Source organism: Protopterus annectens, chromosome 16.part0, assembly GCF_019279795.1.
Source record: "Protopterus annectens isolate FY-2018-M chromosome 16.part0, PAN1.0, whole genome shotgun sequence".
Classification (NCBI taxonomy): Eukaryota; Metazoa; Chordata; order Ceratodontiformes; family Protopteridae; genus Protopterus; species Protopterus annectens.
The window spans coordinates 87583751-87655839 of NC_056750.1; the positions used below are offsets into that span (position 1 = coordinate 87583751).

The 72089-nt window shown below is 38.8% G+C and overlaps 1 protein-coding gene across 1 annotated transcript; it reads right to left on the bottom strand.

Moving 5' to 3' along the window:
- Positions 1–19389: 19389 nt before the first annotated feature.
- Positions 19390–56701, bottom strand: LOC122790518 (vomeronasal type-2 receptor 26-like). Its single transcript, XM_044058069.1, has 3 exons — positions 56649–56701; positions 56313–56436; positions 19390–20133 (listed from the first exon to the last, which is right to left on the bottom strand). Exons 1-3 carry the CDS (start codon positions 56699–56701, stop codon positions 19390–19392), a joined length of 921 nt encoding a protein of 306 aa, XP_043914004.1.
- Between the last annotated feature and the right edge of the window lie 15388 nt (positions 56702–72089).

Sequence of the window (72089 nt, forward strand, 5' to 3'; positions counted from 1 at the left end):
ATCTCGCTACAGTGAAGGGAATGGTATAATTCCCATTCTGCACTCTCTAACACTGTAGCACAATCTCGGAGGTAGTATATTTAAGTTGCAGGGGGTGTGGGGGTGCAGGGCCCCCCCAACAATAACAGGGTTTTAAGGTTACATAGTGAGTTTTTTCTTCTTAATTTTAAAATTCAGAATCTTGGGATTCTAAGTACGATATTCAGAAATTCGAGATTATGTTCTTTCGAGATTAAGAAATGGACTCATACTAAATCCACAGCTGTTCCCCACTTGTTTACTTATACATATACTAAATCCACAGATGTATCCCCATTCCTTTACTTATATATATACTAAATCCACACCTGTCCCCCAGTCCTAAATATATATGTATAGAGGTAGAACTGGATGTTTGTGAGGATAGGGGCTCCATCTAGTAGGGATAGTAGTAAAAAGGATGGGGCTATACAGCTCTTTTTGCAGTGGGGTTTAGGAAATGGTTATGTCTATACATGGTATCCAGTTTCTGGTGTGCCATTTTAATGTTGCTGTGGATGTGGAGGTCAAATGTTACGTTCTCATCAATGATAACACCTAAGAATTTGGTACTGGAGACAACGTCTGTTATAGTGTTGTTCTGGGAGTGGACAGAGAGCTCATTCTTGTTAAGGAGGGTCATTTTTGAGGGGGTGAATAATAGCAGTTTTGTCTTGTTCAGGTTTAGAGCGATATGGTTATTTGACATCCAAGTTTCATTAGAAGTAAAGGCTTGTTGGGGTACTAGTTGTATCGCAGAAGTGGATTTGGCAGTGCTGATGATCTTAGAATCATCTGCATATTGGATCACGATGCCTTGGGTGAGAGTGTTATGGAAGTTATTTATGAATATGCTAAATAGAAGGGGGCCCAATATGGATCCTTGGGGTACTCCTGTGGTTATGTTGAGGAAAGGTGAGTAGGATTGTTACCATTTAGTTGATTGTTGCCTACCAGTGAGATAGTATGAGAACCAGTTCAGGATTGGGGTGAGGTACCTAAATTATGAGTTTGGTTAGTAGAAGGGGGTGGGCTACAGTGTCAAAGGCTTTTGAGAGGTCAAGGAAGAGTGAGGAGACAGCGAAGCCAGCATCATGAGCCCTATGTACGGTATCCATAAAAGAGATGAGAGCTATATTAGTACTGTGACTGGGTGGGGGAAAGAAGTTGGTTATTAACTAAATGGTTAAGAAGCTGGGTGTGGACACATTTTTCTAATATTTTGGAGATGGTGAGAGAATAACAATGGCTGGAATTTGGAGATGTCAGAATTATCGCTGCCTTTATGGAGTGGAGAACATATGCTTTTTTCCAGATATGTGGTATAAGGGATTCCTGAATTAATCTGTTGAGGAGTGTACTAATGGGGTAACCAATGGGACTTGTAAATAGTTGTAAGAATTCAACAGGTAAGTTATCTGGAGAATTAGTGCAAGGTTTGAGTTTATGAAGGAGATTTTTTTTATAGTAGAAGTGGGTATGGGTTAGAGAGAAAAGCTAGGGAGAGATGAGGGTGTAGATTGTGGTGATGGTTGGTTTGGTGAATTGGGACTAGTAAGTGGGAAGGAGGTGGTAATCTTTGCTATGGTGTCAATAAAGTATGTGTTAGAGAGGCTATCTCAGAGGGTGTTTTATCAGGGTGTGGGCATGGGTTGTTGTTAGAGCCTGGGTGAAGTAGTGACTTGATTGCTCCCCAGAATTTTGTTGGGTTTAGCTTATGCTAGTCCTGGAGTTTATGGAAGTGTTTTTTTTTTTTTTTATCTTTAATGACTAGTCGCTTTGCCTGATTTTGTAGCTGTCTGTATAGAGTGAGGTCAGAAGGATTTCTGTATTTTGCCAGACTTTCCAAGCTTTGTCTCTAGCGGACATGATTTGCTTTGTGCGTTTGATGAGCCAGCTGGCATGATTAGTCCTGACTCTTTTTAGTCACAGTGGGGCCAAACTATGAAAGATCTTGAGGAATGTTGAATTGAAGAATGCAACTGCATTATCTAGAGTGAGAGATTTTAATGTTGTTCAATTTGTACTTTGCAAAATGTCATTAAAAGTGTCAGGTGAGAAGTGAGATAAGTCTCTGGTTTGTTTAAGATGATGATCACTTATGGCAGAGGTGGTATTAGATATCATAAATGCTGATAAGTGGCTGCTAATAATATTTAGTAGAGTGCCAGATTTGGAAATTTTATTAGGGTCAGATACTAGGATCCAATCCAGAACTGACCCTTTGTCAGTTTTGTCGCTGGGTGTTGTTATGTCACTAATCAGCTGGGTAAAGTTATATAGGTTAATGTTGGTGGGTGGGTCTTGGTTAGTGATATTCAGCCAATTAATGTTAACATCCCCTAAGATGATAGTTTCATTATTAATATTGTTAGATGCCCATCAAATGATATCTTCTAGAATAGGGATGTTATTACCTGGGGGAATGTATAAGACAATGATGCAGAGGCTTTTGCAATTATTTAGTTTTAAGAAGGCTACCAGGAGCTCAGCTGTGGAGAATTGTGGATTGGGCTTAGTATGTGGGGCAACAGTGAAGGTACTGGGGTACATCAAGGTGACACCTCTGCCTTTTCTATGTGGTCTGTCAGTTCTGAGACAGGTATAGTTGGGGGGGGTAGGAATTTCACATCTTTGATATACTAAATCCACAGCTGTTCCCCCACTGCTTTACTTATATGTACTAAATCCGCAGGTGTCCCCCCACTCCTTTATCCACAGCTGTTCCCCCACTGCTTTACCTATATGTACTAAATCCGCAGGTGTCCCCCCACTGCTATACTTATATGTACTAAATCCGCAGGTGTCCCCCCACTGCTTTACTTATATGTACTAAATCCACATGTGTCCCCCCACTCCTTTATCCACAACTGTTCCCCTACTGCTTTACTTATATGTACTAAATTCACAGGTGTCCCCCCACTTATATGTACTAAATCCACAGGTGTCCCGCTACTCCTTTATCCACAGCTCTTCCCCTACTGCTTTACTTATATGTACTAAATCCGCAGGTGTCCCCCCTACTGATTTACTTATATGTACTAAATCCACAGGTGTCCTCCCCACTGCTTTACTTATATGTATTAAATCCACAGGTGTCCCCCCACTGCTTTACTTATATGTACTAAATCCACAGGTGTCCCCCCACTGCTTTACTTATATGTACTAAATCCACAGGTGTCCCCCCACTGCTTTACTTATATGTACTAAATCCACAGGTGTCCCCCCACTGCTTTACTTATATGTACTAAATCCGCAGGTGTTCCCCCACTGCTTTACTTATATGTACTAAATCCACAAGTGTTCCCCCACTGCTTTACTTATATGTACTAAATCCACAGGTGTCCCCCCACTGCTTTACTTATATGTACTAAATCCACAGGTGTCCCCCCACTGCTTTACTTATATGTACTAAATCCACAGGTGTCCCCCCACTGCTTTACTTATATGTACTAAATCCACAGGTGTCCCCCCACTGCGTTACTTATATGTACTAAATCCGCAGGTGTCCCCCCACTGCTTTACTTATATGTACTAAATCCACAGGTGTCCCCCCACTGCTTTACTTATATGTACTAAATCCACAGGTGTCCCCCCACTGCTTTACTTATATGTACTAAATCCACAGGTGTCCCCCCACTGCTTTACTTATATGTACTAAATCCGCAGGTGTCCCCCCACTGCTTTACTTATATGTACTAAATCCACAGGTGTCCCCCCACTCCTTTATCCACAGCTGTTCCCCTACTGCTTTACTTATATGTACTAAATCCGCAGGTGTCCCCCCACTCCTTTACATATATGTACTAAATCCACAGGTGTCCCCCCACTCCTTTACTTAAATATATACTAAATGCAAAGCACCCCCCACACTCCTTTAGTTATATATTTTAAATCCAGAGTGGATCCCCCACTTTTTTACTTACATATATATATATAGATAGATAGATAGATAGATAGATCTACTAAGTCCACTGTGGTTCCTACACTGCTTTACTTGTATACTAAATCTACAGTGGTTTCCCTACTTCTTAACTTATGCATTTTAAATAGACAGTGTTTTTCCCATTCGTTGACTTATATATCTACCTGCAACTGCTAAAATGACAACGGATAGGTAACTTACCATCCTATATCATGAATAATAGAATACATTTAAGATCTTTTGTTAGGCTGTTAATGTGGCATCATCATGGATAAAGGAGTTTACATATTCCATGTATGAATGTGCTATATTGTTTGCATATCATAGCTTGTGTTTTATATACGTTTTAATTTTCTTTCAATGCTCATTGCTCTAAATGCACTTTGACTGCATCTTTTACTTTTGCTTTATCTACATTGGATGTTGCTATTATGTTATGAATTTTGTGATGTTCTCATGCTATGTATAATATTGTCTGTTAGAATGAATTTGATGTATTCTCTGCTCTTTAAGCACTTAGCTGGTAACTCAAACCAACCACTTACCTGGTGAATGAATTGTAAATAATTAAGTAAATGTAAATAAACAAATAAGAATGGAGGAAAGATGAATCACATAGTGAATGATACTGGCAAAATTATGATGCAGCGAACAATTATAATAACCATACTACAAAGTATATTATGCAGGTCTATGGTGAAATGAAAGGGTTAGAGATTTTGAAATTAAAATAAAGCATATAGTAAGGTAATTCTGGAATGATTACAGAGGGGGAAGATGTAGTGTAAAAAGAGGGTAATGAAATCAATGCTCCAGGAGCAGATGTTAGCAGGTTTACACTGAATAAGGACAAGGATATAGAACAGAAACATTATTGATGTGCTTGTTAAGTACTTAATGTAAGAAATTAGTAATAAAAATGTGTGGGAACAATACAATTTTGTGTGAAAGGGGACCGTGAGAGGATATGAAGAATTAGAGACTATTAACTTTGAACAATTGAGGAAAATCTTGCAGAAAAGGTTTAGTAAATTTCTGATTTTACATGAACGCCTTTATGGTATTGAAGGTAAAACCAGTACGAACATAATTATAGTAAGAGGTTGAAATTTAGTATTATAAGAAAATCGAAGTAAAATGACAGTATGTGATACTGAAAATGCTTGTGATATTATTAGCCACGAAAACACACTGTGAGTCCAGATTCATTAATGCCTACACTAAGTGTACAGAGTCTGTATTCCAGAACATTCCTACCATATGGTCTGTGCTTTCTAGTCATTCAGAAAGATTACACTAAGTGTATATTTAGTCTACACCTTGTGGTAAGCTTTATCAATCCTCCTTGGTATTTAAGACTGAAAGAAAATTAGTACAAAAACTAAAATATCAGTCAGAAGGTATAAATTATGCTTGTGTTGCCTGTTCATTCAGAACAGTGTACACTTAATGTAGATATTTATTTTAAATAACTAGGGAATAAAGATATAGCGTTGCTAATAAGGCCAGTTTTTGACAACAGTTGAACTTGAACAAGGTTGTCCATTAAACAGAGTACAGTTTGCTATGGTGATGAGTGCAGTTGTTAAAAATGTAAAGTTAAAATGTAACAAGGTGAGAGAAGTGTATCAGTATTACAATACCTGTATATTTGTATATGCAGATGAATGAGCAGCAATAATGGAGCACAAGTTCTGGATGGTGGAAGCTGTGAGAGAAATGAAACATACCTTACGCGGAGCTGCATTAAAGTTGACAAAAACAAAGAGTAAAGGCTGTGAATATGTAGTAAAAATAGAGCACGCTTTGTTTTCATTTATTTATTGATTGATGTTTTCTGAAAAAGAAATAAGCTTGCTGGATTGCAATATGGAAAATACATTGTTTATGATCAACAGAAAATATTTTGAATGAAATTAAAATATATTAAACATGTGGAGAATGTTTAGGCCATCTTATTTCATTCACATGTTATGGATTTTTAGTTTTGATATGCGGTTAGTACATTAGGTGTTAGAAATCATTTTTCTTTTATTTGGAGATCAAAATTACATCAAATTAAAATCAGTATTTTTATTATATTACAGAAGAGGGTTATCAATTAAAAATATTCTTATTTATTTAGCTTCACTGAATTTATTTTGGATCTTTAAAAATAAATTGTGATAAAGTTACGGTTTTAGAGAATTAAAAAAAATGAACATAAGATGAAAGATTAATTATGAAAAATAAGAAGACAGAATGTTATCTGGAATAAAGTTAATTGTACTGTTAAGGTATAGTATATCCAAAGACTAGAAAAATGTTTTTCATATAAAAGTATGGAAGGATATAGAAGAGAGGTTCAAAATCTATTGTAGATAAAAATAAAATAATTAAGGATGAAAATAAATGGATGACTATTTATGGAGTTCAATGACTGGCAAGTTGGCTGTGAAGGGGCAGCTAAAATATTAACATTAAAGAATGTTTAGTGAATATAATATAGAACTATAAACTATTAGTTTAAAGAATGTGTATTATTTATAATTAAGCAATAACCCACGCCTGGGTGTGGGTAATGCTGGATTTACCCATGGTTGGTGTGGTTTGGTCATGAGAACGAAGCCAGAGCGATCAAACAAAGACATCATCTTCTTTTGGCTGTTCCCGTTAAGGGTCGCCACAGCGGATCATCTGTTTCCATTTCTTCCTGTCCTCTGCATCATGCTCTTTCACACCAACTGCCTGCATGTCCTCTCTCACCACATCCATAAACCTTATCTTAGGCCTTCCTCTTTTCCTCTTACCTGGCAGCTCCATCCTTAGCATCCTTTTCCCAATATACCAGCATCCCTCCTCAGCACATGTCCAAACCAACGCAATCTCGCCTCTCTTGCTTTGTCTCCAAATTGTCCAACCTGAGCTGACCCTCTAATATACTGATTCCTAATCCTGTCCATCCTAGTCACACCCAGTGCAAATTTTAACATCTTTAACTCTGCCACATCCAGCTGTGACTACTGCCTTTTCGTCAATGCCACCGTCTCCAACCCATATAATAATAACAACAATAATAATAATAATAACAATAATTGATCAAACAAAGACAACCGAGGGTAAATCCAGCATTACCCACACCCAGAAGAGGGTTATTGCTATTATACAATGACATTATTTAAGAAAAAAAATACTTTTCTTAAATAATGTCCTTGTGTAATGGCACCATGCTGTCCTTCTGCCACTGGACAGTTCTGCTTTGCCATTGCTGATGTACTGCACATGCATTTGGAACTTGCGTTCCCACCTGTACCCAGTACATCAGTAATCAGGAAATTAAGCAATGGAGAAAAAAAGATCTCTGTCGCTCTGTTTTTCTGTAATTTCTTTTTTTTTATATTGGTTTGTGGCAATTTAGGGGTAGGAGAGCTGCACTCCCGACTCCGCACATACAAGAAAGACAGCTTGAAGAAAATACAAGGGAAGCCAGGTTCTTGTATTTCATTTTAAATTCCGTACCTGATTGTCCTTCTATTTTCTTCATACTGTCTTTCTCATATGTGTGGAGTTGGGACTACAGCTTCATTTATTTTTTTAATAAAAAAAAAATAAATAAAACTTGGACAATATACCAATGGGAATAAAGTCCTGGCGACTGGACCTTTTCCTTTGGTATATTGTCGGATTTACAACGGGCACGCTGGTCAATCAGCTTGCACATTTTGGAATAGTAATGGCCAGTCATATAATATAGAATAAACAATGGACCATGTTCTGTTAGATTATGATAGGAATCAGTCTGTATGGAAAGATGCTGGGAAAGAATTTGTATATGAATGTTTTATGAAAACTTAATATGAATACGATTATATATTGTTTGTATGACAAATGTATTACATGATGTTGATTAGATAGATAGGATTCTTATTAGTGAAGTGTGGATATTATAGAATATGAGATGGTAGTATGACACTGAATAATCAATTATGTGTTATGCTTGCTGCCATGAATAAATTAAGGAAGTGTCTAAAGATAAAGGGGTAGGGTGGATAAAAAGTTAAAAAGCTTCTGTTATAAAAAAAAGTGCTAAGAGTGGCTGAAAGAAATTATTTTTATCATGGAATGGAATGCAAATAATATGCATTTTAATTTTTAAGAATAAGATGTGACTGAATATTATGTATCTGACTAAAGACCGTGCTCTTTTCAATAACTGCACCAACCTGCGCTAGCACCTCCTCTGGCAGATGGGATCTCAGTTTAACATCTCCTCATCCAAAAGATAACACACTCTGGAGTACAACACCTCTCTTATGCTGCAGAACAGTCATATGCATAAGTATCACCTGGGGTTCCTCATTACGTTGTTCACAGTTACAGTCACTGTAAGAACAGTCATATGCATAAGTATCACCTGGGGTACCTCATTACATTGTTCACAGTTACAGTCACTGTAAGAACAGTCATATGCATAAGTATCACCTGGGGTTCCTCATTACTGTTCGCAGTTACAGTCACTGTAAGAACAGTCATATGCATAAGTATCACTTGGGGTACCTCATTACTGTTCACAGTTACAGTCACTGTAAGAACAGTCATATGCATAAGTATCACCTGGGGTTCCTCATTACTGTTCAAAGTTACAGTCACTGTAAGAACAGTCATATACATAAGTATCACCTGGGGTACCTCATTACTGTTCACAGTTACAGTCACTGTAAGAACAGTCATATGCATAACTATCACCTGGGGTTCCTCATTACATTGTTCACAGTTACAGTCACTGTAAGAACAGTCGTATGCATAAGTATCACCTGGGGTACCTCATTACTGTTCAGTTACATTCACTGTAAGAACAGTCATATGCATAGGTATCACCTGGGGTTCCTCATTACTGTTCACAGTTACAGTCACTGTAAGAACAGTCATATGCATAAGTATCACCTGGGGTTCCTCATTACTGTTCACAGTTACAGTCACTGTAAGAACAGTCATATGCATAAGTATCACCTGGGGTACCTCATTACTGTTCTAAATTACAGTCACTGTAAGAACAGTCATATGCATAAGTATCACCTGGGGTTCCTCATTACCGTTCACAGTTACAGTCACTGTAAGAACAGTCATATGCATAAGTATCATCTGGGGTACCATATTACATTGTTCACAGTTACAGTCACTGTAAGAACAGTCATATGCATAAGTATCACCTGGGGTTCCTCATTACGTTGTTCACAGTTACAGTCACTGTAAGAACAGTCATATGCATAAGTATCACCTGGGGTACCTCATTACTGTTCACAGTTACAGTCACTGTAAGAACAGTCATATGTATAAGTATCACCTGGGGTTCCTCATTACTGTTCACAGTTACAGTCACTGTAAGAACAGTCATATGCATAAGTATCACCTGGGGTACCTCATTACTGTTCACAGTTACATTCACTGTAAGAACAGTCATATGCATAAGTATCACCTGGGGTACCTCATTACTGTTCACAATGACAGTCACTGTAAGAACAGTCATATGCATAAGTATCACCTGGGGTACCTCATTACTGTTCACAGTTACAGTCACTGTAAGAACAGTCATATGCATAAGTATAACCTGGGGTTCCACATTACATTGTTCACAGTTACAGTGACTGTAAGAACAGTCATATGCATAAGGATCACCTGGGGTTCCTCATTACTGTTCGCAGTTACAGTCACTGTAAGAACAGTCATATGCATAAGTATCACCTGGGGTTCCTCATTACATTGTTCACAGTTACAGTCACTGTAAGAACAGTCATATGCATAAGTATCACCTGGGGTTCCTCATTACTGTTCGCAGTTACAGTCACTGTAAGAACAGTCATATGCATAAGTATCACCTGGGGTTCAACATTACATTGTTCACAGTTACAGTCACTGTAAGAATAAACATATGCATAAGTATCACCTGGGGTACCTCATTACTGTTCACAGTTACAGTCACTGTAAGAACAGTCATATGCATAAGTATAACCTGGGGTTCCACATTACATTGTTCACAGTTACAGTCACTGTAAGAACAGTCATATGCATAAGTATCACCTGGGGTTCCTCATTACTGTTCGCAGTTACAGTCACTGTAAGAACAGTCATATGCATAAGTATCACCTGGGGTTCCTCATTACATTGTTCACAGTTACAGTCACTGTAGGAACAGTCATATGCATAAGTATCACCCGGGGTTCCTCATTACTGTTCGCAGTTACAGTCACTGTAAGAACAGTCATATGCATAAGTATCACCTGGGGTTCCACATTACATTGTTCACAGTTACAGTCACTGTAAGAACAGTCATATGCATAAGTATCACCTGGGGTTCCTCATTACTGTTCACAGTTACAGTCACTGTAAGAACAGTCATCTGCATAAGTATCACCTGGGGTTCCACATTACATTGTTCACAGTTACAGTCAATGTAAGAACAGTCATATGCATAAGTATCACCTGGGGTTCCTCATTACATTGATCACAGTTACAGTCACTGTAAGAACAGTCATATGCATAAGTATCACCTGGGGTTCCTCATTACTGTTCGCAGTTACAGTCACTGTAAGAACAGTCATATGCATAAGTATCACCTGGGGTTCCACATTACATTGTTCACAGTTACAGTCACTGTAAGAACAGTCATGTGCATAAGTATCACCTGGGGTTCCTCATTACTGTTCACAGTTACAGTCACTGTAAGAACAGTCATATGCATAAGTATCACCTGGGGTTCCACATTACATTGTTCACAGTTACAGTCACTGTAAGAACAGTCATATGCATAAGTATCACCTGGGGTTCCTCATTACTGTTCGCAGTTACAGTCACTGTAAGAACAGTCATATGCATAAGTATCACCTGGGGTTCCACATTACATTGTTCACAGTTACAGTCACTGTAAGAACAGTCATATGCATAAGTATCACCTGGGGTTCCTCATTACTGTTCGCAGTTACAGTCACTGTAAGAACAGTCATATGCATAAGTATCACCTGGGGTTCCACATTACATTGTTCACAGTTACAGTCACTGTAAGAACAGTCATATGCATAAGTATCACCTGGGGTTCCTCATTACTGTTCACAGTTACAGTCACTGTAAGAACAGTCATATGCATAAGTATCACCTGGGGTACCTAATTACTGTTCACAGTTACAGTCACTGTAAGAACAGTCATATGCATAAGTATCACCTGGGGTTCCTCATTACTGTTCGCAGTTACAGTCACTGTAAGAACAGTCATATGCATAAGTATCACCTGGGGTTCCTCATTACATTGTTCACAGTTACAGACACTGTAAGAACAGTCATATGCATAAGTATCACCTGGGGTTCCTCATTACTGTTCGCAGTTACAGTCAATGTAAGAACAGTCATATGCATAATTATCACCTGGGGTTCCACATTACATTGTTCACAGTTACAGTCACTGTAAGAACAGTCATATGCATAAGTATCACCTGGGGTTCCTCATTACTGTTCACAGTTACAGTCACTGTAAGAACAGTCATATGCATAAGTATCACCTGGGGTTCCACATTACATTGTTCACAGTTACAGTCACTGTAAGAACAGTCATATGCATAAGTATCACCTGGGGTTCCTCATTACTGTTCACAGTTACAGTCACTGTAAGAACAGTCATATGCATAAGTATCACCTGGGGTACCTAATTACTGTTCACAGTTACAGTCACTGTAAGAACAGTCATATGCATAAGTATCACCTGGGGATTCTCATTACTGTTCGCAGTTACAGTCACTGTAAGAACAGTCATATGCATAAGTATCACCTGGGGTTCCTCATTACATTGTTCACAGTTACAGTCACTGTAAGAACAGTCATATGCATAAGTATCACCTGGGGTTCCTCATTACTGTTCGCAGTTACAGTCACTGTAAGAACAGTCATATGCATAAGTATCACCTGGGGTTCCACATTACATTGTTCACAGTTACAGTCACTGTAAGAGCAGTCATACGCATAAGTATCACCTGGGGTTCCTCATTACTGTTCGCAGTTACAGTCACTGTAAGAACAGTCATATGCATAAGTATCACCTGGGGTACCTCATTACTGTTCACAGTTACATTCACTGTAAGAACAGTCATATGCATAAGTATCACCTGGGGTTCCTCATTACTTTGTTCACAGTTACAGTCACTGTAAGAACAGTCATATGCATAAGTATCACCTGGGGTTCCTCATTACTGTTCACAGTTACAGTCACTGTAAGAACAGTCATATGCATAAGTATCACCTGGGGTTCCACTTTACATTGTTCACAGTTACAGTCACTGTAAGAACAGTCACATGCATAAGTATCACCCGGGGTTCCTCATTACTGTTCGCAGTTACAGTCACTGTAAGAACAGTCATATGCATAAGTATCACCTGGGGTTCCACATTACATTGTTCACAGTTACAGTCACTGTAAGAACAGTCATATGCATAAGTATCACCTGGGGTTCCTCATTACTGTTCACAGTTACAGTCACTGTAAGAACAGTCATATGCATAAGTATCACCTGGGGTTCCACATTACATTGTTCACAGTTACAGTCAATGTAAGAAGAGTCATATGCATAAGTATCACCTGGGGTTCCTCATTACATTGTTCACAGTTACAGTCACTGTAAGAACAGTCATATGCATAAGTATCACCTGGGGTTTCTCATTACTGTTCGCAGTTACAGTCACTGTAAGAACAGTCATATGCATAAGTATCACCTGGGGTTCCACATTACATTGTTCACAGTTACAGTCACTGTAAGAACAGTCATATGCATAAGTATCACCTGGGGTTCCTCATTACTGTTCACAGTTACAGTCACTGTAAGAACAGTCATATGCATAAGTATCACCTGGGGTTCCACATTACATTGTTCAAAGTTACAGTCACTGTAAGAACAGTCATATGCATAAGTATCACCTGGGGTTCCTCATTACTGTTCGCAGTTACAGTCACTGTAAGAACAGTCATATGCATAAGTATCACCTGGGGTTCCACATTACATTGTTCACAGTTACAGTCACTGTAAGAAAAGTCATATGCATAAGTATCACCTGGGGTTCCTCATTACTGTTCGCAGTTACAGTCACTGTAAGAACAGTCATATGCATAAGTATCACCTGGGGTTCCACATTACATTGTTCACAGTTACAGTCACTGTAAGAACAGTCATATGCATAAGTATCACCTGGGGTTCCTCATTACTGTTCACAGTTACAGTCACTGTAAGAACAGTCATATGCATAAGTATCACCTGGGGTACCTAATTACTGTTCACAGTTACAGTCACTGTAAGAACAGTCATATGCATAAGTATCACCTGGGGTTCCTCATTACTGTTCGCAGTTACAGTCACTGTAAGAACAGTAATATGCATAAGTATCACCTGGGGTTCCTCATTACATTGTTCACAGTTACAGTCACTGTAAGAACAGTCATATGCATAAGTATCACCTGGGGTTCTTCATTACTGTTTGCAGTTACAGTCAATGTAAGAACAGTCATATGCATAAGTATCACCTGGGGTTCCACATTACATTGTTCACAGTTACAGTCACTGTAAGAACAGTCATACGCATAAGTATCACCTGGGGTTCCTCATTACTGTTCGCAGTTACAGTCACTGTAAGAACAGTCATATGCATAAGTATCACCTAGGGTACCTCATTACTGTTCACAGTTACATTCACTGTAAGAACAGTCATATGCATAAGTATCACCTGGGGTTCCTCATTACGTTGTTCACAGTTACAGTCACTGAAAGAACAGTCATATGCATAAGTATCACCTGTGGTTCCTCAATACTGTTCACAGTTACAGTCACTGTAAGAACAGTCATATGCATAAGTATCACCTGGGGTTCCTCATTACTGTTCACAGTTACAGTCACTGTAAGAACAGCCATATGCATAAGTATCACCTGGGGTTCCACATTACATTGTTCACAGTTACAGTCACTGTAAGAACAGTCATATGCATAAGTATCACCTGGGGTACCTAATTACTGTTCACAGTTACAGTCACTGTAAGAACAGTCATATGCATAAGTATCACCTGGGGTTCCTCATTACTGTTCGCAGTTACAGTCACTGTAAGAACAGTCATATGCATAAGTATCACCTGGGGTTCCTCATTACATTGTTCACAGTTACAGGCACTGTAAGAACAGTCATATGCATAAGTATCACCTGGGGTTCCTCATTACTGTTCGCAGTTACAGTCACTGTAAGAACAGTCATATGCATAAGTATCACCTGGGCTTCCACATTACATTGTTCACAGTTACAGTCACTGTAAGAACAGTCATACGCATAAGTATCACCTGGGGTTCCTCATTACTGTTCGCAGTTACAGTCACTGTAAGAACAGTCATATGCATAAGTATCACCTGGGGTACCTCATTACTGTTCACAGTTACATTCACTGTAAGAACAGTCAGATGCATAAGTATCACCTGGGGTTCCTCATTACTTTGTTCACAGTTACAGTCACTGTAAGAACAGTCATATGCATAAGTATCACCTGGGGTTCCTCATTACTGTTCACAGTTACAGTCACTGTAAGAACAGTCATATGCATAAGTATCACCTGGGGTACCTCGTTACTGTTCACAGTTACAGTCACTTTAAGAACAGTCATATGCATAAGTATCACCTGGGGTACCTCATTACTGTTCACAGTTGTAGTCACTGTAAGAACAGTCATATGCATAAGCATCACCTGGGGTACCTCATTACTGTTCACAGTTACAGTCACTGTAAGAACAGTCATATGCATAAGTATCACCTGGGGTACCTCATTACTGTTCACAGTTACAGTCACTGTAAGAACAGTCATATGCATAAGTATCACCTGGGGTTCCTCATTATGTTATTCACAGTTACAGTCACTGTAAGAACAGTCATATGCATACGTATCACCTGGGGTTCCTCATTACTGTTCGCAGTTACAGTCACTGTAAGAACAGTCATATGCATAAGTATCACCTGGGGTTCCTCATTACATTGTTCACAGTTACAGTCACTGTAAGAACAGTCATATGCATAAGTATCACCTGGGGTTCCTCATTACTGTTCGCAGTTACAGTCACTGTAAGAACAGTCATATGCATAAGTATCACCTGGGGTTCCACATTACATTGTTCACAGTTACAGTCACTGTAAGAACAGTCATATGCATAAGTATCACCTGGGGTTCCTCATTACTGTTCACAGTTACAGTCACTGTAAGAACAGTCATATGCATAAGTATCACCTGGGGTTCCACATTACATTGTTCACAGTTACAGTCAATGTAAGAACAGTCATATGCATAAGTATCACCTGGGGTTCCTCATTACATTGTTCACAGTTACAGTCACTGTAAGAACGGTCATATGCATAAGTATCACCTGGGGTTCCTCATTACTGTTCGCAGTTACAGTCACTGTAAGAACAGTCATATGCATAAGTATCACCCGGGGTTCCACATTACATTGTTCACAGTTACAGTCACTGTAAGAACAGTCATATGCATAAGTATCACCCGGGGTTCCACATTACATTGTTCACAGTTACAGTCACTGTAAGAACAGTCATATGCATAAGTATCACCTGGGGTTCCTCGTTACTGTTCACAGTTACAGTCACTGTAAGAACAGTCATATGCATAAGTATCACCTGGGGTTCCACATTACATTGTTCACAGTTACAGTCACTGTAAGAACAGTCATATGCATAAGTATCACCTGGGGTTCCTCATTACTGTTCGCAGTTACAGTCACTGTAAGAACAGTCATATGCATAAGTATCACCTGGGGTTCCACATTACATTGTTCACAGTTACAGTCACTGTAAGAACAGTCATATGCATAAGTATTACCTGGGGTTCCTCATTACTGTTTTACAGTCACTGTAAGAACAGTCATATGCATAAGTATCACCTGGGGTACCTAATTACTGTTCACAGTTACAGTCACTGTAAGAACAGTCATATGCATAAGTATCACCTGGGGTTCCTCATTACTGTTCGCAGTTACAGTCACTGTAAGAACAGTCATATGCATAAGTATCACCTGGGGTTCCTCATTACATTGTTCACAGTTACAGTCACTGTAAGAACAGTCATATGCATAAGTATCACCTGGGGTTCCTCATTACTGTTCACAGTTACAGTCACTGTAAGAACAGTCATATGCATAAGTATCACCTGGGGTTCCACATTACATTGTTCACAGTTACAGTCACTGTAAGAACAGTCATACGCATAAGTATCACCTGGGGTTCCTCATTACTGTTCACAGTTACAGTCACTGTAAGAACAGTCATATGCATAAGTATCACCTGGGGTACCTCGTTACTGTTCACAGTTACAGTCACTTTAAGAACAATCATATGCATAAGTATCACCTGGGGTACCTCATTACTGTTCACAGTTGTAGTCACTGTAAGAACAGTCATATGCATAAGCATCACCTAGGGTACCTCATTACTGTTCACAGTTACATTCACTGTAAGAACAGTCATATGCATAAGTATCACCTGGGGTTCCTCATTACTGTTCTCAGTTACAGTCACTGTAAGAACAGTCATATGCATAAGTATCACCTGGGGTACCTCATTACTGTTCACAGTTACAGTCACTGTAAGAACAGTCATATGCATAAGTATCACCTGGGGTTCCTCATTATGTTATTCACAGTTACAGTCACTGTAAGAACAGTCATATGCATACGTATCACCTGGGGTTCCTCATTACTGTTCGCAGTTACAGTCACTGTAAGAACAGTCATATGCATAAGTATCACCTGGGGTTCCTCATTACATTGTTCACAGTTACAGTCACTGTAAGAACAGTCATATGCATAAGTATAGGTTCATAGGTTCATAGGTTTATACTAGGCTATCTGCCCTAAGGCATTTATAAGCCTAGCCCAAATTATTGTGGCTTACGCCACCCCTTATATGAAAAAATACTGTGCCCATTAGTTTGTTGTGCCTCTGTCCAGCAGTGACCCAGAGATGATTGTATCACCTGGGGTTCCTCATTACTGTTCGCAGTTACAGTCACTGTAAGAACAGTCATATGCATAAGTATCACCTGGGGTTCCACATTACATTGTTCACAGTTACAGTCACTGTAAGAACAGTCATATGCATAAGTATCACCTGGGGTTCCTCATTACTGTTCACAGTTACAGTCACTGTAAGAACAGTCATATGCATAAGTATCACCTGGGGTTCCACATTACATTGTTCACAGTTACAGTCAATGTAAGAACAGTCATATGCATAAGTATCACCTGGGGTTCCTCATTACATTGTTCACAGTTACAGTCACTGTAAGAACGGTCATATGCATAAGTATCACCTGGGGTTCCTCATTACTGTTCGCAGTTACAGTCACTGTAAGAACAGTCATATGCATAAGTATCACCCGGGGTTCCACATTACATTGTTCACAGTTACAGTCACTGTAAGAACAGTCATATGCATAAGTATCACCCGGGGTTCCACATTACATTGTTCACAGTTACAGTCACTGTAAGAACAGTCATATGCACAAGTATCACCTGGGGTTCCTCATTACTGTTCACAGTTACAGTCACTGTAAGAACAGTCATATGCATAAGTATCACCTGGGGTTCCACATTACATTGTTCACAGTTACAGTCACTGTAAGAACAGTCATATGCATAAGTATCACCTGGGGTTCCTCATTACTGTTCGCAGTTACAGTCACTGTAAGAACAGTCATATGCATAAGTATCACCTGGGGTTCCACATTACATTGTTCACAGTTACAGTCACTGTAAGAACAGTCATATGCATAAGTATTACCTGGGGTTCCTCATTACTGTTCGCAGTTACAGTCACTGTAAGAACAGTCATATGCATAAGTATCACCTGGGGTTCCACATTACATTGTTCACAGTTACAGTCACTGTAAGAACAGTCATATGCATAAGTATCACCTGGGGTTCCTCATTACTGTTCACAGTTACAGTCACTGTAAGAACAGTCATATGCATAAGTATCACCTGGGGTACCTAATTACTGTTCACAGTTACAGTCACTGTAAGAACAGTCATATGCATAAGTATCACCTGGGGTTCCTCATTACTGTTCGCAGTTACAGTCACTGTAAGAACAGTCATATGCATAAGTATCACCTCAGGTTCCACATTACATTGTTCACAGTTACAGTCACTGTAAGAACAGTCATATGCATAAGTATCACCTGGGGTTCCTCATTACTGTTCGCAGTTACAGTCACTGTAAGAACAGTCATATGCATAAGTATCACCTGGGGTTCCTCATTACTGTTCGCAGTTACAGTCACTGTAAGAACAGTCATATGCATAAGTATCACCTCAGGTTCCACATTACATTGTTCACAGTTACAGTCACTGTAAGAACAGTCATATGCATAAGTATCACCTGGGGTTCCTCATTACTGTTCGCAGTTACAGTCACTGTAAGAACAGTCATATGCATAAGTATCACCTGGGGTACCTCATTACTGTTCACAGTTACATTCACTGTAAGAACAGTCATATGCATAAGTATCACCTGGGGTTCTTCATTACGTTGTTCACAGTTACAGTCACTGTAAGAACAGTCATATGCATAAGTATCACCTGGGGTTCCTCATTGCTGTTCACAGTTACAGTCACTGTAAGAACAGTCATATGCATAAGTATCACCTGGGGTACCTCGTTACTGTTCACAGTTACAGTCACTGTAAGAACAGTCATATGCATAAGTATCACCTGGGGTACCTCGTTACTGTTCACAGTTGCAGTCACTGTAAGAACAGTCATATGCATAAGCATCACCTGGGGTACCTCATTACTGTTCACAGTTACATTCACTGTAAGAACAGTCATATGCATAAGTATCACCTGGGGTTCCTCATTACTGTTCACAGTTACAGTCACTGTAAGAACAGTCATATGCATAAGTATCACCTGGGGTACCTCATTACTGTTCACAGTTACAGTCACTGTAAGAACAGTCATATGCATAAGTATCACCTGGGGTTCCTCATTACGTTATTCACAGTTACAGTCACTGTAAGAACAGTCATATGCATAAGTATCACCTGGGGTACCTCATTACATTGTTCACAGTTACAGTCACTGTAAGAACAGTCATATGCATAAGTATCACCTGGGGTTGATGGGATGCACTATTTTAAACCAAGGAGCATTAAACATTGCACAATTATGTATTGTTTTATTTATATTCATTAGTAAGTCAGCAAATTAGATTAATTACATACTACACATTATGATAAGACATGCACATAAATCAGAATAAAATACTTTGAGAACTAATTACAAATTACAATCAGAAAAAGAAAATGGAAACCTACAGCTTGTAAATAACGCATCGTGCTGTGTGAAATGTATGAGAAAGATACACATACACATACTGTTACATGTTTCGCCCTAAGTATTCATATCATGCCATGCTCCTTTCCCCCGTAAATATTCCTTTGTGTTTTGTTCAGGTTTCATTAGAATGATGTAGCACTTTGGGAAAAATATACCGATAAGCAGCCCAGCACTAGAAGCAATAAGGGCAAATATCTCTACAGCTACCATGTATTTTCCCTTAGTGCTGAGGTAAGCAGGGATGAACTGAAGCCAGACACTAATAAACACAACCATGCTGAAAGTGATGAACTTGGCCTCATTAAAGCTGTCTGGCAGGTGTCTAGACATAAATGCTATAACAAAGCAGAAACAAGCCAGCAGACCCATGTAACCCAGCATGCACCAGAAAGCAACCACCGAACCTTCATTGCATTCGATAATTATCACCCCCGGTTTAGATGAAAAGTTCTGCTCTGGAAATGGAGAGGAGAAGGCAGTCCAGATGACACATATGAGGATCTGAACAGATGTGCACACTGTTACTATGATGTAAGCCAGCTGCATTCCCATCCATCTTCTTAAACGGCTTTTGGGGTTTGTTAGTCTAAAGGCCACAACAACCGTAACAGTCTTAGCCAAAACACAGGAGACTGATAAAACAAATGTTACACCAAACATTGTCTGACGGAGTCTACAGATAATTCCATTAGGGTAGCCAATAAAATTCAGTGAGCAGAGGAAACAGAGCTGAATGGATACAAGGAGCAGATAACTCAGGTTTCGATTGTTTGCTCTGACAACAGTAGTTTCACAAAACTGGACAAAAATAACAAGAACTGCAAATGTGACAAGAGAAAAGGTAATTGAAGTGGCAGTCAAAAAAAGCTCCCAGGGGATCACTGTAGGATAGGAACTCTTTAGATCGCAGAATACATTTGTCCTTTCTTTCATTGGGCCATTCTTCCAATGGACAAGATAAACAATCTTTAGAACCTATAATCAAACATATGAATGAATAAATCTACTCATATCATTTGTAACTGTAACTATAGTATCTACATACATATATTTTTAAAAACGATAACAGTAATTTACATTTTATAGAGGTGAAAGAAATACGTTAAATGAATATTTCACAGAATAAAAAAGAAATTATTAAAGAAATTAAGTCATAACATAAATATATAGAAGTATATGTTTTGATGTTATAACAGGAAAGTACATACACATTTGAGCTGTGATTAGACTATCATGCTATATAAGTAATATGGAATTCCATGCAGTTGTTATGTTGCTATCATGACAGTATTGTGGAACAAAATATACAATGTGCATCACAAACAAGATTTGGCAAATCATATCTTACAGAACCAAACACACAACAGATTACTACATCTGAGGCAGGAGGGCAAATTATGTATAAAGGGGTATTGCAACCCCAATTTCTTATTGTAAACTCCATGTTATGCTGATCAAGTGAAATATTGTTTTCAGTCCTGTGCATTCTTCATTCATTGTATAATTCCTTAATAACTGGAATTCCCAACAATTATACAGAATATTCATACATTAGCAGTGCAAAGCTAGTATGACATTTAAAATACCTATATTAACTGTATAGCTATATCTGAATGTGAGGTTTCACAATAGCAGTAGCTCTTTGAGGAATTAACTGTTGCATAATCAATTATAAGATAAGTGTGCTATGATTAATGTAATAAATAGTTTCACTATGGAAAAAGGGTGGGGTGGATAGAAAGTTACAAAGAATAGGAGGCTCACAGTGCAGTGGGTAGTGATGTCTCACAGCAAGAGGGTCTCCTGTTCAATTCCTGACTGTAGTTCCTCCTGTTTGGAGTCTGCATGTCCTCTCTATTTGACTGGCTTTTCTCTGAGTGCTCCAGTTTACTCCCACATTCTACAGACAAGCAGTAGGTGAACTGGACACTCTAAATTTGCCATAAGAGTGAGTTCACATGCATGTGTGAGTGAAGGGTATAGAAGAACAACCACAGCAGGCTAGCCACCTGGTGCTGTGAACACTGGTTCTAGATGATGGTCACTGTGATGTAACTCCCCAAACCCAAGTTCCAGAATGGGAAAAGGGGGTTATGGATGTATGGATGCATACAAAGTTAAGAGCCAGAATATAAGCATGTCTTATAAAAATATAAATAACTGTGCTTCCAATTACCAATGTCAATGAAATCAGTTGTGATCCAGTTAGAATGCCTATGAGTGAGAAATCACCCAGTGCCAGACATTGCAGTCTTATGTTGTTACTGATATACCAGCAACAAGTAAAACAAATGTGTCATTGGCATTCATTAACCATGGATTGTAGGTTCATGGGTTCATAGGTGTGTACTAGGCTAATGACCCTGGAGCCTTTACAAGCTTAGTCCATAGGACTACGCTGGCATTGTGCCACCTGACCTTAGTTTCCAGTGCCTCTGTCAAGTAGAGCCACTGGAGTGATCCCCAAGGTTAATTTTCTATTTCCCACCCACTCATCAAGATTTCTCTTGAAGCGGGCCAGTGAGGTGCTCTGCTTAACATGTATGGGAAGTCTTTTCCATAGCATGGCCAGTTTCTGGGTTATGAACCTGTCCCTCAAACATGTTCTGTTGATTGTGGTAATGTGGTTGAGGTCTCTGGAGTGTTTGGTGCAGAAGGATTGGGATTTCGTTAGATGTAACATTTCTAACACAACTGGGTTAAACATGGATTTATAAGGCAAGCAGAGATCGCCTCTAAGTAGGTGATATGAGACAGAGAATAGATGGAGTTTTTGGAGTCCATCCATATAGGACAAGTGTTTAAGGCCTAGGATCCTCTTTGTGAGGTACTTTTGCAGTCTCAAAATAGTCATCCCTGCCAAGTCTGAAACCCAGGATGCTGCCCTCTACAATCACAGCACCATACCACTACACCATCCTTGCCTACAGTTAAATCCCCCCTCCCCAGTACCAGCCATTGTCAGTCTTATAGAGTTTTTTATTGTTCATTCGTTAGCTGCTTTAGATTAATTAGGGTAGTGACCAATGAAATTCTGTAATTTCTTAACAATGTGAACAATAGGATATGGTCAGGGTGTATTTAAATGCTTATTTTGATTATGGCTGTATTCTGATGAAGTTCCCCATTGTGGAATGAAAGCTCTTAATCTTGCATTTGGCATTAGAGAGTTTTTATTATTTGTAAACTTTACTATCTGATTTATTTGACATTGGTCATTTTATTTGAATTGGCCTTTATTGAGTCTAGAGTGACTGACTGAGTTTTACTTGGTTTTGAGTTTGTTTTTGGCTCAATCTTTCCATTGGATTGCTTCGTTGTTTGAAAAGTAGTTGTTTAACCAGTGTCCTTAAAGCATTTACATACCACTTTATTCTTAACATGTTCCAAAACCACCTCTTTTAAATTATGATGACATTCTTTGGACTTCATTTCAGAAAGAAATTCACTCCACAAGGCTGGACTTATCCAGAAGAAAGTGTTTTCTCCTAGGGCAGTCTTGAACTGAGGTCATCTAAGTGTGATGTAGTCATCCTGTGTGTTTTTTATTGAGCAAACATGCTCTCTGAGAGGCTGAAAGGGAGTTTTCTTCTCAGGGGGGCAATTTAACTTTTTCAAGATCTTGAATAGCAGGGTGCCATGAAGATGAGCTGCTGTTTTGGTTATGGAGAGCTACCCTAACTTCTGCTTAATACTGCAGTGGAGAGAGTGAACATCTGAAGGAGAACTAATCTGCATCTAGAAGATGAGCTGCTGTTTTGGTTATGGAGAGCTACCCTAACTTCTGCTTAATACTGCAGTGGAGAGAGTGAACATCTGAAGGAGAACTAATCTGCATCTAGAAGATGAGCTGCTGTTTTGGTTATGGAGAGCTACCCTAACTTCTGCTTAATATTGCAGTGGAGAGAGTGAACATCTGAAGGAGAACTAATCTGCATCTAGAAGATGAGCTGTTGTTTTGGTTATGGAGAGCTACCCTAACTTCTGCTTAATACTGCAGTGGAGAGAGTGAACATCTGAAGGAGAACTAATCTGCATCTAGAAGATGAGCTGCTGTTTTGGTTATGGAGAGCTACCCTAACTTCTGCTTAATACTGCAGTGGAGAGAGTGAACATCTGAAGGAGAACTAATCTGCATCTAGAAGATGAGCCTCTGTTTTGGTTATGGAGAGCTACCCTAACTTCTGCTTAATACTGCAGTGGAGAGAGTGAACATCTGAAGGAGAACTAATCTGCATCTAGAAGATGAGCTGCTGTTTTGGTTATGGAGAGCTACCCTAACTTCTGCTTAATACTGCAGTGGAGAGTGAACATCTGAAGGAGAACTAATCTGCATCTAGAAGATGAGCTGCTGTTTTGGTTATGGAGAGCTACCCTAACTTCTGCTTAATACTGCAGTGGAGAGAGTGAACATCTGAAGGAGAACTAATCTGCATCTAGAAGATGAGCCTCTGTTTTGGTTATGGAGAGCTACCCTAACTTCTGCTTAATACTGCAGTGGAGAGAGTGAACATCTGAAGGAGAACTAATCTGCATCTAGAAGATGAGCTGCTGTTTTGGTTATGGAGAGCTACCCTAACTTCTGCTTAATACTGCAGTGGAGAGAGTGAACATCTGAAGGAGAACTAATCTGCATCTTTTTTGTCAGTAATCTGCAGTCTTTGTAGGTTGTAAGTTGAATGAAAAGTCAGGCAAGGTAGCCTGCATTCATAAGGAATGTATGGCTAATCCTGTCTAGACAGTAGGAAGCAGAAGATGTGACATTTTATAGCAGAGTTTTATTGAACAAGGAGTTTATTAACTAGAATTCTAGTCTGCGTAATGAAGTTTGGTGAAGGGACAAGGTAAATTGTAAGCATCTGTACTCATAAACCACAAGGTTACTGTTCTTTTCAATGTGAATAATAGTAATATCAGCCAGCGTGTGGAATATGTGAGGGGTGCAAATAGCATAGCATTTATTTTGTTATGATTTATTAATGGTTTATTATCTGTAGTGCACTGGCACACAAAACTGAAGGATTAGTTGATTTTGTAGGCTGGATAAGGATTTGTTTGCTTTTAGAAGGAGAATCCCATCTTCACATAATGCAACATCCAATGAAGGGGGTCTTTATTTAGGTCATTAAAGAGTAAAGAATAAAAACAGGCATTCCCAGATAGAGCCCTTGTGGAACACCTGTATTAAGAATGTTATTGTAAGAAAGCTGATTGTTAGCCACGACATGAAATGTCCTGTTTTCAAGCTAAATTTTGAACCAATCGATAATATTTTTTCCAACGTCATTTACATGACAATAAGCTAAAAAATAAGGAATTTGGTGATGTTGTTGTGATTGCAGAGATCTCCTTTCAGCCTGACAGCTTTACCTGTCATGAAATTTGTTTTAGAAGTTTGGTCTCCATGCACAAATCCTTGGTGGATATTGTTAAAAAAGCATGCAAGACCATAGGACACAGTCAACAATTTAATAACAATGGAGCACTTGTGTTCCTCACTATTGGAAATGAGAACTTCATCAGAATGAAAAATATCACCTCCTTCGAATGTTAAATAGCATGGAATTTGTATGCATACTGATGAATGATGGGTCTATATTAAATCAGCAAACATTTAAAAAAGCAAACACTGATTTATCGACCCTCTTTAAGCAAAAGCTGAAAATCTCAAACACTCAGAACAGCAATTTTTTTCCCAGGGGAAAAAAATGCTGGGCTGTTTTTGGGACTTTGCCATTTCCTCCACTGTGGTGTGATCTCGGAGTTGGTATATTTAAGTAGGGTGGGTGTGGGGCACAGCCCCCACTTTATTTACTGTTTTGAATTTTTTTTTTTTTCTGGAATAGCAATTTCTTTCCCTGGGGAAAAAAAATCACTGTTCCGAGTGTTCAGGATTTTTATCTTAAAGAGGGTCATTAAATCAGTGTTCACTTTTTACGTGTCCACTGATTTAACATAGACCCTGAATGACAACAAGAGGGAATGATTAAATTGGAAAGGGAGATAATGGATCTCCAGTCTGAGATTGTCAGTAATTTATTGTTTCCATCTTGGGAAGATCTTTATCAAAAGGTCTTCAGGAATTGGAGCTTTATTCTGAGCAGCAGTTGTACTCAACTAGTGATTCTCTGTACCTACTTTGTGAAAATTATCACACGAGCCATTTAAGCTAATTGTCACCAATCTATGCATTATACTGTTACCAGTTTAGAAAAACACTGGATAGCTACATTAAGTTTTTCCTCAGGAAATGGAAGCATTGTATTTAAAAAGGGCATGTATACACTCTTGCCAAGTGGACATTATATCTGTTTTAGTGACCATTGGGAGCATTTTGAATCTCATGCTGTAGCTCCACCAGAGTTGAAAAAGAAGGACAACAGAAATGCCTTAAGTCAGAAGGTCAAGTCAAGCAGTGGACATGTACCAAAGAGGGACTTACTCTAAGGACCATGCTCAAGAAAATACTTTGTGAGGATACAAAATGAGGATGAATTACACAGAATGCTAATCTCTGCAATCAAGACATTTTGAAGCATAATAAATACAACTCACACTTTACTGGAAATGACTGAACATTTCTGAAGCACTAGCAGCAATCAAATCTCTACTGGAGTAGAAACTGAAAGCAGAATTTTTCAATGTGCTACAAACTATATAATGAGAAAAGTAATCTAGTTGCAAACACTTGGATTTTTTTTTTTTGCAACAAACTGACCTTCCCTACCCACAGCAAATGAGACAAGCAACTGATCCATTTTCATATACTCGTTTCTTTTCCTGGATTATATTCCTTAGGTAAGTTATACATATGTAGTAATAATAACAGCAACACCCTTTACAGTCTGGACAGTAACTTCTGCAATGATTTGTTAAATCTGCTCTGTATTAGCATCTATGTTTCTGTAAATACTTTTGCTGCAATAAGTACACTTATAGAACTTTTCAATACCATATGGTGAGACACGCAGCTCTTTCTTAATAATATCTTACTTAGGCATTATGTAAAGATGCTTTGCATTATGTAAAGATGCTTTACCATTAAGCAAATGGCTTATCTTCTCCCAGAAGTACTGCACCATTTCTGTTCAGGCTGGTATCTACTTCGATTTGGCTCTGTTGTTCACATTAAAATATTTATTTGCAGGTGTTCCTGACACTAATACATGACAGTCAGTTGCTTATCTCAAACAAGCTGGAGTCACAGTTGCTTGAGCATAATAGGTCAGTTTGGCATTTGTTGTGTTTTACTGCTCATTTCTCATAAAAGCAAGGTTGTAAATACATGTCATTTGTGGGCCACCCATGGTTAGTGCACCTTAAAAAAGTAAGACAAGCCTCACATTGAATGACAATATTTGATCTTTTTTATGAAAAGCTGTGACTTTGCTAAGAGAAAAATAAAGTAAAGGGTGATAGATAAAGTACCCACGTAGAGGGTGTAATGCTTTAAAAAATAACATTTTGGTTTGTATGACAAGAATGTGTGCTCTTGAGGTGTCTTGTATGAGCTTTTGTGTCCAAGCTACTGCTATATCAATATAGGGGAATTGATCAGCTGTAATGGACCCATCACTATTGTTAAAATAATTCAAAGCTCCATTCTTTCTCTGAACTGCAGAATCATTTCACATGTTGATTCAACAGTTTCCTTAAATGCACACTTGTTTCTGATATATTCAAAATAAACTCCATAAGATACTGAATCATATCAAAAAAGGCTCATGAGAGTATGTGTATCCTCTGAAAGAGATATTTGTAATACTGTCTTAACTTTCTCAGTGTCTTGTGCAAATATATAAAAAAGAAGGCATGAATCACATATCTCAGTTCTGCAACTAATTTTTATACTTGCTTTACTGATCTTGAGGTTCTTTCTACTTAGTCCCATAAGTAACTCAGTATCACACACTTCATCAGTCCGACAATGCATATATGTTATCAATCATATTTTAACAAGCTTTTCAAATATATGTCAACCAGCTCTCTGAAATACTTCAGATGCTGATAAAATAGCTAATAGAACTTTAAAAATCTGTAACTTTGCAATCATAAATTAAAAGTGCATACCCTACAATGTTACTTTTCAGTTTATTATTTCTTAATCTCTGATAAGACTCATGTAAAGCTAAATACTTCAATCTACTCATAGCAAAACATTATACTTGTACAAGGCAGATCATGCTCTTTTTTAACTTTATTGGGCCTGTACAGGATAATATAAATATGAATGTTTCCAACAGTAACCATATTATTTACCTATTCAGTAACTTATAATAATTTTTAATTACATGCATGGACTCCATGAGGTAATTCACTGCAGTATCTTCATGAATATAATGGATTCTTTAAAAGCACACAAACCAGTAAATACATGGTTTTACACTTTAAGCAAATTGCCTCTCTGCAGATTAAGACCAGATTCATAATGTAACTTTACATTAAAAATTGAAATTATTTCTATCAAACCAAACCTTTGACAAGTAAAAATTGCTCAAATTCAGCAGAGCTCTTGGTACATCAGTTATATGAAAGTGAGTGTTAAATTCTTATTCTTATATCCTCATTTGCACACTTTCTGCCCAACTGATTTACATCATGATCTGAACATGTAAACAATTTACACAATGATAATAGCTTCAGTTTACTCTCCCTCATGCTAAGAACTTTGAATGGTTTATCTGCTATCACATCACATTCTCCGGTATCATTTAGTCTAAACACAATAAGTTTTCAGCTTTTATGGCTCATTTCTGAGTTAATGCTTGCATATTTTCTGTGCTAATTTTTGCATTCTATTAACTCTGTGCTCCTTCTCAATACAAATAATATCATCATTTTCAAGATTTTGTTCCATTGTATGCAGTCTGTTAGGCAAAAACATTGTTTTGTTTCATTTTACATAATTTTGTAAAATTGTTTTGCTTTTCCGTATTTTTTTCAATCTTTGTTAATTGTAGGCTGTTTATATTTTGTCCAGACTATAGCCACATATTGTAAAGAACTTATCAATGACACATTTGTCATGCTTTCATGTGTTTCAAAATGATTAATAGTGGTGATCTATTTTACTTCTTTCCATATTCTCTGCATTACAAACAGCTTTTCATACTTCAAACTCTTCTGTGAGTTATTTTCTTTGTGAACTGTGATGAAGTAACTTTTCTTGGTGTGTACTAATTAGTTATATTAATGCAAAATATGACTGTCTTAATATTCTGTCTCTTGCCTCATCACTTCTGATAGTATATACAATTGTGTTTCATACTACTGTTTCATATGGCTCACCAAATTCATAGCCTTTACTACCTCAACTCCTTATACAGTAATTTAAGCATTAATAGACTCATTGGGAATGTGTACCTTATGAAGAACAAATGAAAGATGTATGGTAGATGTTTCCTCAACTCAAAGTAAATAAAAATTCTGCCTCACACAACAATACTGTCACTTTCTGTTTCTTGACACTCAAATATATTATAAACCAATCAGTGTTTTCCCTTGAAAAACCCAGCGATATAGTACAGTGCGTATTCAGGCTTCAAAATCATTCAAGGCTTCTTCCCCTGCAGTACAAGACTATGGTGCCCACTGCACATTTTCAGGATTCTTCGTAAATTCATAGCTTCATGGATATTTATTAGGCTAATAATTTGTGAGGTCCTTAGAAACTTAGCCAAGCCTTCCCAATAGGTTTCTAGTCTTAGTATTTTAAGAACAATTAACCCAGAGCCCTTTGTATCAGAAGTATGAATAACCCAGGGGCAGGTAGACATTTACATGTTGCCCCTGTCCATAAGCAATAAGGTTTCCAATCCAGAAATGAATGCATAGCTTCCCATCCACTCATCCAGATTATGTCTGAACAGAATAAAAGGCTTCCTTTACTTTACATGAAGAAGAAGATGATTTCAATGAAGTTACAGACTTTGTGAGACATAGCTATCCCTTCAGCATGTTCTGTTTAGGATGCAGATGAGATTGAGGTTTCTTGAGTGGGTGTTTCTGCTATTATTGCACTTGGAGAAAAAAGAATGGGGACAGAAGAGGCTCTACAAGTATGGCAATGATTGCTCCTTAGTAACCTATAACAGGCCATGGCACAGGGACATGCACCCGCCCCTCTTTTTTATATGTTGTCATATAGTCTGGTGCAAAAAAAAAAGCTTTAAACTGTTTCAGTTGAAATCTAAAAATATACAGCAAAAGCAGTACACAGTTGAAAATATAACTCATTTGCTGGTGTCACAGACAGAAACCAGAAACCTTTAGTCAGCTGTCAGCACTGATTTCTTCAGAATACAAAAAAGCACACTGAACCACTTGTTAAATATGTACTTTTGTCACATGACTTACACTAATTAAGCAATTAATTTTAAAATGTGTATGTTCATATTATTTAAAAAAACTGAAATTAACGATAACGTCCCATTAATACTAGCAGCAGGAAAAACATAATTTTCTACACCTAACATTGAGAGCAGCTTTTGGAACAGAGCTGTGTTATGCAACCTGGGATGATAAAACGTATAAAAATATGTACAAAGCTAATCAAATTTTCAGAAATAAATAACAATAAATAACCTCTTAATTCTTTCACAATCTATTAGCTTAAAATGTCCTTAATAAAATTACATTTTTATTTACATATGAAATTCAGCTTTTAACTTGAGATAGCTATTAAAAGAAGCAGTTTCATTAAGCCCAGGGTGGTATGTTGCATTGCATTTAAGCTACCACATTAATTCTCGATACTCTAAAAAAATGTCAGAAGGACCCCCCCCATCGTTGTTTCCTATCTGTTCAAGGGCACTGAATTTAAACTGATGACCAGGGTGTTCTTTTCTGTGTTTGTATAACGCATTCTTGAGATTGTTCTTTTTAATATCATATAAATGTTGGTAAACTCGCTTATTGAGGCTATTAATAGTCCCCCCTATGTAGAAACTATAGCACTGTTGGCAAATCACTATATATATCAGACATCTATTTTGACTACTAAGCCTTTGCTTCAGGACTACCCTACCAAAACCCCTAATGTGCAGACACTCATTCTCCAAAATGTATGGGCATTGATTACAATGTCCACATTTCACCATCTTGCCTTTGTTCACATTGGTTACATTAGTTTCAAGCAAGTTTTTTATTAACTTGTCTTTCTTATATACTACTACGTGATAGTCACCCAATTTATTTTTAAACTGCTTTTCCATGTCAAAAAGTACCCAGTTGTGATTTAACATTTTTTTGATTTTACCAAAAAGTGGACTAAAAGTAAGAAGCATAGAGTGTTGAAAAGAATTCTTGGTAATGTGTGGTATGTCTACCCTACACTGCTATTGCTGTTATATACCCTCCCCAATATGGGTAAAAAATGTCCTTGCTTTCTCTTTGTGATGACTTCCTGAAGTATGGGTTCTAGAAAGTGTATGGGATACCTTCTTCCTCGTAGCATATTCTCTAAAATTCCTATTTCCTTTAGAAATAATTCCTCATTGCTGACCATCCTTGCCAACCTAACTCCATAACCCTCCACCAAAGATCTGTTTTGGTGCATTGGGTGAGCACTGGAAAAGTGCAACAATGCATTGGAGTACGTTGGCTTCCTGTATAACGTGGCGGTAAACCTGTGATTGACTTTATCCTTCCTGATGGTGATGTCCAAGAAGTGTTTACCATCGTCATTAATGTCCATTGTGAACTGTAGAAAATGGGTACTTTTATTTAAGAATTCAAAGAATTCATGCAATGACTCCCGAGTCCCTCCCCATAAAATAAGGATGTCATCCAAATAACGTCCATAGAATTTACAGTATTTAAATAGCTTGGATGTGAAAACCTTAGAAGTTTCCCATTCAGCTAGGACAATATTAGCAAACAGGGGCGCACATGATGTCCCCATGGCCACCCTTATCTGTTGTATAAAATATTGCCCCTTAAAGAGAATTAAGTTATTGTTGAGTATCATATCCATAACTGTTTGGAACATCAATATTCTGGAATGTGTAAAACCAGAATGCTTGCAAAGAAAATCCTAAAACATACTGATACCCTCCTAATGTGGAATAACTGTAAATAAGTCATGGACATTAATTGTGGCAAATGTAAGATGTTCGTTGTACATATCCTGTTGAATTTTCTTAAGACAGTCCCATGAGTCCTGTAATATATGGGGGAATTGTTTTAATAAATCTTTCAGGTTTACGTCTATATACTTAGCCATAGAAAATGTCTTTGATGCCTTGGCATCCACTATGGGCTTTAAGGGGGGATCAGTGGTAGACTTATGGATCTTAGGTATACCGAATATCGTAGGGTTATATGGGCTTTCTTGTTGCATGTAGTTTAACTCAGCATGTGTTATTTGATTGCCAGGTAATAGGTCTATGAGTGTTATGTCTATATGTCTATATGCTAGATTAAGAGTGTTATGTCTGTATGCTATATTAAGTTGATTGCTAGAAGTTTCTTCGTAGATATCACTATATAGATGTAAAAGCGTTTTTTGGGTACAGACCTCTTGATCCATAGCTACCAAACCTCCCCCCCTTGTCAGGTTTCATTAACCTGATATTTTTGTTACCCACAATGTTAGACAACAGACTTTGTTCATCATCAGTGAGGTTATTAATAAATGTGGTATTTTTCATAAAAGTCTCTCTAATCTGTGATGTACAAAGACTCTCGTAAATCTGTAATATGGGGTGCAGGGGTGGGTTGAATGTGCTTGTTTTCTTGCACAATTCAACTGGTCCAAATGGTATGTTATTATCAAAGTAAAGCCTGAGATTAAGTTTCCTTACAAAAAGCTTAAATTAAACAATGCAACTTTCAACTTTGGGTCTCCTCACAGGGACAAAATTCAAACCTCTTTGAAAAAGTTCTGCCCATTCTTGTTTAATGGTAGCTGAACTCAAGTTGTATATGTTAAAATCTCTTCTTACATTACTAATGATGCTGTTAACATCTTAATAGATAAAATAACCTTGTCTATGCCCTGAACTCATTAATTTTTGAATTAAAACACAGATCAGCTGTTATTCTACTATTCAAAACATCAACATGATTTTTAAGTGTATTCATTTTCCTGTCATTGTCCCTCACCAGTAATTCAAGTAGTCCACAGCCATATCTATTAAACATGGTAACCAGGTCCTTATAAAGTTCAGATCCATGGTGCAAGCCTGTAGGGAACAGCTGATTTATGTTTTAACTAAACAATTGATGAGTTCAGGGCTGTTTTTGTCAACATAGACAAGGTTATTTTATCTATTAAGAACAAGAAAGTAAAAAAAACTTAATAGAGACAGTGTTGACTATGACAGAGGTACTGCATATCCTTTACCTAGTAACTTTAATAGGGGCACTAACCAAAATGTGTATGAAAATGTTATACCTGATGCTGTAGAGGTTACTGATGAATTTGCTGGAATTGTTAACAATGAACAGGAGCCCCCTTTAGGAGAACCTCTGAGAAGGTCTGAGAGCCTTCTCAATCAGAGGCAGCAAATGGAACAGGGGGGAGGCAGTATTAGCACAATTACAACTACAATACACAGAGAATGGACACTATGAATCACCAGGATTTCCACCCACAGAGAGGGAGAGCCCAATGGGGCAGGGGGGCGAGGGGTTCCATGAGATAGACAGGGACAGTGAAGTAAATCATGATGTTAACAGCATCATTAGTAATGTAAGAAGAGATTTTAAAATATACAAGTTGAGTTCAGCTACCATTACACAGGAATGGGCAGAACTTTTTCAAAGAGGTTTGAATTTTGTCCCTGTGAGGAGACCCAAAGTTGAAAGTTGCATTGTTTAATTTAAGCTTTTTGTAAGGAAACTTAATCTCAGGCTTTACTTTGATAATAACATACCATTTGGACCAGTTGAATTGTGCAAGAAAACAAGCACATTCAACCCACCCCTGCACCCCATATTACAGATTTACGAGAGTCTTTGTACATCACAGATTAGGGAGACTTTTATGAAAAATACCACATTTATTAATAACCTCACTGATGATGAACAAAGTCTGTTGTCTAACATTGTGGGTAACAAAAATATCAGGTTAATGAAACCTGACAAGGGGGGGAGGTTTGGTAGCTATGGATCAAGAGGTCTGTACCCACAAAATGCTTTTACATCTATATAGTGATATCTACGAAGAAACTTCTAGCAATCAACTTAATATAGCATACAGACATAACACTCTTAATCTAGCATATAGACATATAGACATAACACTCATAGACCTATTACCTGGCAATCAAATAACACATGCTGAGTTAAACTACATGCAACAAGAAAGCCCATATAACCCTACGATCTTCGGTATACCTAAGATCCATAAGTCTACCACTGATCCCCCCTTAAAGCCCATAGTGGATGCCAAGGCATCAAAGACATTTTCTATGGCTAAGTATATAGACGTAAACCTGAAAGATTTATTAAAACAATTCCCCCATATATTACAGGACTCATGGGACTGTCTTAAGAAAATTCAACAGGATATGTACAACGAACATCTTACATTTGCCACAATTAATGTCCATGACTTATTTACAGTTATTCCACATTAGGAGGGTATCAGTATGTTTTAGGATTTTCTTTGCAAGCATTCTGGTTTTACACATTCCAGAATATTGATGTTCCAAACAGTTATGGATATGATACTCAACAATAACTTAATTCTCTTTAAGGGGCAATATTTTATACAACAGATATGGGTGGCCATGGGGACATCATGTGCGCCCCTATTTGCTAATATTGTCCTAGCTGAATGGGAAACTTCCAAGGTTTTTACATCCAAACTATTTAAATACTGTAAATTCTATGGACGTTATTTGGATGACATCCTTATTTTATGGGGAGGGACTCGGGAGTCATTGCATGAATTCTTTGAATTCTTAAAAGTACCCATTTTCTACAGTTAACAATGGACATTATTGACAACAGTAAACACTACTTGGACATTTACTTGTGTCTCTAAGTCCCTTATCACACTTTCAGTGTTTAGTGTACTGCCACTTATGTGGTAATTCATGGGTACATGTTTCTTCCCAAAGGGGATAACTATACAGTTCTTGGCATTGAGCTTGAGCCCATGGCTCTAGCACCAAGCATCTGTTTCTGTAAGGCCTTTTTGTAGAATATCCACATCATTTGGGGATTGAATAATGGCTCCCAGTTTGCAGTCATCTGCTAAATTTTTTAGCCAGAGTCCCTTAGTACTGGCCTGTACTTCAGAGAAGTAGATGCCAAACAAGAGAGGTCCCACGACTGAACTCTGAGGTACTCCATTTGTCACTTGTCTGGAGCTGGATTTTGAGTCGGCTACTTTTACAGTGTGGGTTCTGTCAGTAAGCCAGTTGGCAACCCATCGAGTGGCATAGGGATTAATGCCCAGCTTAGTAAGTTTATCCATGATTCCAGAGTGGGGGATGGTGTCAAAGGCCTTGGCGAGGTCCAGATAGGCTGTGTGGACGACCTTGCCCTCATCCACGGCTCTGGATACTAATTTGAAGAAGTCAATCAGGTTGAGGAGACAAGATCGGCCCTTTACAAAACCAAATTGGGTGGGGCCCAGTTTTTGAAGGTTGCCAATGACTTTGTTTATAAGTTCCATGATAATGCGTTCCATGGCTTTGCAGATCAGGCTCATCAGACTTATCAGGTAGCTTTTAAGTAGTGGTTGGTGGCAGTGATTACTCCCTTTTAGTCTGGGCAGAAGGGGGCATAGCTAGTGAACCTGTGCCAGCCTTCTCCAGGAGTGTCTGTGTGTTTATATATAAATCAAATCTCAAAGTGTGTGAGTGTGTGTCAGCTACATGGGCAGGGACACAAAGCACTGGTTGGACAGAGAGGGTGTCCAAGGTTTTGGCTTGACCACTTGGCAGAGATATTAATTCCTATAGCTGTGCCAGTGGAGATTCTTATTGGGGATCTGGGGAGAGAGGGAAAAACTAGCCCCAGACTGACTGTGATCTTGGTGTGCTCTTAAGGGAAAATTGTACTTTACTGTGTGTGTACTTGTCATCCTCCCAATGTGCACATCCCTCACTTGTGTTAGTGGTGAGGATTGAGGCTTCCTGATTACTGGATAAGTGCAGGGGTGTCACAGGCTCTTTTCATATGTGCTGTATGTAAATGTGTTGCACAAGAGTTACCTTCCTGCATTACCACAGTCGCACCACAGTGATATGGTACAGAATATGTATCACTGTCTTTTCATATGTGCTGTCTGTAAATGTGCTGTATCCAGAGGTGCCAGAAGCTGTTGAAGACTGGGGGTGGGGGTGAAGGGTGAGAGGGGCACTTAGTGATCTAAAAAGGGCAATTTTTTTAAACTATTTATTATCACAATATAGATTCTCTTGGAGGACATTTTAAGCTTAGCCAACGTCCCTCTTGGTGCTTGAATTAACATTTTCTGATTGGTCTTACCTATCCCATGGCTGATAATTGTATATTAGCCCTAGTGAGAATAAATGTAATCATACTATAGATAATTTAACGGGACCCATGTAAGGGATGCAGCATTTAGGAACTGCCTCTATCCATTAGTGGCATGAGAGACAATCCTGAAATACATTTTCTATTACCCATCCTTAGATCCAAGTTGCATTTGAATGTGGACAGGGATGAGCTTTATTTTACACAGCAGTCAGTTTAGATATGTGGACTGAGTATTGCTGATGTCATTTCTGATGCCATTTGACTTGCTGATGTTCAATAGGTCCATCTGTATTATGTCGGAGGATGCCTTGTATGCCAGACACATGTCACCTCTAAGCACTCTGTAGTATACTGAGTATAGTGATAAATCTTTGAGGTGGTCCATGTAAGACCTATTGTTTAGGACCTGTATTCTTTTAGTAAGGTATCTCTGTGAGTATTCCAATTGTTGCATGGGTCTGGACAGATACATGCCAAAGTAGGCATTAGACAAAATGATTGACATAATTAGGGCTTTGTAAAGGGGGACAATAACATATCTAGATCTAGTCACAATCAATTTGTTTATAAGCTGTGCAATACAGAAAGAATTTCTTATGACTCTGGGCATATGTTGGTCAAAAGTTACGTCACTGTACACATACGTTCCCAAATACCAAACAATTGGGTTAGTTTTCAGGGGGCATTGTCAATTTGGCAGTTCCCTGGAGTAGAGGACTTCCCAAAGGATAAGATCATGTATTTCTTGGAATTTAGTTTCAATTCATGATTCTGGCACCAGTTATTGTTTAGGACAAACCTTCCTGCATGATGGCTAAGTCATTTGGGGATTCAATAACTGCTCCTAGCTTGCAGTAATCTCAAATTTAGTCAGCCAAAGCCCTTTGGCATTTCTTTTTACTTTTGAGATGTATATTTCTTTTACTTTTGAGATGTATATGCCAAACAGAAAGTCTCAGCCCCGAACCCTGGGGACTCCATTGGTGGCTGGTCTCTTCCCCTATTATGATCTCCTGCCTCCTGTGAGCAACCATACATGTATACATTATTTGATTCACCTTCCTGATTGTATTAACATGATTGTATTAAATTATATTCCTTGTATAATACAGCACTACTTGTTTTTATGTGTTTTAAATTTGTAGTTTGGAACAGTCTTCTAATAAGCAATGAAACAAGATATATGAACCAATAATGACAAAACTGTCCAATTCAGAACATTTCCATCATAAAAGTCTACCTCCACACCCACACTATAAATAGAATGACAGCAGTGTAAGTCATAGGCATCTTTCACAGCGTCTTGCACTTATTTTCAATTTCATTTTTTTGGGCGGGGGCAAAAGATCAAAAACCAGGGACACATTTTAAACATTGCTTGTATAATTTTGTAAAGTTGCTAGAATAAAATTTTTTGTTACCACCATGCATTTCACTACTAAGACTTGAACCCAGGACCCTATGTACTACAGTCAGAGTAGCATACCATTATGCAAAATCAGCAGATTCCTGAAAAATAGGAAGAATGAAAACTTACTGACTATCATTTAGTGAATTAATTTCTCACTTCTCACCACAGCTCTCAACTCTTAGCACAAAAAAACCTGGATGAATACAAATGCAGTTCTCACTATAGCTCTCAACTCTTACCACAAAGACTGCCCACATATTTAAGTATCTGGTATCCTTCCAGTATTTGAGTAGCATTTTCTTCTCACTGTTTATTACCACACTGCCCCAATCAGTGTTAAAACAAATAAACATTCTACAGTGGCTCTCCATAAACCCCCCACAAGAAACTATTGTTTTAGGTGACTTTAATATAAACTGGAACACCTGCTCCTCAGACATCCCTACTACCCACATAACTCTATATGGTTTCTCCCAAGTCATAATCTCCACCACCAGATCTAGTAAGCCCAATAACAAAAAAGCATACTAGACTGGATTCTCATTAATAACCTTGCCCAAATGTATAAGGCAGGCACCCAACCTGAGGAAATACATGATCACCTCCTAACATATATACTCAGACAAAAAGAAATGATATCTCTCAAATACCTAGCTTCAGAACTATCAGGAACAGTAAGAGCTTAATTCAAACCAAATTCCAATTAGAACTTCAAACATGTAACTGGAAATGACTAAAACTACTCCCACTAGACGAGGCAGTATCACACTTTAACTCCACATTTCTTACAATCCTTAACAATCATGCACCCACCAGGACCATCAAAACAAAGAAAAAAGTAGCACCGTGGCTGTCCAAAGAAACTAGACAAAAAATCATGAATAGAAATAAAGCCTGGTCATCTTGGAAAACCAATAAAATCCCTAAGGATCAACTAGTATATAAACAGCTAAGAAATGATACTAAGAAGTCTATAATTTTAGACAAAAAGACTGTAACCTGCAACATAAACATCAAAATCGACCACAAAAATGTTGGTCCAGCTTAAACAATCTTCTCCATCCAGGTAATGCTACTACCCCCCCCCCCCCCACCATGCGTCTATCTTCCAAAAACCTCCAGAAAATATTGCCAGCACCGTCAACACCTTCTTTATAGAAACTATACAATCCCTTGCCAACCAACTAGGCCCCAACAACCTAGACCCTATTAACCCCATATCCAATACCCACCCATCCTTTAACTTTCAACCTGTACCAACAGCATTTATTCAATCTTTAATCAAGAAACTGAAACCCACCACCCTTTCAACAGACCTAGTCCCGGCTGAATATCTTCAAAAGGCTGCAAATGCAATAGCGTATCCCATCTCAATATTAATTAACAGAACCATCTCTGAAGCATATATCCCCTCCATCTGGAAAATTTCCCATGTAATTCCTCTCCATAAAGGAGGTAACTTCACTGATCTATCAAATTACCGGCTCATCGCCATTCTGTCCCCTCTGGCTAAAATTATGGAAAAATGTATCCACAAGCAACTCCTTCATTACCTCAACTTGCACAATCTCCTAGCTCCCTCCCAGCATGGATTTAGACCCCACCATAGTACCACCACAGCCCTTCTATCCTTCTCTCAGACAATAAATCAAATCTGTAATAATAATACGCCCTCTTCTGCTGTCTTTCTTGACCTATCTAAGGCATTTGATATGGTAAACCACCAGCTACTCATTCAAACACTAAAACCTCTTGCCATAGACAGCCTAGCAATATGCTGGTTTCAGTCCTACCTAAGTGGCAGACACCAAGCTGTGCTATGGAAGGATAGCCTTTCTTCCCTACTGTCAGTCACCCTTGGAGTTCATCAAGGGTCTATACTAGGACCTCACCTATTTTCCATCTTCATTAATGATCTTCATACAGTCATCCCCAAAGTAACCTGCATTCAATATGCAGATGACTCTACCCTAATCTGTTCTGCCACCTCCCCGATAGACCTGCAGACCTTAACCCAAAATACTTTCAATGTAGTAGAAAACTGGCTCACTGACAGAAATTTTCTATTGAATCCAAATAAAACAAAACTGCTACTCTTCACCCCCACCTGGAAAGCTAAACTCCCATCATTTACCATAACATCTAATAATGGCACAATAATTTCCCCAGAAAGTAATACAAAACTATTAGGTATAATTGTTGACAATAACCTTAAGTTTGATGCTCACATCAACAACACCATTAAAATAGTCAACAAAAAGTTAGGATCTCTATATAGAATTAAAGCATTTCTAACCCCAACTGCTAGGACAGTTATTGCCCGAACACATTTACTTTCAACCCTTCTTTATGCCTCCCCAATCTATACAAACCTGAGTAAATCTGACCTCAATAAACTCAATAGATGCTACAACACCACAGTCAGATTTGCCACAGGCTCAGCATATAGAACCCAACACTGTATTAACCTACAATCTCTAGGCTGGCTAGAGTTTCCCTCTCAAATCCATTAAAATCAATTCATAATAGCCCACAAAGTCCTCCATCAGCCCAAAAGCACACCCATACTCAAAAGTATAATTATCCCTTACAATATCCTAAGAACTCTCCGGTCTTCTGACAAAATACTGGCACAAACTGTTAAATCTAAAAACTCAACAGGTGACTCATTGTTTTGCAACTCTGTTGGAACAATCTGGAATTGGCTCCCTGCCGATCTTACAGCAAACCAGACTATTAGCCAATTTAAAACATCTCTCAAAAAATTCCTAAAAAGTCTCTGGCTGTGCCCCTGTACCAACCCTGACTAACCAGCTCACCACTCTCTTCACTACCTGGTTATCTGTAAAATAGCCCGTGTTTCAGACTTAGTCTCAGTCTCATATGTATCGTACTACTGAATCTCTCTTCAATACCTGGTTATCTGTAAAATAGTCAGTGTTTCAGACTTAGTCTCAGTCTCATATGTATTGTACTACTGAATCTCTCTTCACTACCTGGTTATCTGTAAAATAGTCAGTGTTTCAGACTTAGTCTCAGTCTCATATGTATCGTACTACTGAATCTCTCTTCAATACCTGGTTATCTGTAAAATAGTCAGTGTTTCAGACTTAGTTTCAGTCTCAGATGTATCGTACTACTGAATCTAGCTTCACTACCTGGCTATCTGTAAAATAGTCAGTGTTTCAGACTTAGTCTCAGTCTCATATGTATTGTACTACTGAATCTCTCTTCACTACCTGGTTATCTGTAAAATAGTCAGTGTTTCAGACTTAGTCTCAGTCTCATATGTATCGTACTACTGAATCTCTCTTCACTACCTGGCTATCTGTAAAATAGTCAGTGTTTCAGACTAAGTCTCAGTCTCATATGTATCGTACTACTGAATCTCTCTTCACTACCTGGTTATCTGTAAAATAGTCAGTGTTTCAGACTTAGTCTCATTCTCATATGTATCGTACTACTGAATCTCTCTTCACTACCTGGTTATCTGTAAAATAGTCGATGTTTCAGACTTAGTCTCAGTCTCATATGTATCGTACTACTGAATCTCTCTTCACTACCTGGTTATCTGTAAAATAGTCAATGTTTCAGACTTAGTCTCAGTCTCATATGTATCGTACTACTGAATCTCTCTTCACTACCTGGTTATCTGTAAAATAGTCAGTGTTTCAGACTTAGTCTCAGTCTCATATGTATCGTACTACTGAATCTCTCTTCACTACCTGGTTATCTGTAAAATAGTCAGTGTTTCAGACTTAGTCTCAGTCCCATATGTATTGTACTACTGAATCTCTCTTCACTACTTGGCTATCTGTAAAATAGTCAGTCTTTCAGACTTAGTCTCAGTCTCATATGTATCGTACTACTGAATCTCTCTTCACTACCTGGTTATCTGTAAAATAGTCAGTGTTTCAGACTTAGTCTCAGTCTCATATGTATCGTACTACTGAATCTCTCTTCACTACCTGGGTATCTGTAAAATAGTCAGTGTTTCAGACTTAGTCTCATTCTCATATGTATTGTACTACTGAATCTCTCTTCACTACCTGGCTATCTGTAAAATAGTCAGTGTTTCAGACTTAGTCTCAGTCTCATATGTATTGTACTACTGAATCTCTCTTCACTGCCTGGTTATCTGTAAAATAGTCAGTGTTTCAGACTTAGTCTCATTCTCATATGTATTGTACTACTGAATCTCTCTTCACTACCTGGCTATCTGTAAAATAGTCAGTGTTTCAGACTTAGTCTCAGTCTCATATGTATTGTACTACTGAATCTCTCTTCACTACCTGGCTATCTGTAAAATAGTCAGTGTTTCAGACTTAGTCTCTGTCTCATATGTATCGTACTACTGAATCTCTCTTCACTACCTGGGTATCTGTAAAATAGTCAGTGTTTCAGACTTAGTCTCAGTCTCATATGTATTGTACTACTGAATCACTCTTCAATACCTGGCTATCTGTAAAATAGTCAGTGTTTCAGACTTAGTCTCAGTCTTATATGTATTGTACTACTGAATCTCTCTTCACTACCTGGGTATCTGTAAAATAGTCAGTGTTTCAGACTTAGTCTCATTCTCATATGTATTGTACTACTGAATCTCTCTTCACTACCTGGTTATCTGTAAAATAGTCAGTGTTTCAGACTTAGTCTCAGTCTCATATGTATCGTACTACTGAATCTCTCTTCACTACCTGGCTATCTGTAAAATAGTCAGTGTTTCAGACATAGTCTCAGTCTCATATGTATTGTACTACTGAATCTCTCTTCACTAACTGGTTATCTGTAAAATAGTCAGTGTTTCAGACTTAGTCTCAGTCTCATATGTATTGTACTACTGAATCTCTCTTCACTACCTGGCTATCTGTAAAATAGTCAGTGTTTCAGACTTAGTCTCAGTCTCATATGTATCGTACTACTGAATCACTCTTCACTACCTGGTTATCTGTAAAATAGTCAATGTTTCAGACTTAGTCTCAGTCTCATATGTATTGTACTACTGAATCTCTCTTCACTACCTGGTTATCTGTAAAATAGTCAGTGTTTCAGACTTAGTCTCAGTCTCATATGTATCGTACTACTGAATCTCTCTTCACTACCTGGTTATCTGTAAAATAGTCAGTGTTTCAGACTTAGTCTCAGTCTCATATGTATCGTACTACTGAATCTCTCTTCACTACCTGGCTATCTGTAAAATAGTCAGTGTTTCAGACATAGTCTCAGTCTCATATGTATCGTACTACTGAATCTCTCTTCAATACCTGGCTCTCTGTAAAATAGTCAGTGTTTCAGACTTAGTCTCAGTCTCATATGTATCGTACTACTGAATCTCTCTTCAATACCTGGCTCTCTGTAAAATAGTCAGTGTTTCAGACTTAGTCTCAGTCTCATATGTATCGTACTACTGAATCTCTCTTCACTACCTGGTTATCTGTAAAATAGTCAGTTTTTCAGACTTAGTCTCATTCTCATATGTATCGTACTACTGAATCTCTCTTCACTACCTGGTTATCTGTAAAATAGTCAGTGTTTCAGACTTAGTCTCAGTCTCATATGTATTTTACTACTGAATCTCTCTTCACTACCTGGTTATCTGTAAAATAGTCAGTGTTTCAGACTTAGTCTCAGTCTCATATGTATCGTACTACTGAATCTCTCTTCACTACCTGGGTATCTGTAAAATAGTCAGTGTTTCAGACTTAGTCTCAGTCTCATATGTATCGTACTACTGAATCTCTCTTCAATACCTGGCTGTCTGTAAAATAGCCCGTGTTTCAGACTTAGTCTCATTCTCATATGTATTGTACTACTGAATGACATGCTACCTTTTCAGCCTTGTACCACTAAAAATGTCTAAGTTCAAACAAGAAAACTACAATGTTAAGTTTAAATATGTATGTATTCCAAGTATGCATATAATCCTATAATTCTGTACTGGTATCTATATGTGACTGTATAAAACTGCTACTGATTAACTCTTATGTAACTATCCACATGTGGAGCTTTTCTCCCCGGGCCTCCACTGAAAATGGACCTGTGTCCAGTCGGACTATCCCGGTTAACAAATGTAAAATAAATAAATAAATAAATAAATAAAATAAAAAATATGACTTTTTTGTATGACATGTATACCTCCAAACACTGCCTAGATGTGAAATTATCTAATGTTCTGCCAGTATTAAAGGCAAAAGAACATAAAAACAGAAAACTGTCCCATTTTCTCTAAGTACTCACTCATCTAATTGATGAATGGGTACTTGTAAGCATTGATATTACCTGCTAAAGCAAATAGGCAACTCATCCATCATACACTGTCTCCTTAAAAAGTTATCTTTTATCCCAGCTTGAACAAAACTATCTCCTTAAAAAGTATGTTATAGTTAAGTAAGATTAAGCAATGCATTATCTAGTAGCTTTGATTGGTTGATTTGAATTGTGTGATTTTTTTTTTTTTATTATTTATTTCTGATGAAGTTCATTATGATTCAAAGAATGAAAATGCTAAAACATCACTGATGATAGTGATATCCTTTCAGCCACCAGTGTTTTTGGAAATATTGATATCAGCTGCATCTCAACAAGTGACAGTACTGGTTGCACCACATTGTAACAGGTATGGATGTTCTACCCATTGCACCACATTGTAACAGGTATGGATGTTCTACCCATTGCACCACATTGTAACAGGTATGGATGTTCTACCCATTGCACCACATTGTAACAGGTATGGAGTTTCTACCCATTGCACCACATTGTAACAGGTATGGATGTTCTACCCATTGCACCACATTGTAACAGGTATGGATGTTCTACCCATTGCACCACATTGTAACAGGTATGGATGTTCTACCCATTGCACCACATTGTAACAGGGAATGGATTTCCTACCTATGCTTGTTACGTGGCAAGTAGAAAAGGGATCTGCTAATTTGTAACATGTCATATTTTAAAATGTAATTTTTTTGAGAATTTGAACATTTTAATAAGGGTGAAATCTGAGTTATCCCCATGCCTTGCACAGTTACACTCTCAACAGCTTGCTAAGAAAAACTGGTACCTAGTCTTAACTGGTTAATTAGATGTTTTCATATCTGAATAATGCAGTTTAGTTTTTCTCAAATATTTTACTTGCTTTACAGGGGAACATGTCCCTACATCACCTCAAAATGTAAGGTCTAACAATGCATCTTGGCTGAATGCTGATTTAAAAAGAACATAACAAATCAGGGATAGACAAAACTGTTAATACCATATATCACCCATTACCACTTATTAAATTAGCTAAAGTAGGTTTTAGTGATTTAATGATAAAATTGTTTAAAAGGTACCTTAATTTGCACACTCAGCATACCCACCGGTGTAACACATATTCTCCTTTTTTACCCAGTACAGTAGGACCACTTCAAAGATTAGTCCAAGGTCCATTTCTGTTCAACATCTTTATAAATGAAATGCATAAATAGTGCATAAGACAACATTAACCTGTATGCAGATGACTCTACCTTATTATGTTCAGTGTCCTCTGTAATTTACTTTCAGAAAATAGTGCAATAAAAAATGCTTCTATAGAGCAATAGTTTGTAAAGTCACAAGTTTGTCTAAACACTAAAAAGACAAAGATAACACTCTTTACTTCCAGTCCTTCAAAAGGAAACCATAAAGAAATTAAAACTATCTTGCACAATAACAATGCATTAGAATGAGGAATTGCAAATATGTTTGTAGGAGCCATCATTAACCAGCATTTAAAATTTGACCAACATATTTTAATTGTTAATGAAAAAAATGAAAAAATGTGGATCATTACACCAAGCTATACCATACCTTATAGGCTTCAGTCATTTGACTATTGCGTGATCACTCCATTGACCCAGTCTTCTCTGTGTTCCAACTATGGTAATAAATATCCATTCAACCCACATAAAAATACAAAAAACTAAATATACAAGAAATTTCCAAAGGAGAACCTATCACTGTATCTGTCCAAAATAAATAAATAAAATGTCTAGAAATACAAAGTACATTGACTTTCTCCCATTTAAAATTATTCCACAGCATCCTTTATATTGCAAGCATCCTGCCTTGCAACACTTAATTTGGAAATCTACTCCTCCTATGCAACTCCAATCTTAAACAGAGCGTTCCACTAGTACAGAAATCAAACAGTCTCTAGTGAACATTCCTATGTGACAACTATGAAGCAGAAATCTGAAACTAGAGTACCGAATTGCATAAAGAAAAGAGCACGTTTGTGCAGCCATTGCATTGACACATATAACTTTTGGGGTTGAAAAGATTGCCCTTCCCAGGGTGTATGTCGGGTTCATCTTGCATTTTATTTTTTTTTCCCGATTTCATCCAGGCAAGGTTATAACTGGATATTTGATAAAATATCTTGCAAAATGACAGTTCCATAGAACTGATGTGGTGTAACCCATTCAGCTATAAGTCAATAAGTTATAGTGGAGGTGCCTTATTTCCACGAGTATTTTACAGCGTTCCATTTACTGCAGTAGTAGAAGGAACTCACTATATATTCCAGTCTGATCTCAACCTACATAGATAATAAAACCTCAAACAAGTACCGAAGAAGCCTGCCTGTATATTCATTTGTAAAGAAAATCAGTCACATGGTGGAAGTATGTTAGTCAGGTGAGCAAGAACCATTGTTAGCCGATGTAATCTGTATCGCAAGGCTAGAATTGTGTTCATTGTTCACCTGGATATATAATGTTTAATGACAGAATAATACAGTCAATTCTAGTGACAGAAATACTTCTAAAACTTGCCTGACTTAATAGGTGGCATATTAAATACAACATATATTGTATATGCTTGTAATCTAATCTTCTAGCAAGTAGATCATGGCTAAAAAAACGATTGTATGATCTAACCCACTTACTTGATGAATGAATGAATGAATGAATAAAAACATGAATGTCCTATCTTCTTATGTAGCCTGTGAATGAGCTCTTGTGATTCAGAAATCTCTGAACCTCCAACACTCACAAAAAGGCAGATCAGAAAGTCAAGAAAATAATTTTCAATACATCTATAAATGTACCTATCATTCAGAAGGCCATTGTCTTTCCACAACTGATGGAAAATCTGGTAAAAATCTAGAACTTGGAATACATGAATACTTTTAGAAAAGAGATTTCATAGAATAAGGCATTACACACCAGATCACCTGTTCAGCAGAGACACACACACACACACACACACACACACACACACACACACACACACACACACACACACACACGTTTCCTACCTTACTTCATTCCCCACCAGATTGTACTGCAGCAGTAAATCACTCGCCCTGTACTTCATTCTGTTCTGCACTTAATAATCCAGTAATTTCATCTTACAGCAGTAAATTGCAAATTTCCTGCTCGCTCGCATTTGAGTCAGTTGGAAATGCGTGAGCTCCTTCAGCCAGCCGGAAATGCCTTCAGCTCAATTCCGACAGGCTGAAACAAAAAGAAAAAAAGTCGGACGGATCTGCTGCAAAAGTGGGGGGGGGCACCCCTTCCCCCTTGCTCTATGGTTCTGGCATCCATGGCTGTATCAGAGTCAGCTTCCTGCACTACCACAGACACACTGCAATGATGAGCTACAGAATATATATTGCTGTCTTTTCATATCACCTACCTGCAGTACCACAGCCACACCACAATGTTTACCTACAGAATATATATTGCTGCCTTTTCGTATGTGCTGTCTGTAAATGTGCTGTATAAGAGTCACCTACCTGCACTACCACAGTCACACCACAATGATGTGTTACAGAATATACATTGCTGTCTTTTCGTATCACCTACCTGCAATACCACAGCCACATCACAATGTTTACCTACAGAATATATATCGCTGCCTTTTCATATGTGCTTTCTGTAAATGTGATGTATAGGAGTCACCTTCTTGCACTACCACAGCCGCACCACAATAATGTGTTATGGAGTATATATCTCTGTCTTTTTATATGTGCTGTCTGTAAATGTGCTGTATAGGAGTCACCTACCTGCACTACCACAGTCACACCACAATGATGTGTTACAGAATATATCTTGCTATCTTTTCATATGTGCTGTCTGTAAATGTGCTGTATAGGAAGTAACCTTTCTGCACTACAACAGCTGCACCACAATGATGTGTTACAGAATAAGTATGAGAGTGTGATGGCTGCCAGCCCAGCTAGTTTGAATTTTGTAAATAATCCAATGTCATTTGCAAATGTTAACATGATCTGCAGACTTGCCTTACAAATATAAGAGAACCATATTTTATGATTAAACTATATGTTATATGGTGAGCTTCACAAATGTAATCACAGTGCCCTCTGCTGGAAAAGAACAGAAATGTATATGGACTATATGCATGTGCAAATGTATATTTTCATAGTAGTAATTGGGACATACAGAGTTAACTTGCAAACTCTGAGAAAATAAGTAAAGAGTTTTACGATCTGCTATAAAGTTGGCTTATCTCAGCTAAGAGACAGAATGTCTAGGCTAGGGGCTTCTTTCTATTGTCTGAAAACAGAGGTAATTACAGGTTTCCAGGGTAATTGTGTTATGACTTCCAGTTTCAGGCAAGCTTCTAAGAGATAAATGTCAGCTTATAAGAGATAAGTATTTTTGACAGCGGCATGTTAAATTCTGTTGGTATTTGTTTAACCTGGGAACTAGTTGCAAGTGTCAAATAATGATTTTATCTAGCTAACCCAGCAGTAATGTGTATTATTAATGTAAGAACTATCTCAGAGAAAAAGTCAGGGCATTTTGTATTTGTCTCTGGATTTGAACACATTCATTCAGCACTTGTATTTGTCTTGCTCTGTAAGTAAGACATTTAGGGCATAGTATCTCTTAGAGATAAATAGGAATATAGCAAGAGTAGTCTAGATGTTTTCTGTATTCATGTGAGACTGTTCTGCAATGTTGTTTTAAAGTATTTCCTGTGATTCTGAACTCTGTTGTCACTGTGTAGAGTTAATGAGCATTGTCTTGTGCTTTTATTATTTAATAATAAATATATTTAAACCTATTAATTGTGGCAGGTTTTGTGTGAAGATATTTGAGATTTGAGCTCTTGTGTTACTTGGATATGTATTTGATGAAACTGTATAGGCCACTCTAATAGCCTTGCTGTTGGTCAAACTTACCATTTGCATAACAGTACCATTGCACAGTAGAATTGGTCAATCTTTGTAAGGGCCTTAAGGTAGCTGATAAGTAGTGGTGGGTGGCATTGATTACTCCCTTTTAGTCTGGGCAGAAGGAGGCATAGCTAGTGAACTTGTGCTAGCCTACCCCAGGAGTGTCTGAGTGTCTGTATATAAATCAAATCTCAAAGTATATCAGTGTGTGTCAGCTACATGGGCAGGGACACAAAGCACTGGTTGGACAGAGAGAGTGCCCGAGGTTTTGGCTTGACCACTTGGCTGAGATCCTAATCCTATAGCAGTGCAATTGGGGAGTCTTATTGGGGATCTGGAGAGAGAGTGAAAAAACAGTCCCAGACTGACTGTGATCTCTGTGTGTTCTTAAGGAAAATTTGTACTTTACTGTGTGTGTACTTGTCATCCTCCCAATGTGCACATCTCTCACTGGTATTAGTAGTCAAGATTAAAGCTCCTTGATTGCTGGGCCAGTGCAGGGGTGTCACAGGCTCTCTATTCATATGTGCTGCATGTAAATGTGCTGTGCAGGAGTTACCTTCCTGCACTACCACAGCCGCACCACAATGATGTGGTACAGAATATATATCGCTGTCTTTTCATATGTGCTGTCTGCAAATGTGCTGTATCAGAGTCAGCTTCCTGCATTACCTCAGTCACACTACAGTGTTGAGCTGCAGAATATATATTTCTGTCTTTTCATTTCACCTAGCTGCAGTACCACAGCTGCACCACAATGTTTACCTATAGAATATATATTTCTGCCTTTTCATATGTGCTGTCTGTAAATGTGATGTATAGGAGTCATCTTCTTGCACTACCACAGCCGCACCACAATGATGTGATACAGAATATATATTGTTGTCTTTTCATATGTGCTGTCTGTAAATTTCCTGTATAGGAGTCACCTTCCTGCAGAACCACAGTCACACCACAATGATGTGATTCAGAATATATATCATTGTCTTTTCATATGTGCTGTTTGTAAATGTGGTGTATAGGAGTCACCTTCTTGCACCACCACATTCACCCCACAGTGATGTGCTACAGAATATGTATTGCTGTCTTTTCATATGTGCTGTCTGTAAATGTGCTGTATAGGAGTCACCTATCTGGAGTACCACAACCACACCACAATGATGTGCAACAGAATATATATCGCTGTCTTTTCAAATGTGCTGTCTGTAAATGTGCTCTATACAAGCCATCTACCTGCCATACCACAGCTGCACCACAATGATGTCCTATAGAATATAAATCTCTGTCTTTTCATATGTGCTGTCTGTAAATGTGCTGTGTAGGAGTCACCTACCTTTAGTCCCATAGTTGCACCACAGTGATGTGCCACAGAATATATATTGCTGCCTTTTCATATGTGCTGTTTGTAAATGTGCTCTATAGGGATCACCTTCCTGAGGTGGCTGCAGTGATGCAGCAGTTAGCATTGCCACCTCACAGCAAGAGGTTCTCTGGTTTGATCCTCATCTGGAGTGTCTTCTGTGCGGTGTCTGCATGTCCTCCTTGTTGTCGCTTGTGTTTCCTCTGGGTGCTCCGGTTTCCTCCCACATCCCAAAGCCATGCTGTAGGTGGATTGGACACTCTAAATTGGCCCTAAGTGTGAGTGCATGCATGTGTGTACCTTCTGTGGAAGGTTGGGAGCCGGGCTGGCAACTCGATACTGTAAAACTCCACTGCCAGTCATGAGCGGACAAGTGACCCACTGTGGTGACCCCTAATTGGGAAAAGCCAAAAGAAGAAGAAGAAGTAGGGATCACCTTCCTGCCCTACCACAGCCACATCACAATGATGTGCTACAGAACATATATCAATGTCTTTGCATATCTGCTGTCTGTAAATACGCTGTATAGGAGTCACCTACCTGCACTACCACAGCCACACCCCAATAATGTGCTACAGAATATATATTGATGTCTTTTCATATGTGCTGTCTGTAAAAGTCTTGTATAGGAGTCACCTACCTGCACTACCACAGTCACACTACAATGATGCTCTGTAGAATGTATATTGCTGTCTTTTCATATGGGCTGTCTAGAAATGTGCTGTGTAGCAGTCACCTACCTGAGGTACCACAGCTACACCACAATCATGGGCTACAAAATATATATTGCTGTCTTTTCATATGTGCTGTCTGTACATGTTCTACAGAAGTCAACTTCTTTCACTACCACAGCCACAACACAATGATGTGCTACAGATTATGTATTTCTGTCTTTTCATATATGCTGTCTGTAAATGTGCTCTATAGGAGTCACCTACATGCACTACCACAGCCACACGACAATGATGTGTACAGAATATGTATCGCTGTCTTTTCATATGTGCTGTTTTTAAATGTGCTGCATAGGACTCGCATTCCTGCACTACCACAGCCTCATCACAATGATGTGCTACAGACTATATATTGCTGTCTTTTCATATGTGCTGTCTGTAAATGTGCTGTATAGGAGTCATCTACCTGCAGCACCACAGCCACACCACAATGATGTACTACAGAATATATATTGCAGTCTTTTCATATGTGCTGTCTGTAAATGTGCTGTATAGGAGTCACCTACCTGCAGTACCATAGTTGCACCACATTGATGTGTCACAGAATATATATCGCTGTCTTTTAATATGTGCTGTTTGTAAATGTGCTCTATAGGGGTCACCTTCCTGGGGCGGCTGGAGTGGTGCAGTGGTTAGATCCCTTCTCTTCTGTTCTCTGGTTCGATCCTCAGCTGGAGTGTCTTCTGTGCGGAGTCTGCATGTCTTTCCTGTGGTCGCGTGGGTTTCCTCCAGGTGCTCTGGTTTCTACCCACATCCCAAAGACATGCTGTAGGTGGATTGGGCACTCTAAATTGGCCCTAGGCATGAGTGAATGCATGTGTGTGCCTTCTGTGGAAGGTTGGGTGCCAGGCTGGCAACTGGACACTGTAAAACTCCACTGCCAATCATGAGCGGACTGGTGATCCGCTGTGGTGACCCCTAACTGGGAAAAGCCAAAAGAAGAAGAAGAAAGGGTCACCTTCCTGCCCTACCACAGCCACATCACAATGATGTGCTACAGAATATATAGCAATGTCTTTGCATATCTGCTGTCTGTAAATGTGCTGTATAGGAGTCACCTAATTGCACTACCACAGCCACACCACAATGATGTGCTACAGAAAATATATCGATGTCTTTTCATATGTGCTGTCTGTAAAAGTGATGTACCTACCTGCACTACCACAGTCACACTACAATGATGCTCTATAGAATGTATATTGGTGCCTATTCTTATGGGCTGTCTCGAAATGTGCTGTGTAGCAGTCACCTACCTGCACTACCACAGCCAAACAACAATGAAGTGTACAGAATATGTATCGCTGTCTTTTCATATGTGCTGTCTGTAAATGTGCTGTATAGGAGTCATCTACCTGCAGCACCATAGCCACAACACAATGATGTGCTACAGAATATATATCGCAGTCTTTTCATATGTGCTGTCTATAAATATGCTGTGTATGGGGTCACCTTCCTGCACTACCACAGACGCACCGCAATGATGTGCTACAGAATATATATTGCTGTCTTTTCATATTTGCTGTCAGAGCATCTTAAGGGTCTTTTCACAGCCCCTCCACACCCAGTGTTCCACCCCACCCCCACAATGCACTAGTGTACTTTCCAGACTGCACCCTCACGTCTCCAAATTCCTGCATCTGATAACGAACAAGGTACTACAAAAGGGACAAGGCTTTGAAGTGGTCAGTGTAGCTTTTGTGATTTAGGCCCCTGATTTCCTTAGTGTGAATGGGCGGCCACGGTGGTGCAGTGGTTAGCATTGCCACCTCACAGCAAGAGGTTCTCCGGTTCAATCCTCGGCTGGGGTGCCTTCTGTGCGGAGTCTGCATGTCCTCCCTGTGGTCACGTGGGTTTCCTCCGGGTGCTCCGGTTTCCTCCCACATCCCAAAGACATGCTGCAGGTGGATTGGACACTCTAAATTGGCCCTAGGTGTGCGTGTGAGTGTGCCTTCTGTGGAAGGTTGGGTGCCGGGCTGGCAACTCGACACTGTAAAACTCCACTGCCAATCAATGTGCGGACAAGGTGATCCGCTGTGGCGACCCCTAACCGGGAAAAGCCGAAAGAAGAAGAAGAAGATTTCCTTAGTGTGAATGCATTGTGGTTACTTGAATTATGTCTGGTATTTGGATAGGTACATTCCAAAGGGAGCATTATATTCAATGACTGGCCTAATGAGTGCAGCATACAATGGAATAATCCCTTTCCTGGATCTAGATCTCATACTTTTATTAATATGCTGCAAAATAAAAAAAGGGCTTCCTTGCAACAGTGGATACATAGCGATTGATTGACAGCTCATTGTCTATATGGGTTTTCAGGTCCCTCAATACTTCATCAGTTTTCATGAGTGTGTTTTCAGTGCGATCATTGTGGGGGTATCATGATGCCAAACATACAGTTATACATTTTTGTGGCATTTAGATTTAGGCCATGGCTTTGACAAAAGCTATTTGTTTATAAACAACCTTCCTGAGGAATCTTGGTATCTTCTGGAGAGTTTATGATGGCACCACATTTACAGTCACCAGAAAACCTGGTCAGCTTTAAGCCCTTAATATTAGCTTTGACCTTAAAGAAGTAGATGCAAATGAGGAGTGACCCAAGGATCAAACCCTGAGTAGAGATAGGTCTTTTGAAGGAGGCATATATACTAATTCATTATCAGCTGTAATAAGGAATGCATTACCTTTCTGGAACCACAATTTCCAATTTTCATATTATTCCTTGATACAAGTCTTCCTGGAGGCAGTATCTGCATCATATCTCAAAAGAAAAACTTAGCATACTTAAGTGAGATAATGGATAATTTACTGTCAATTTCATCAGGACTCACTTTCAAGCTACGCAGTACTTTACAGAAAGCTACAGCACATGATATAATATGGGGCTTTGAAAATTATGTATACAGATGTTTTAAAGATACACAGGCATGCATACACACACACATGCACACACAGACACACACACAAACACAAACACACACACACACACACACACACACACACTCACACATTGCAGAAGTTGCTGAGGTCCAGAATGAGACCTGAAAGATATTGAGCTAAACTCAGCTACCCTCGTATGACATCAAGACAAACACTCTCTGCCCCCTCTCCACAGTAACTATACGGACTGTCCAAGAACTTCACTGAAAAAGAATGATCAGCCAGTGGACTCCTTTCAAGGGATGGACTTATGAGGTCCAGAACATAGTCAGACGTGACATCATCTGGAACCCCCTGGTACTTTGTCAAGATTGTCCAAGATGAAGTGAACTCAAAGAACTCTTACCAGAGACAGTCCCTGAACAAAGTTAAGAAGAGTGGTGGGGCCACTAGGAATGCATCACCCTATAAAACTTGCTGATACTAGAGGGGTCAAGAACATGTGATGCTTGAGGGCCTTCTTTGAAAGATCTTTTTAATGTTTATGTTGTCAGAGGATGGAGTGGAAGTTGCAGATGTGTGAGGGCTTTTTTCCTGTTCAAGAGATCATCAACCAGGCCAGGGCTGAATCTTGCCAATGAGCTCCTCCTTGTAGAAGAGTTTTGTTTTTCCAGCCATTTTGTGCAGGTACAAGCTTGTACTGTGGTCATAGCCAACACATCAGTATAGTCAAAACAGTTAGAGACAGGGTATCTAGAAGATCTTTTTGAGTCCACAGTTAAGGATATCATCAGGGTTAGCCAAGTTTTCTTCACAGAGGTTGGACTGTAAATGGAATAGGTGACATGAATACATGAGGACCACAATGTTTAATATGGTAAATAACCACATATCTCCAAAGGTCTGAACTTCTTGTTGATGGCAAGATGGAAAAAACTATGATGTCAGAAATTTGTTCTGGACCAAACAGATCACACAGAAGTCTGCACTAAGATGCTCGGAGATTTGCTCTGCTCCCTCAGTAAAGAGGTTGTTAAGGATATTGGTCTTTTCGAGGGATTACAGGACAGAAATAGAGTGCAACCAGTGTATTCTGGTGGCACCCTTAATGACTATCATAATGGGGGTATAATCCAAGGTTTGTCAGGCCTTTCTGCTAGAAGGTCTACCAGACACTTCTGGGAGACAGAGAGAGAGAGAGAAGGATTCCTATTTCACAGACAGTAAACTCAGAATTTCCTAACTCTTCACAAAGCCTGGGAACAAGGAAGTACCATGATCACTGCTTTGATCATGATCATATTATAATGGACAAGCATCAGTTGATCAGGAATCAACATTTCAGTTCTTTAAGCTAAATGTAGTATGAGGTAGATAGACTTTGCAGTGGGGCTGATACTACCTTCACACAGATCCCTAATGATACAAAACTTATTCAAGCTCCAACCTGACACCAAACATTTATTTGATGTCCAGTTCCTGAGATATAAACCCTAAAGCTGAAAGGCTACATATACCCACCTCATTGCATTTGGTGGCCAGTGCAGGTCTGTTGGTCAGGTACAGGAGGAGACTGTGACCAGTCCACACATGGCTCAAGGGACTCAGAGATTAAGCTGCTCATGCACAGGCTGTAGATGATGATTATCATCCATGGAGGAACCTAGGATGCACATTCTCTTAGTTTCAAAGTCTTCACTGAGTTCTGTTTCAGTTTCCTCATTTCTTGAGGGGAATCTCATAACCTGCATAGTTCAGGAGGCTGGCTACATGCAAGACTTACTTTATTGAATTTCAGGCCTGGATCTGCTCTCTGAGTGTTTGTCCTTGTATTGAGCCTCTGCTATTGCTTGGAACTGTAAAGATTATCTTTTTTCCTCATCCTTATGAATATGTCTCTTAACTGCTACCAACATCGCGAAGGGGGCCACAAGTGTTTCCTTCTTTGACAGTGCTAGCTACATTAAACTTCTACCCCCTGTAGCAGTCTTCACTGTTTTGCTCTTCCCAGATACTGTACATTCAATGCAGGTACAGACCTTACGTCTTAATCTAACAACTGCTTGGGGACTTATTATGATGCTTATGGCATGCATCTATAACAGTTAAATGCCAAAAGTAAGTATCAAGATGCAAACTGTGCAACCAGCAAAGATTTACTGTTGAGTTATGTTGATAAGCATGTATATTAACCCAACATGATACACCACAATGTGCATGATACAGACATGAAGACATTTCCAAACATGGGATTTTGCTGAAAAATCTTGAACTGATTAGTAAAGAATAACCACTGTTGACAGTTTTCATGATTCAACTGGACAAAGCATTGACTGCATTTGTCAGATGACCTACAATTAATTAGCAATGCAAATGCTGGAAGATTTGATAAGGGAGGGTGAAAGTGACTGTCAAATGTCAACTGACCCACCTTGGGGGAAGGATGTGGTTCAGTGTACTACAATGTCACCAGCTGCTACAGGGCAAGTATAGTGTGGCATGCAATGTATTGGCCAATGATTTGTGCTTGGCTTTCAAAAGCATGAGGAAGCTTTCACTCATATATGGAAGAGGCTCGTGCTCCAGGGAAAGTGTGGCAAACATGACTTTGAAGGGCATATGCATATCAGCTTGCCAGGAGCAGAGGGTTAGTGCAGAAATGAGAAATCCCCTGATGGCTGCCTGGATGAAGGATGCACTGCAATTGGGCTTGCCAGGAGCAGAGGGTTAGTGCAGAAATGAGAAATCCCCTGATGGCTGCTTGGATGAAGGATGCACTGCAATTGGTCTTTTCTCACAGAGGAATGAATGGGCATATTAACAGCAGTGAGATAGATGGACAACAGATATGTGTGTTGGGAGAAGGAAAAGTACGCAAAAACAAAACAACCTAGTACCAGTCAAGGATGGTCACCAGCATTAAAGCTAATGTTTATTTTGCAATTTGAATCTTTAAAGTATGTGACTTACCACTCTGATTAGAAATTTCCCCTTCAGGACATGGTACACAGGCAAAGCAGCAAACATGTTTTCTACTTTCAAGAGCCTTTCTAAAGCCTGGAAAACAACTTTCACTGCAAACAGATCTGGGAGGCTATGGTAAAACATGAAACATATTCATTAACTGGAAAAGATGTTTAAATATGGTTGAACTGGTGAACATGAATTTTACAATGGCAAATAAAATAAAATAGAATATTTCAAAGCAAGTAGGAGTAATATATCTTATGCTTTTTACTTCTACATTTGATTTTGGCAGTGATTTAAAATAACTCTTCACACTCGCCTCTTGCAATGTTCTCATACCTTTCTATATCATGACAAGCTGCTATATGTGCAGTGTAAACCATCTCAGTCATTATGGCTACATCTTATCCAAAAAGCTCTGCATAATTTCATTTTTACATCCATGTTTTGACATTTTAAACTCCTTCTTGAACTAAATGTAGTAGCATATTCTTGCATCTGTTAATATGTATGTTTTTTAGCACATCCTTGCATCTATAAATATGTTTTGTTCATATCTTATGAGATCCCATTCACCTGGGCTGTGCCTGCAAATGGTTCATTAGGAGCAGTATCCCAGTAAACAAATATAAATACAATAAATAATTACTTAAACAATTAAATAAATCTTTTTAAGACTACCTTCACTTACCTTTTTAACAGAAGAATAAATAAAATAAAAAAGGTGTTAGTAATACCGTAATTGTAAATCTGCCATTATAGAGTACACTTCTCTGGGGAATGCTTAACTGTGGCCAATATTTGAGGCAGATATCATCTGATCTAGGAAGAGTAGGGATTTAGCTTACAAAGCATGAATCCTGGCAAGTTCCTCTAATCAGTCTTACCCCCTCCAAAGGCCAAAACATGTCTTCTGACAGGCCAGAGTCCGCTACAAACCAAGGGGACACCTAATTCAGCAATGGTGTTTTAGAAACTTATACTTTGGTAAATGAGGTACAACAGAAAATAAAAAAAAAACAGTAAACCAGGTATGTATCTACTACTCAGCAAATTTATTTGGATAGGACTATTTACTGTGTCTGGCTCAGGGATGAATTTAGGCCATTGATCCTTCTTGTAAAGTAGTTTCGGGTACAAGAGCGAGGGATTCCTCTTTTTCTGAAGAGATTCAAGATTCTGAATTTGAGCAGGAAGATGCAGGGATGGATTCATTTTTCTTTCCTCAGATTTCTGATTCTGACTTAGAGGAGAGCTCAGTTTCTGATTTTGCCTGTTGGAGATTCTCTTTCTCGGAGACTATTGCGAGAATGCACCAGTGTTTCCAGTGGGAGAACAGTCAGGTTTCTCAGTCCCTCAGAAAATATTTTAAGTCATAAAAGAAGAGTTTTCCAGAACTTACACACATATCCTCCTGCAGGTCTGCTTTAGAAGTGTAGATACATACATAGATGTATGTCTTACTGCCTGCAATTTTCCTGATAGTCAGCCAGCTGTCCATAAAATGGCAGATAGGATGTAAAAAGTTGATCTGTCTTTTAACTGTTTATACACTATTCCCAACTCTGACCCAGCAGCTATAGCCTTAGTTAATCCCACTGCTAAGCACTTTAATTCCAATCCTGCTCCTTCTGATAAGGTTTGGGAAAAGTTAAGTGCATGCTTCTGCAACTTTGCTTTTCCAAATTTTGAGTAGTTAAGCTTACATGTTAAAATTTGTTCTGACAAACCGTGAAAGTATTAGGAAAGTTGTAGTTGCAGTTTCTTGTTGTGAGGAAAACGTCTACTTTAAATAATTTAGTTTCTTCTTTTGTGCAGGCCATTATTTATTGTTCGCAGTGTGTGTATGATTCTATTAATACTTCTTCCAAGGTTATGGCCACTGCTACTGTTTTAAAGCGGTTCGCATGGTTGCATTCTCAGAGCCTACCACATGAGATTTTAAATTCTCCCTTATTTGGAGATTTATTGTTTGGATTCTCTGCTACAGAGGTGATCAAAAGGTGTGAAGATAGGGGCATTCCTTTCCAAAGTTGTCCAAGAAATTCTTTCTCCTCATCCAATTTCGGCAATTGATCCACTCCCACCCTGGTCCCTTTTTTCTTCCAGAAGGTCTGCATCTCTATTTTTCTTTATGTTAACTGACTTGTTTCAGATAAATGGGTTCTGAAAATCATTCATTGAAGTTACAGATGGCAGTAGCAGTAAATTCTTCCTTTCCAGGGGGTCATTCCTCATCCACAAAACCAGACTCTTTTGCTTTCATCTGTTCTTCATCACATGCTGTCCTAAGGAATGATAGAACCAGTCCCTTCTTCCCATCAGGGATTTTTATTCAATGTGATTGTGCCCAATTTCAAAATGATGTCACTTCACAATCTGGTACATCTTCTTCTTCTTTCATGTTTCCTGGTAAATCTAGCCTTAAAGGATGCTTATCATCACATCACTGTTCACCCAGAGTTCAGATATTTCTAAAGGTTTTGTGTATCTGGATCACAGTATTAGTTCACTGCCTTACCATTTGGACTGCCCACTGCATCAAGAGTGTTCACAAATTATCTAGCTCCAGTTATATCTCATTGCAGGTTACAGGGTAGCCACATTGTTCTATATTTAGACAACTTGGCCTATCTTTGCAGAGTCTTTTTCAAAGTGTCAGGAATCTCTCTACTGGGTTAGACATCTTTTGCACAAACTGAGATTCCAAGAAAACATCAAAAGTTTTTCTTGACTCCTCACACAGGATTGTGTTCCTGGGTTGTCAACTAGATACCTCCGTATAAAGGCCTTTTCTTCCATGGAAAAATAGATCTTTTTTTAGATCTATTTCTAAGGTTTTCCACTTAGACTTTGACCACTGATAGGGAATACCTCAGAATGTTAGATCTCATGGTATCCATGATTCTCATAATACCTCTGGAAAAACTCTGCATGAGAAAGATACACTGGTATCTGAAATCTCTTTGGTCCGAGCATCAACACCCTTTGTCTTTTCAAATCCTTCTCCTGGGATTTATCAAAGGAGACATGTTTTGGTGAAGACAACAGATATCCCTAAATCCAGGTGTCTCCTTCTCCCTCCCTGCTCCAAAGCAGTCACCACAAACACTTTAGACTTTGGTTGGGGGGGGTGGCCTAATGGTTAAGGTGTTTGCCTTACAAGCACAAGGTGCAGGCTTCAAGTCTCACAAGGGATAATTGGCTACGCTTAAAAAGGCTCGCAAGGGCAGTTAGCTTAGTACTTACCTATGAAGCTATGGTTGGGGAGCAGTGTCAGGAGGGGTAAAGGTGCAGGGGGTGTTGGACACAAAGGGCAGATGCAAGGACATAAATATCAAGGAGATTCTTGCCATGATTAAGATACTTAACTCCCTGAACCATCTTTGGTCTTCGGGACCTCTTCAAGTGCTTAGACAATACCACAGTCATGTAGCAGATAAGCAAGGGGAAACCAAGTTGTACCCCCTTTGCTGACTAGCCATGTTAGCTTGGGATATAGTTTTACAGCAGATTCTCACTCTACAGGCATCTTACATTCCTTCAAATCAAAACTGTGTGGCAGACAAGGAAGACCAGGGCAGACTGTCATGAATGGAAACTAGATCTGGAGGTCTTCCAAGATTTGATCCATCTGTGGGAATTTCTCAAATAGACCTCTTTGCTTCCACTCTGAACAATCAACTGTCAAAATTCTGTTCCAGAACTCCATGCAAACAAGGCCTGGAAGAAAGATGCCTTTTTTTTTTTTGGTCAGGAGTGTTCCTGTATGCCTGTCCAACCTTTCTGTTAATATCCAGGGAATTTCTAAAGATTCAGGCAGAATCCCCCAAGATCATTTGGGTGACTCCCTTCTGGCCCAAGCAACTGTGAAACTTTGCAAATGGCGAGGGGAAAGTTATCACATGCTTCCTCGCAGACTGGTTCTACTCACACAAGAACAGTGATGTTGGATACACCCCAAAACCAGTCATCTTCAATTAACTGCCTGGATGATAGAGTCTTAATTCCTTTTAGGCACACATTTTCTGAGGATGTACAGCAGGTTCTAATAGAAGCAAGAAAGCTTGTTACTAGAAAATCATATATTAGCAAATGGAAAAGGTGTTCTAGTTGGTACAAAACAAAACAAGCAGCCCCTATTCAGGGCTAGTTGTTCTCTGGTTTTACAATATTTGTATGAGTTACTATTGTATGCCTTTCTTATTTCTCTATCAAGGTTCATTTGTTGGGTATTTCACTATGTCTGCCCATGAATCCACCTCTTTCAATGCAGTCTCATGTCAAAATGTTCTTGAAAGGGGTTTTGCATAAGAGACCTCCAAAGGAAACCAGTAGACCCTCCTTGGGATCTTAATTTTGTGTTACAGAAGCTAACATTTGCTCCATTTGAACAGGGTAATCTGGATGACTTGAGGATCTTAACATGGAAAGCAGGTTTAACAATCTCTCTGACCTCAGCAGGAAGAGTATCTGTGTTGCAGGCTCTTATGGTGAGGCAACCCATCCTCATTTTCCATAGAGACAAGGTTTCTTTGAGAACTAATCCATCTTTTATCTGTATAGTAGTAACCAAGTTTATCTTAAGTCAATCAATCCACCTCCCTGTTTTCTTTCCTAGGCCTAAAAATGAGGGGAAATGGATACTCCATACCTTGGATGTCCACAGACAACATGGCACTATCTTAGCAGAACTAAATTATTCAGATCTTCAAATCACTTGTAATTTCTTGTGAAGGTAAGAAGGGACAACCTGTGTCAAAACAGTCTATTTCAAAATGGTTGCCTTATTCTATTACCTTTTGTAATACTCAGCATAACAAATCTATTCCAGGCAGGGTCAAGGACAACTATACCAGGGCAGAAATAAGACAGAAAATATTAACTCTGAGGCTCTGTTATTTCTTAGATAACAGTAAAGGCTAGAGGAGAATCTAATTGTCTTGGAACAACAAAAATCTGTGATTTAGATTTGATTAGCTGGAAGGAAGTTTAAGAGTCAGAGAACTAGACAAAAATAGAGTTAGAATGGTGAATTGAGTTTTAGGTTTTAATTAATGTTGTAACAAGTGGTGAAACCAAGAGAAAGGTAGGTTTGGATTAAGGATTTAACTGTTAGTCTCTTTTGTATGTCTTTTAAATGGGTACAGTATGGAATATTAAGGGCAAACTCATCAAAATATTATTTCATTGAGTTTTACCTTTTCCCAGAAATACTAGATCTCTGGAGACATTAGTAGGACAATTTTGGAGAAATCATCCAACAATACTTGGTCAGAGATATGTAAGTAATTAATGGAATGACATTGCCCTATGTTTCAACTTTGTTTTTTACTTTTGTATGTATCAACATTGTTCTTTTACTTATGTATGTATTACTGTGGAGCTTATGTGTATGCAATACTGTGGAGCTTTTCTTCCCAGGGCTCCACTGAAAATGGGCATTTCCTAGGCCCAGTGGACTTTCCAGGTCAACAAATGCAAAAAATAAATAAATAAATAAATAAATAAATATGCAAAAATCCCAAAAAAGAATAAGTTCTGTATGGACCTGTGGATGTCAAACTCAGTGAAACAGGGTCTTGTAACTTTGCCACAATATTGAGGACCAGAACCTTTTACCTGTTTTGGGGTGCCATAGGACCTTTCATGATGACTCTGCTACCTAAACCCAGTTAGTCCATTCATTCAGGGAGAGGGGGTTAGGAGTTGGGCATTTCTTAGCTAGGTAAGGTCTTAAGGTCCATTCATTCATACTTGAGAATCACAAATGTACCTCTGTTTCCCAGCAAGAGGTGGGGGGATAGTGAGCAGGCCAGTTTGCTGGTCTTGCGATGTAGTTCACCATCTTCCCTTGGAATCAGCCCCTCCCCCCTTATCAGCACTTCCATTCTCTGCTATTATATGAGGGAAAGTGTGCCTTCTTATACCAAATTCCCCTGACCCTACTCTTCAAACAACTGGGACAGCACAGATTGGTAAATTCTGACTATAATGTGTGTACCACCTAGAATCCTGCTAGGTGTCGCCCACATGGCAAACCAGAAGTGTCTGCATCCCTCAGTTGCAGCTACTCACTCCTATAATATCGAGCCAGATCATACAGGCACACAAAATGCCAACTGAACTCACACTGTCTGCTCTGTAGTCAGGAATTTATCCCTCAGTACCCTGGGCCTAGACAGATTATTTTACCTTAATGTATTTAAAATGAACTGAAGATGTTAGTAATATAAGATGTTTGAAAAACAACCTAGGTACACCATTTAGGTATCACAATTTGCTGATTGTGTGACTGTATTTGTATATGATGTAGAGAATGTTAACTCATTTACATATACATCACTGATCAGAATATGCTCTACTCCACACTTACTGTGTTAAGTGTGGCTGTTACGGCACTTCAGTCAGACACACCAACAAATGACATTGTTAAAAATAGCTTAATTGTGGTACTTTATTTGTGGTATACAGTGTCACGATTAAAAACCTTAAATATGGTAAAATTATTTGAAATGAACAAACAAGACAGATACACTACTTTACTTCTTCATTTAAAATGTTTCTTCTAACATTTAAATTTAACTGTGACTTAGAGATTCAAACAGCTGTGGTCCAGTCTGCCAGTGCATACTTCATTAATTAAGTATTAGCAGCTATTACAGCAAAGTGGATTAAGGCTCTGAGCTGTTAATGCGCTACTGTAGTCGAGGGTACAAGGTTTGATTCCCTCCACCTCCACCTGCCTATTGCATGACTCTGTGCAAATCATTTGAGTAGAAAGCACTCCTGGTTCTCTGATGAAAAGAGACATGTCCAGTGGGCCTATGTGGCTAACAAATGAGTTAAGGAACTAGAAATATTGGTAAATGAAAGATAAAGACTAAACTGAATCGATCTAAAAGTGGGACTTCTATAGCAATAACTAGAAAAAAAGAGTATGTTTAAAGAAACAAGTAAGATTATTAAGATTTTTGGTATAACATTTAGCTGGAAAGGAATGAAGAAAAGGAACTGAGAATTAGAAAGGGGTAGGGTGGGAGAGATAAATGACAAATGTATGTTAACAGGATACTTCTTTGGGGTAGGGTGGGGGAGATAAATGACAAATGTATGTTAACAGGATGGAAAGGAATTAAGAAAAGGAACTGGGAATTAGAAAGGGGTAGGGTGGGGGAGATAAATGACAAATGTATGAAAGGGGCAGGGTGGGGGGAGATAAATGACAAATGTATGAAAGGGATAGGGTGAGGGGAGATAAATGACAAATGTATGAAAGGGGTAGGGTGGGGGGAGATAAATGACAAATGTATGAAAGGGATAGGGTGAGGGGTGATAAATGACAAATGTATGAAAGGGGTAGGGTGGGGGGAGATAAATGACAAATGTATGAAAGGGATAGGGTGAGGGGAGATAAATGACAAATGTATGAAAGGGGTAGGGTGGGGGAGATAAATGACAAATGTATGAAAGGGATAGGGTGAGGGGAGATAAATGACAAATGTATGAAAGGGGTAGGGTGGGGGGAGATAAATGACAAATGTATGAAAGGGATAGGGTGAGGGGAGATAAATGACAAATGTATGAAAGGGGTAGGGTGGGGGGAGATAAATGACAAATGTATGAAAGGGGTAGGGTGAGGGGAGATAAATGACAAATGTATGAAAGGGGTAGGGTGGGGGGAGATAAATGACAAATGTATGAAAGGGATAGGGTGAGGGGTGATAAATGACAAATGTATGTTAACAGGATACTTCTTTTTACAACTTCAATGTTGCCAATAATTACTAATGCATCATCAGGCGATTGGTTACACAGGAATCTGTAATTTGGAGAAGAGATTGACACCTCTTGCATTTATGCTGGCATCATGTTTAGGCTGAATTCTATTAAAAGGTATGTAGTTTGTCTAAATTTTAACAGGGAAGGTTATGTTTAGTAAGTTCTACTCTGTTAAATCCATGTTTGGAAAATCATTAACAGAGTAGTTTGTGGGATAGTGAGCTTTGGGTGGTTTTAAGGGACAACTGGGAGTGTATGCTAAAATAAAAATGAAATAAAAACGTAAAGCTTTAAATTTTAAAAAGTGTGAACTGGTACTGGTATTAAGTAAAAGAAAGAAGGGGTCAGAGTGGGTGGTGCTAATAGGCTGCAGGGCTGCAGTAGCCTGTTCATATTTGTCAAGAAAACATGTTTTGTTTAAAATTGATAATTTAGTTTTTATTTTATTTTGACTTTGCAGCTGGTTGCCATTATCAACTGCGTTTATATTTGCAGCAATACTTATTCAGCGCCCATAGCTGCAGTCATTAAAATTCAATCTGATCATGTATGTGTGATGATGGAAAAAACAAAGGGCATTCCATTCAACTGCTGTCTCCTTGATTGTGTTTTCACATTGCACAGAAAAGGCAGTGCTTCCTTACCCAACACTTTATTGTGCCTGCTGTCGCATCCTCCTGTCAGAATTATATGAATTAAAGCAGCACCATTTTGGTCGATGGTTGGGCCATTCAGCAGACCAGTCAGTAGATGAATAGATAATAGCGGGTAAGTTTGTCAGGCATACTTCTGAACCCTCCCAACCCCACCCACTGCAGTCACTGGTTGCAGGTAAGCAACAAATCACATTCAGGGTCATAGCAGCATGTAACAGGGGTCATGACTGAATATCCATTTAAAAAAGTATAAAGGATGGGAAGAAGCAGGAAGCAGGAGTGTAAGTCCTTAAATTCTTCCTCATCAACAATTAAAGATGTGAAACACACAAATTTTAACAAAACAAACTTTTTCACATGGTGGAGCATCAGAGACCCCAAGCAAGATGGCTACTTAATCCCACAGCTCCAGACATGGCCTTTGATCACATTTAAGAAAAGGTTCCCATTAGAGAAAACAGCAAAATGTGTGAGCAAGGACAGACAGGAATAGATGCAGCCTTTAAAACTGCAACAAAAGAGGAATAGTTAGTTGTTTATTTTGCTGTAAAATGTAGTGAATGTGAGAGAGGAATTTGGAACAATGACAGACACAATAAATTCCTGAAACTTGCAGTGGAGAAACTACAAAATCTGCATGATCTGGAAGAAGCCAAAGTGGCACTGTGATGACCCTCTACGTCTGGGCCAGTAATCAAGGAGCCTCAGTCCTCACCACTGGTACGTGTGGGGAACACTCACTGTTAGGATAACAGCTACACACCCAGTATTTCCAGATGCAGCTCTCTGCATCAAGTACAATCAAGCATGATTTCCCTTAAGCATAGATGGGTCACACAGTCAGTCTGGGGCTGGTTTCTCCCTCTTTCTTTAGATCCCCAATAAGACTTCCCACTGGCACAGCTGTAGAGTTGAGTCCTTAGCCAGGATTCCAAGCCAAGTTCTGCAACTCTATCTCTCTGTCCAACCAGTGCTTCATGTACCTGCCCAAGTAGCTGATATACACACTTTTTGAGATTTGATTTGCACACACAAATCACACACACACACACACACACACACACACACACACACACACACCCCTGGGAAAGTCTGGCAAAGTCTGGCACATGTTTACTAGCTATGCCCCTCTTGTCCAGAGTATAAGATAGTTATCACTGCCACCAATACCCCTCACCAGATACTTTAGGGCCCTTAACAAAGGGTATCCAATTTTACTGAGGGAAATTAATATTAGTACAGATAGTCTGACTAAGAGCAAGGCAATAAAGAATGGCCCACACAAGTCACTAAATAACTATGCAAATACTCTCAAAACTTAAATATCTCTACAAAGATCAGCCACAGTGAAAGGTTTAAAGTATATTTAATACTAAATAATAAAATAACTAGACAATGCTAAATATCTGTTCACAGTGATATCAGAGTTCAACATCACAGGAAATATTTAAAATAACACTGAAGGACAGATGCAGACAAATAAAGAAAAACAATATCTAAACTAACCTTCACTATATTCCTGACTGAATCTAAAATAATTATTATTCCCTACTTACTTAATAGAGCAAGGCAGATGATGTGGTGAATGGTTCTTCTGGTTGTCATTCCCAAGGCAGAATACAGAATGCTTTGTCTTACTAAGAGACTTCTCAAAACAATATCTAAAATATTACCTCCGGGATAGCTTGTAGAATGACATCACTTCTGGCCACCTGACCTCTGGTTCCCATGCAAATCCCCATTGCTGGAAGTAGGCAGGATTTAGCACCTACCTGTAAAAATACACACACAAGGGCTTTTGCTCAGATCTGTGGCAAGTGCTAGAAGTCATAAAACAATTGCATACCTCCACATTTCCAGAGTCCTAATTAGTTTACCCCAAAGACAATACAGAAAGCTTCCTAGCACAGACTTTGTGTCACTGGCTGCATTGAAACCTGTGAGATAGCATCTTTATGGCCTAGCCCATAAAGTGATTTAATTTCAGATATATTTTAAAGTTTCCTGGAATGGGGTTAACATCCTGTATTCCAGTTTCCTCTGTTAAAACATATACATTTAAACAGTTACAATAGGGCATGTACATTTCTGTCTCCCCAGTAGGGCCCACTGTGGATACATTTCAAACACAAGCACTTTACAAATAACTTTTCAACACAAATGTCTGTACAAATCAGTTTGATATACACATGACATACAGTTCTAATACATTTGTAACACAAGTGTCTTGTATAAATCAGTCTGATATTCACAAATGACATATAATTACTTACAAAACTCCACCTAGCTATGATGGCATTACTTCCTATCATCACAGGCACCAAGGCAATAATTTCTGGACATTAGTGCAAAAATAAGAGAGCTGGAGATACTTACAAAGAAACAGAGTGAGAAACTGAATGACTTGGAAAATCAAGCCAGAAGATCTAATATAAGACACATTGGAAGGCAGGAAGGAATATCAGAGCTGGCACTCAATCATTTTGTTGTGCTACCCAACCCAATGGTGTACCTATGTATTATGGCCATTTATTAAGATGGATATGTCAGTTAGGAAGTTTCAAGATGTTTTATTGGAGGTATATTAGTTTGGGTAATAGTGTCTGCCTCTGTCTATCACAGAAATGGGGACCAGACTGGGGTGAATTTTTGATTTCCCATCCATTGGTCAAAGTTACACTTAAGTAAGATTAGGGGTTCACTCTGCTTCACATGGATGGGGAGCATGTTCTAGATCATGGGGATCGTCTGAAGCACATACTTGCTTAGCCAACATGTCTTAGTAGTTCACAAGCAAAATGTAAATCCTTGGATCTAGTAGTTCTGATGCTGTTGATTTTGTGAATGTGCTAAAGGTCCATCAGAGCTGGATCCAAGGATGCCTTGTATTCCATGCACAGATTGCCTCTCAGTAACTTGTAGGAGACTGAGTATTGAGATAGAGCTTTAAGGCAGTCCATATAGGACAACGAGTTTATATCCTGGATTCTCCAAGAAAGTTACCTTTGTGTGCCTCCCAACTGCTGCATATATCTGGTCAGGTACATGGTAAAGGGGAGCATCATACTCAATAATGGGTCTGATAAAGGCCATATAAAGTGGCACTATGACTTCCTTGGTCCTGGATGCTATGCCCTTAGTTATAACTTGGGTGACGTAGAACAATTTTCTTACAACCTTTAGCTAGATTGCTGTCTACATGTTTCCAGATCCCTGACTATGAGCTCAAGACTTAGGGGTGTCTTATCAATTTAGTAATTAGCCTGGATGGCAGTTTTCCCAAAATACATTATAATGCATTTTTTGGTATTGAGTTTTAATCTGTGACTGGCATTGGTCATTTTTCTGCATTAGACCTTCTTATAACAAATGTGTGTCATGGGGGAAATCTCTGAGCTCCCAATTTGCAGTCATCTGTGAGCTTTGTCAGCCAAAAGCCCTTAACATTAGTCTTTACCTCCAGGAAGTAGATGCCAAATACAAGTAGTCCTTGCACAGAACTGTGTGGTACCTCACTGCTGAACATTTTCTTAGTGGATGTGGTCTCACCAGTCTTGAATTCTTGGGTCCTGTCTGTGAGCCAGATGGAAATCCAATGAGTAATGTAGGGCTTTATACCCAGTTGGGTGAATTTGTCAACTATACCCTAGTGGGATATTTTATTGAATGTCTTAGTCAGGGCCCAGTAGGCTGTATCACTATTTTCCCCTCGTCCATTGCCTTGGTCATCTTCTCAAAGAAATCCACCAGGTTTAGTGGGCATTTGCTTCTTGATGCAGAGAGCTGCATCTGGAAAGTCAAACCGGGTTGGGTCCAGTGTCTGAAGGTTGCCTATGTCTTTGCTGATTGCTTCAGTAATAATTCATTTCATGGCTTTGCATATTAGACTAGTCAGACTAATAGGTCTTTAGTTTCCAGGACTGTTTAATGATCAAGCCTTGTGAAGTGGGATAGGCATTGCAGTTCTCCTTTCTCATGGTAGAAAGCCTGTTTTCAGGTTATAGTTGAAAAGTGGCTGAAGTTGTACTGATAGGTTATGTTTAGCAATTTAGCAGGCATTCCAGGATGTTGTCAGGACCTAATGAGGCTGTGTTTTTGTCCTTAGCACCACCAGGACCTGCTCTCTGTCAATAGTTGGGGGAGTTGTGGTAGTAGGTATTTCATAGGAGGAGGGAGGGTTACGTGGCCGGGTGAAGTTTGGGTACATTTCTGTTATCAGGGCAACAGCTGGAAAGCATTAAGTCCACAATGATAGAGCAGCTATTAGGCCATAGGGACCGTTTCAGTGGCACCCTACGACTTGAATAGGTATTTTCATTTATACCATATGTTACAATAGTTAAGATATTCACTAGACCATTGTAATTTAACTTTTCCTTACATATTTCAGAACCAGCAATAAAAAGGTATTGGGCAACTTTTCAACATATGCTGAACTCAAATTCTGAAAAGGTTCCTTTTCCCTACAGTATTGACACAAAAACAATTTACAGTATGAAACACAGGATACTTGCAGCACCCACAGCTGTGGAACATGCCTGGTAAGTATATGACCACGATCGACATCTCACAACTAGAAGTAATATGACACCAATATTCCTCGCTGCTTATCTGAATGTGTAACTGATTTATATTATACTTCAACAAAACAGGACTATCGACAATCCAAACTGAAATAAAGTATTGCTTCGCACATCCCGACCAGTGCCAATCACTCTGATTTAATATACTTTCAGGGCACAGTAGCCTCTTTCAACAATTAATGGGGAAAATGAGGTTTAGGAACCCATACTGCTGTTTTCCAGTTACCCAAACCATTTTCATATAATAGAACAAAGCTCAATGGCTGCACAGCCGTTAGTGAAGGTTTGGATTACTGACCTACTGGTTTTGTTAGTGGTTTATGGCTCCTGATTTTTTGGTGCGCTTGAGTTTTTGTATATCAGGAATACCTAGTATATATGTTGCAGCTTAAACACTTATATGACTTGTATGCATACGTCTCATCATATAAGCTTAAGAAATCTGGACAATACCAAAAGATTACAAGCGGACAGATTTCAATTATTGCTCATGTCAACATAGACCACTGTTAGAATAAAAGACGTTGTATGACCATCCACTTTTGAAGGATATGAAGAGGAAGACTGACACTCAAATGTCTGTTATTATTTGGTGACATAAATCCCCAGCGATTTGCCAGAAATGCTCAATTTTTATGGGAACAGACCAAAAATATCTGACCAAAATATCGACATTTTTTGAAAATGTAGACAGTTATGAGGTCTATCAGCTGTGATCTCATTGCGGGCTAGCACATTCGAACTGTTGCCCCGATAACGGAAAAGTACCAAAGTTTCAGATGAATTTGTCAACTAGCAAATTCGCTATTTCGCTGTTCTCAGTGAAGATGGCACCATTAGCTACCAGTTCAACACACTGGTCTGCTGCCTTTGAGTCTTAAGACATAGCTGTAGAAGGTCTTGTGTTGTAGTTGCTTTTATCCTGTGAGGCTATATTGACCTCATAATTGGCCTTGTTGGATTAAACTTAATTAGCCCTCTTAGTTTCTAGTTTATTTTAATTATAAAGATCCTATCATTATGGGAGTTGCTCTCCCTGGTTTTGACTTTGTTTTTCCTTTTCCTATATACCTTATTAAGGCTGGGATTCTACCATTGTGGTTTGTTATTAGAGTTTGTTTTGGGTTTACTTCTAGTAGATACAGCAGCCTCTATACAGTCATTTACATGGTTATACAGGATCTCTGTAAATAATTCCAGATAGGCTGCTGTGTACTCAGGGTTAGGAGGGACATTGGATTATAATAAACTATCACTTAATAGGATGTAGATTCCTTTGGAATAGTTGTAACTGTTACAGGGTTTGCTGGGTTACTGAGTTGATTTTTAATTTGAAAGAGAAAGCTATATGGTCCAACCTCACAAGAGAGGGCATGACACGGGGGGGGGGGTGCAGACCACTCCCATATTGGCGATTACCAGGTCCAGTATGCTTGAATCTCTGATGGGTGTGGACCCTATCTAGTCAAGGATGTTTGTGGTAATAAAGTCCAAGAATTATTGTACCTATGAGTATGAGGCAATGTATGCTTCACAGTCTGTAGAGCAACAGTTAAAGTCTCCCACGCATAGGCTATTTGGTTTAATAGTGAGTGTCTCTAGTAGGTCTAGGTACTAGCTATGGGATTCTAGGAACATGGAGGGTGACTTATATCTTTCTACAATATGGAAAGGGACTTTGTCTATGGTATTATGCATTACAATAAATTCCAGGGCATCATCCTGTTTAACCGACCTAAAGTTATGCTTGTTGCTAGTACAAATTGAGACTCCTCTGCCTTTTGTCCCTGTCTGTGAAGCTGATGGTCTAAATGTGTGGAAGGTACTGAAAACTTGCACCGTCAGTGTACTTTCTGCAGATATAAAACCTGTCTCAGTAATGGCACAGATGCCTCTATTCTCCAGAGTGAGGAGTGCTTGTAGGGTGTGTAGTTTTCTTTTTTAGGTTCCTAGCATTGAATAGTAACACCTTTAGGTTTATTTACGTTTTACTTGCAATGTGGGTAGTTTTCTCAATTTGGCATTGCCTAAAAAAGCTGTAATGGGGGATTAAAGTTGTATCCAACATTTGGAAGCCTATGAGACATGTGCAGACCATCTTTTGTAAAGCAATGTGACTTGCTAACCATGAGCCTCCCATGCTGACAAATATTGAATCTCCCTGGAAAGATACCAGAAACTGAATAAATTATTGAAATCAATCATCTTTTGTTCTTACTGTGGCGTCATCCCTGGTGATGGGAGAATGCTTCTCAATGTGAGGCATATACCTGCCTGAAACAAATAGTGGGAGTAATCAACAATGTCTCTCTTCATATAAATCAGGGAAGTGCATCTCAGGTCATTAATGCCACATAGACTATGATAGGACCATACTGGTACCTGTGGTGTGGTGATCTAAGGGAGTGTGCAAGTCATTAATGCCACATAGACTATGATAGGACCATACTGGTACCTGTGGTGTGGTGATCTAAGGGAGTGTGCAAGTCATTAATGCCACATAGACTATGATAGGACCATACTGGTACCTGTGGTGTGGTGATCTAAGGGAGTGTGCAAGTCATTAATGCCACATAGACTATGATAGAAGCATACTGGTACCTGTGGTGTGGTGTGGTGATCTAAGTGAGTGTGCAAGTCATTAATGCCACATAGACTATGATAGAAGCATACTGGTACCTGTGGTGTGGTGTGGTGATCTAAAGGAGTGTGCAAGTCATTAATGCCACATAGACTATGATAGAAGCATACTGGTACCT

Excerpts from the sequence above, each read along its gene's own strand:
- LOC122790518 (XM_044058069.1), bottom strand. The coding sequence starts at position 56,701 with ATGACTGAGATGGTTTACACTGCACATATAGCAGCTTGTCATGATATA. Across the intron at positions 56,437-56,648 it reads GCTTGTCATGATATAGAAAG|CCTCCCAGATCTGTTTGCAG; the intron begins GTATGAGAACAT and ends GTTTTACCATAG. Across the intron at positions 20,134-56,312 it reads GGAAATTTCTAATCAGAGTG|TTTTGTGAAACTACTGTTGT; the intron begins GTAAGTCACATA and ends ATTTTTGTCCAG.